At 42.5% G+C, this 72089-nt stretch overlaps 1 protein-coding gene, 1 long non-coding RNA gene and 1 other non-coding gene across 3 annotated transcripts in view; 1 reads left to right on the forward strand and 2 right to left on the reverse strand.

Moving 5' to 3' along the window:
- Positions 1-9377: 9377 nt before the first annotated feature.
- Positions 9378-9451, reverse strand: trnat-agu (transfer RNA threonine (anticodon AGU)). The gene has a single exon. It is a non-coding gene; the product is annotated as a tRNA-Thr (tRNA).
- Positions 9452-13788: 4337 nt separating this feature from the next.
- On the forward strand, positions 13789-39558 carry LOC147247252 (uncharacterized). The gene is made up of 3 exons (XR_015109386.1): positions 13789-13862; positions 24034-24176; positions 39347-39558. It is a non-coding gene; the product is annotated as an uncharacterized LOC147247252 (long non-coding RNA).
- Positions 39559-70393: 30835 nt separating this feature from the next.
- Positions 70394-72089, reverse strand: part of meis1b (Meis homeobox 1 b) — an 83834-nt gene continuing 82138 nt past the window's right edge. The window contains exon 13 of the mRNA XM_086179618.1: positions 70394-72089. This exon is cut by the window's right edge and continues 229 nt beyond it. The gene's annotated coding sequence lies outside the window, so the exon portion shown is untranslated.

A 72089-nucleotide genomic window follows, 5' to 3' on the forward strand; every position in this document is an offset into this window, starting at 1 on the left:
TACATTTTTTTGAGATCTCTTCTTGATCTAAACCCACTACGTCGTGCCAGCCTGGAAGCTGCTCCGCTACCGAAGCACTTGTGTTATGTTGTGACAATTTAACTGATGGGAACAGAGTGATGCAATAAGCCAACCTGCTTTATTGACGACGTGAATCGCAGTCCATCTTGATTCACTGTAGCTAGCAGCTAAAAGCTACATGCTACAGGCTAATCTCTTGAGCATAACTTGATACAAGCAGAGTAGATCTCTCCATCCTGCTTCAGGGATCTCTATCTTTGCAAGGCGATTGAATTATTCCTTCATGCTCAGCTGGAGGAATTGAGTTACAGTGACCATAATGCACAACAACAGACTGCTCGTGTTATAGACCTGTTTCAAGAAAATATGAGCAGAGTGGGTAAATGCTAATTTTGCAACAATCTACAGAGAACGAGGGAAATCAGAATGTCAGAAAAAAGCTAAATCAAGAAATAAGAAAAATAGACCCAATATGCCTCTGAACAAAGACATTTTCCCAATGGCCTCAAAAGTTAAGAGGATTGTGTGCAGCCTTATTGATTTTTTGTTGCAGTGTCCGAGAGATGGCGCCGAGAAAATGAGGTCTGGCTCGAAGGTTTATGTCCTGCCACAGTTAGAAGGAAACGTGAGCCGAGGATTCAGCTGGCCTTTTATTGTAAATGTGCTCCCTCTAGATGGACTTAAAGTGTCTGTTTTCCTGGCTGTAGGAGGGGAATTAAATATGAAGGGTATCAGTAAATGGGCAGGAAGACTCCAAATGAGTGCTTAGGGACAGTTTCCCATTATTGTCATCTATTATCGTGGACAGATAGTAATCCAGTGCACATCGGTGGCAGCCAGAGAGGTTATGGGTTATGTGAAAACAAAGTGGCACAGTTAACTGTGAGAGGGATAATTTGGCACTACTCTGCACTGCAATCAAATGGAAAACCTTTATAATTTATGCAGAATACAGAACCACACTGAGCTGACTGGAATCAGTTTGTGACTAAATAACCACTTCTTCAACATTTAACCCCTTGTTGCTTGGATAATTTGCTCTGATTTATGGAAGCTGTTTTCTGAACTAAAGCCGAGCTGACATCTTCTTGCATCTACCACTTTAATACCACGTGGTGTGTTACTATAGTATTCTTATTGGATGTTTAGTGTGTGTCAGATACTAGCCTAGCTTTGGGCTCACCTCTGTGTAGCTGCTGTAAAACGCTGGTCTGTACACAGACAGTCACTCTGAATAATAGGCCTGCAAGCCATAAATGTCAGCCCTTTAAATCACACACAGGCCAGCGCTGTGTCCCAGAGAGAGAGAATGCTTCATCACAGCTTAAACTACAGCCGCCCATTTATTATGTGTATGTTTATAAATCACTAAGGAGACCTCGCATTCCTGAAGCCTGTAAAACATAAAGAGAGAGACAGAGACAGAGAGAGAGAAAGAGAGAGAGAGAGAGAGGAAGAAAGGTAACGGAGGAAGAACAGAACATGAGACTGAAGATCTGAGGAGATTGGCCTGAGCAATGAGGGTATTGTTTCATATTCTTAACAATGATAATGACAATTTGGGAAAACATAAATTGTTGGAGGATCATATTCTGATGTAAGAGCCTCTCCACCTGAACCTGATCCCAATTCTTATGTTACACCTACCAGACGCCGAGGCATGTGTAGATATTATGCAGTTCTAACGTAGCTCGACAAAAAAAAAAAAAGCGAAAACATTAGACGTTAATGGGACACATGCAAGAGTTTATATTTATAGGCTTTGTATTGACCATAGTTCTACATTCAGATGTTCCTCTCACATGGCTGCTCGTTAGTTTGCATGTTTCATCAACAGTTTGATTATTTCAGTTCATAATTGTCACCGTAAAATGTTTCTTTTCTTAGTTTCACTCTGTGCCGTCGAATTATTTTAAACCTCATACATTTAGGATGTGCTGATGCAGCACCATTAACCTGAAGCATCAGATGTATTGTTGTGTGAAGCCACGCCCCCCCATCTCCTCCTGGGATGCTGATTGGTCATAGCTGAAACCAGCTGTCTTCTTGATCTGTCTTCAGAACGATTCTCTCAAGCACTTATTGTTGCTAGGTTACAGTAGCTAATACTTCCATATTCCTTCTCTGTAGCTGAGTTCAGAAAGGCTCGCTAAAATAACGGAAGAAGAATTATTGCGTCCTATCGACTCTGAAGCTAAGTTGTCAGTTATGGCCAGGATTAATGCCGAGATCTTGAGTTCTGCCTCTCTCTTGGAGAGAGAGAGAGAGCGAGGCCTTTGATAAGTTCATATTGTGTTGCAAAAGAACTGTGGGCACAGAGAAAATGAGCATTTTTAATTTGCGGACGCTTTACGGCTCCAGTGCTGAATTTTCATCAAACATGGACGCTGCCTCCGGTGGACCCAACCCCTAAATTCTATCAACACACAGAGTGAAAACCACCGACTTTCATATCATGACTAACGGAATTGTTTCATCATGAATATCCTGGTACACAGTCCATCCATGAGTGTGAATGAACCGGAGCGATTCTATAGGGTCCATATAGTCTAAATGAAAGATAAAACACGGCCCGTACTCATGCGCCATGTACGCTCCTTCAGCTGTGATGTAATACAGGTGCCTGCACAGCGTCAAGCCACATCACCTTTCTCTCCTCAGACTAACACTCTTTTGTTATGGACAGTTGATATTAACACTTGGCTGACAGTGAATTCCCCAACGTCTGCCAAAAACATCTGTCCACAGGCAAAAATAACTCCTCCACTAGAGATCGGTTGAAATAGGCCGATCAGATCTTGGGTCTTGGCGCTGTTACAGTCCCAGAGATTTATTACAACTACAGCAGCGTGATGTACTGTACGGTTATCTGATATATGCACATACATGCTGTTTAGCTCTTTACTCTCTCTGCTCCTTCATACATGAAGGCGCTTTCCTAAATTTAACCCAAACAGTGGTCTCAGCGTGAACACCGGCTCTCCTTGACACTAAAGGTCTGATGTTTCTGTCCATAGAAATAAAATGAAATAAATATCACATGTAGAGAGGGAGAAGAATATGATCTACGTCACGTATCAAGGTTTGTTCTCTTCTTTCCCCTGCGAACTATATTTCAATGTCTTTACTGAAATGTAACACGAACTTCAAGCTAATCCAACCTTTTATTGGAGGTGCAACACACACCTGTTTGATGAAGTCGATAATGATGCTGCATAATCAAATTTACGGAAATATCGCGGAGACTAACAAGACTTTTAGTCAAAAAAGGAAGACTAAAAATTAATCAGAATCAGGAAAAAACCTGGAGGTTCATCCCAAAAAAACCAAAATGGATTTTCATCAATCAGAACTAAATTGCACCGTTTCATACTTGTAATTTCTTGAAATGAGATTATATACTTTATCTTGTTGATATGCCCATTCTTAAGGGAGTCTGTCCGATATTAAGTGCACCTATATTTTTTTGACTTTGGTTTTTGCAGTACATTTGACTCTGAACTAAGAGGAGGGCTGCATTTCTGAATCAGGTTTTATGAAGCATTGCATTTTTTTTTTTTAATAAAATGGTTTTTAAATACACACACATACACACACTGAACAGAGTCCCATTCACCAGCACCGTATAGTGTACCCCTTCATGGAACACACAATCCCTGGCCCAATTTCTCTTGTCCCACGCCGCTCGCTTTTCCCCCAGGTACTGTGGGAAGTTTAACAGCGGCGACTGAGGAAACCACATCTCATCAGCTGCTCGGATCCTTGGGCTGTACTGGGACTCACCTCGTACTGTGCCCCCTTCACATTCCACATTCAGGTTTAGCAAGTCTATTTTAGTCTGGAAGTTGTGGCTTTGACCCTTGAACGCCTCACCGCCGGTTGCATGCAAGGTTGCCAATCTAGCACTTTTCCCTCAAGAGTGTCTCTCAAGTAGCCTCGGGAGGAATAGCATTAAATTATTATGTTTGAATACAACCACAAATCCCAGAGTCCAATTAAATCTGGATGTGTATTGAGTTTTGGTGTATGAGACTTTCTCTCCACCATATTCGTTCATTTTGATCGGGGAAACGTAAACGCACTTTCCTCAGCAGAAGAGGACTCCAACAGTCACGTCACTGAAGGAAATTTTGAATAGTTAAGTAGAAATCTAAAGGTTCTTTCTCAAATTTGCGAGACGATTTGTCTAAAATAGTGTGTGTGCCGTCTCCTACTTGCTTTGGGCTGCTTGACATTTTTTGATTCTGACATAAGGAGACGTGTCAGTCCAGCCGATCTTGGCTATTCTGGACCTTCTGTCAGTCAGGTTGCACTTTCTGACCGTTACCCTCAGTGCAGCTCCTCTATGGACATCAATACAAAACCTGGCCTGCTCTTAATTGAGATGTATCTGTATTGAGCAGCAAAATCTACAAGTCACTCATTGAATATGAAAAATGGAGAATGGGAGGTGGGAGGGAGCTGGGGGGGGGGGGGGTTGGGGGGGGAATCAATGATATGGATCTGCATGAGGAAGGCTGATCCTCCATCCTGTGGCCTTGCATGTGTGTGTTGGCTGCGCTGTAGCATTATTGGACATCTGAATGAATAATGACGTCGCCCCAGACTGGGCAATTACCACCAGTGCTCGTTTATTAAAGAGCGGATGGTGAGATGGAGGGAGGAGGATGGTGGCTTTGGTGCCAGGGGAACGGGAGGGGGGGGGGGGGTGAAGAGGTAGAGAAAATGGGAAGGAACAGATGCAGAAAAATCCACATTTATTCCACGTCATTCCCAGAATATTTGATTCCTCTGTATTCGGTCCTGGTGGACTGTCTCTAAAAAGATGTCGTATATTGCTGCTCTGCTGTCGTTGGGGAACAAACTCATTTCCCCTTGATTCAGCTGATCGATTTGGATTTTAGATCACGTTGGCTTGTTAACTAACAGCTATTCATCACTGTCTCGTTATAGGATAGATGCTTACAGATCAAGTGAAACCAATTATATGCACTTCAGTGGCAAACATTTTAACATCCACAATGGATACTTTGTTCATTTTAGCCTTATGGCTAGTTAGCCAGACAGAAGTCTAGAGATTTACCAAGCTGATTTGAGAAGAGGAGCAGAGATCAGTCATGCCTCCAGAACCGCTGCCTCCTTTAAAGACACATTCAGCTCAGACGACTAAAATGCAACTGGTTTTATTCCTTGACAGTATCTCAAAACATCCCCACCACATTGGCTAACGTTCTCGACAATTTCTAAATATCTTTTGGTGGGGAAAAAAATCTAACGTCTAATGTAATAAGAGCTCTTTAAGGATGATTAGTACTTCAAATGAAGTTCTCGTAATCATTTTTAACCAAACCTGTCCGCGTTCAAGCAGCGCTTCAACATCGATCAGTCTGTGTCAGATGAGAGCAGAAGAAATAAAAGGGTAACCATGGAAACACCATCACGACCCCCCCATGCAGCTGTCTACAATACCTTGTTTACCCTGTTATCTGGAATGTAGGTTTGTTTGTTTGTTTTTACAGGTTAACAGGTTTTAAAATGTGTGCTGAATGTGTAAAACATCAGAAATGATTTTTAGGGGTCCTAAGACGAGCTTTAGGGAAGATTCTAATTGTTCACTCCAGCTGAACTCTGAAGTTTCCAGTTGGAATTGAAAGGAAAAAGAGCCAAGAGGTCTGTAATCACCTGGTATTGTGAGCAGCTACTTTATTTTTACTTTTCCTCGCTTTGACTGGAACGCGGTTGACTCAGATGTCGCGTCACTCCCAGTTCTGACTTCTGAGTTCCCGGGTGAAAGGATCTTGGCGTAAATCTCTGCTGCTCGTGGCATGAAATCTTCAGCAGAATGACGAAGCTTCATCCGTCGTATTTTTGAGCAGCAAAGAAACCCAGCCCCTCCCACGCACTCCTTCTCTTCTTTCCATTTTGCCATCCCGCATCTCACCTCCTCTCCTTTCTCACAGCGTCTGTCTGCATGTCTGAAATGCTAGGAAAACACTGCGGCTATGTTGGCTGTGTTGAGAATCAGTCAGCAGCTGCTTGGTGATCAATGGAAAAGAAAACAAATCATGACCAGAGGAATTTGAGTTTTGAACTTTCCCCACTCGCCTCGTGAGTCAGTCACAATGACTTGGATGGAAACCAGCGTTTGAAAAATGACAGTAGTGGATGTAGATGTGGGTCCATGCATCATCTGCCTGTGCTTCTGTTTCAGTGTATATATCATCATCAGTGTTATTCTCCTGCCACTTCCACAAGTTTAAGTCTCCCATGCCAGCATATCTGAAGCATATGTCTGGATGGGTATGTCTGTACACGGAGGGTCCACATCCTGCCCCTCCGGTGACCCCACCCCCATTCTCACATGAGTATACACACATTCATGGATTGACAAGACATGCTTGACTAATGACTCAACCTCAGACGCCCGCCAATGCCACTGTGTTGGTGTAGTGGTGCCACAGCACCCGCACGGCCCTCGCCGTGTCCTAACGCTATCACGAACCCACACAGAGGCCGTATTGTTCTGCAGGCTTGAGAAAGACCAGGGTTCAAGGACATTAATAGCCACAATGTATAATCTTCCTCCTCCTCCTCCCGACACACACCCACATCCTACTCATTCAGCTTTTAGGAAACTTTGATTTTTTTATTTTTTTTTTTTTAGGTTTTTTTTTTGGAGAGGGGGATGTTTCATCTGGGAAAGTACCATTGACAAAACTGAGGCAAGTTTTATATTTCTTCAGCTTCACCGCTTCACAAATCCCTTATGCAACCATGAAAATTATCATGCAGAAAAATCTAAGAACTCAACCAAAAATGTTTTTTTTCTGTTTGTATGTCATCCACAACTGTAACTAATGAAAGTCCATTATTTCCCAAACAAGTTTCTTCTTATCTGGATATCTGCAGGAATCCATGCGACCGTGTGCACGTGCACGTTTCTGCCCAGTACAGACAAGGAGGGAATTAATAGCGTCTCCATTATAGTCTAAGAAGACCAGTTCTTCACTTCTAAATATATACCCACCACCACCACCACCCGCCATCCCAGTTCAACACTCAAGGTTTGTCTCCGATCATAAAACAAATGTTAACCCGCCGCCCCCTCTTCCGTGCCACCGAGGAGCCTGAGATGATTAGCCTGAGCTCGTCTCCTGTGCGCTAATTGTCAAAGCCAGCATCACCTTCTCTATTCTCTAATTAGTCTTAACAAGATAACTGAACACTAATTAAAGTGACCAAACCGGGGCTGTGATAAAACACCACGCAGATTATTCTCCTCTTTTGTGTGGTCCAAATGTTAGAGAGCTAACTTTTTAAATGTTATAACAAATTCCTACATTTGATTTTGTTGTTGTTGTTGTTTTTTTTTCTTTCTTTGCACTGTTGAAGATGAGTATTTACATTTGAGAAGTTAGTGGATCGTGCCAAACTTACTCTTTTCCCTTCATCTTTATTCCAGACTGCTGCCTTTGTGAAAGTGTAGCAAGAAAGTTGATATATATCCCATTTTTTTATTTCTCCTCTTTTTTTTTTGGCCTTGTAATATTTTGATATTTAAGGTACTCCGGCCTGTCAAATCATGACTTTTTCCACGATCAAACAACACAATATTTCCAGGTAAAACTCAAGCAGCTGTTTTGCTACCAGTTGCGGTTAAAATGTCACTCACATCCAGGTAAGACAGCAAAAACTTTGAAATTCTCAGGCGGACAAGACTGGCTTAACTGTGCAGCAGAAAGAAAAACAAACTTTTTTTATAGTAAAAGCATGCAACTGTGCACTTTTAACATTTGAAGCCATTTGTAAAACCCTGAATCCCAACAAAATAAGGACATAAATAAGAAAGGAATTAGAAATAGAAAATTTTTCTTGGTGCCACTTTGTAGCAACTTAAATATTGTGGCTACTCATTATCACGAAGTATGTATGAGACAAATAACATGACCACACAAATGTCATCAATTTCACTGTTAATGCACAGGTACCTGCCAACATGCACAGTTCCATACTGTACTATGCAGCCTGCATACAGTAGAAGCTGTGAACTCCTACGTATAAGCAGGTCACTGATTCTGTAGAAGTGTCACAAACATGAATTATGAATCAGCATCTCAGTCTTCAGGCTTTTACTACCCCCTTCTTCTTTTATTTTTATGTAAAACACATTGTTAAAGGTCAGTGGAGGGAGGCGGCAGCATGAGAGTCGGGTGTGTGTTTCTATGAATGTGTGCACGCATGTCATATATGTGTGTGCATGTGATGTGTGCCTATGATTAAGTGTAATTCCTTGGTGTGTATGTGTGAGCGTGTGTTTTTCGGCGGGGGTGAGGCTCTGTCTCCTATGCATGCTGTGCTCATTGAAAAGTGGTGTCTTGTGCCTGGGGGTGAGGTGGGGGGTGGGGTGGGGTTGAGAGAAGGCGGGCGCCCAGGCGTCAAAGAAAGAGGTCACATCCATATTCATCGCATTGGACATGCACATGTAAACCACTTTTAATGTGCCGTGACAGTTGAAAGTTGTGTTGAGGCGGAAAGAGATAAAGAGATAAAGAGACGGCGAGGAAGAGATGGTGACAAATATCAAAGAAACGTTGTGAGAAAAGTCCACATGTCCTGACTGGGCCCTGAGTGAAAACCTGCTGATCCTATGCATGCAACATCAGAACGAGCGTCATAATCGAAGAAAGAGAGCAGAACATTTTCATCAGATATATTTCGGCACAAAAAATACACAAGTCTGCTATTTAACAGTCTGTCAGATCACCTGAGCTGCTCCAGTACAACGGTTCTACATTAACATTGGCATCTAACATTCCTCAGTAAAAGTTTGTTAAATATATTTGGCCTTGTAGAAGTCTTGATCAAAGTTTGGCCCAAAACTTAAATGTGGTGATGGATCCAGACGCATTTGTCTTTCCATTAGAAATTCTTCCAACTTACTTTTTTACCATACAAAACTCTCAGTGAGTCCCAGCTCGCTATGTAATGGACTCTGTGCAGAAAACTGTGTAAAAAAAAAAAGAAAACTAAGTTCCTATTGATTTTTGTTAGCATTCAGACATAATCACCTGAGGGACGACACATGAGTCACTGAAAGGATGAAAGGGAAAGTCATGCTGGGTTCTGAGCAGCGAGCGCTACTGTAGCCTCTGAGGACAAGTTGTGTCTGCTGTCGTCCCGGTGAGGAACAGTGAGATTTACCACTCATACGTGTCTTTGAGGGTGAGGGGACACGCAGAACTCACGAGAACCCTCACGCAGACACGGCAAGAACATGAAAATTCCCCACTTGATGCAAGTTTTTGCGCAGAGGCAACACTGCCAACATCCTATCCAAAACTCACGTGAGCCACCTGAGGCACCGCTGGGATTTGAACCCAGGATCTCCTGTTTACTAGACAGGTGCTTTAACCAACTAAGCCACAGCGCCTGTTGACACCCTGATATTAATTTAGGCCACTTGTTTCTCCAAGATCCAAATAGCCGTTCACACGTGCTCATCACTGTAAAATTTCTTCCCTGTTTTTAAAGCTGTGCTGAAGAATGCAGCCGTGGTTGGCGCTGGTGAACACGCTGGGTAGTGGCAAGTGGAGGGGGTGGTTGTCTGATGGCTGAGAAGAAAGCGGACCAGACCACCTGGAACTGAAGCATCTGATTTAACCAGCCGCCATCTTCACCTGCATCTGCTATGATCATACAGTCCTGAGGGGGCTGCTAAACGTTAACACCGTTGTATGTCACACGGGCCTATCTTTTAGTCAATATACCGTATTTTTTGACTGCAGTGAAGAGACTTGCATGGAGAGGGTGGAAACCTTTCAAAAATATATGCCATAATAAGGTACTTTGAGGACGGGGGGGAGGGTCATCTTCACATCTTAGTCAGGGCCCAGGTAGCTATTCATGACAATGTGGTATTGTACGACAGCATTTAAAGTCAGCCTCTCTCTGTAACCGTCTGTTATAGGCGCGCACTTAGAAGTCGTCAACAATGAGTAAGAAACGAATAATCAAACTCATGCCATCAAGTCAAGGGGTTGTGTCAAAGTAGCATAGAGAGACGTAGAGAAGGCGGTATGGTTGCAGCGTACTCACAGGTGAGAAGGGCTGTGAGCGAAGATGAAGCTGAGGATGATCAGGATGTCGATCAACTTGGGTGTAGATAGACATGCAGGGTGCTTAACCTGTTGATGCCCTGCTGTTCGGCCTGTGCAGCATGATCGACCCTTACCTGAGCCCTCTGAAGGTGAGGAGGGGTCACGCCGACGGTTGGAATCAAAGGACGGGACTCTCTTGTAACCTTACTCCTGACTTCTCAGACAACACCACGGTCCCCTGGGCATCTTCACTCTCTATTGGCTTTTATCCTCACAAAGGTTTAGTGGCGACAGGGGCTTCCCTAAACGGGCAAATTATGCTATCGGTTTCCTCACTCACGTTAGAGGATGAGAGCGGCTGTCTTTCCCTCAACCAGAGGAAAGGTTCTCCATCTGGAAATGTGTTTTGCAGTCAATCATATCATAGCTGAGCTGAATTTGGCGGCACATTTGTTTTCTCATGACTATTTATATTTACTTTGATCCTTTGGGTTTGAATGCAGGATGGTCAGATTTAATCCCAGTTCCTAACACCACTGGCATTGTTCTCAGAGAATCTTGGAGACAAGTTTATCCTGTCCAGCAGAGCGGTGCACTGTGAGTCTTTCTGGGCTCTAACCTTCAGCTTGCCTTGAACAGTGGGGAATCCTCCTCAATCACTATAAGGAGGTCCTCTCAGCCCCTGTTATATTTTAACCGCTAGACCCACACCATGGGGCGCTGTGTAACGGCCCGTCAGTGGCTGTAACCTAAGCACCAAAATTGCTTTTTGACGATGTACCTAGTGTTGTTTTAAGAGCCCCTGTCTGTCCCATCCAACCCCACCCCCACAAAATATGATTTAATCATTTTTCTCACTTACTTTTCTCAGCATGAGAGCAAAAAGAAGGGAAGAGAAGGAAACTGAGAGGGGCCGGGGGTGGGGCGATGGTGGTGGAGGGAGTGGGGGGGGGGGGGCATACTGTAGAAGAGCATTCCAAAGTGGTGAAGAAGGGGAGACATTATAGCAGTTATTTCCGCCGTGAAGAGGAGAAAACCTCTTACAAGGCAGTTCTTAATAGGATCTGGTCGCTGAAGCTGAGACCAGGCTACTCCTCTTGAGAAGTCCTCCGGGTGAAAATCAGAGCAGGCTTTTAATCAAGAGGCAGCAGACGTTATACAAACAAGTGCCTGTGCTGATGTCATCTTGAAAAATTTTATCCCTTTAATGCTCAGATTGCTCCTCGATTATTGGAATTCAGTGAAATTTTTTTTTTTTTCATTCGGTGCTCTTGGAAATGGGATGATTTCAGATGCAGAAGCCTAAATGTTGTATACCATCAACCTCCTGACCGCTATGATGCCTGCCAGCATCCATAATCTAATCATGATCAGGTAGGGAAAAAGATACGATATCCCTGGGTCTTCTTGCAAGAAGACGGACACTAAACACAGCAGAGAGTTAATAAACTGTCAGAGGTATTAATTGAGATGCAAGGTGTTATGCAATATGTTTTCTGCAATTTTTTTCCCACTATATTTCAATACTTAAGCGTTACCAAACCTTCCCTAAACAGTATTTTCACACGGTGGTGCAGTGGTCAGCACAGTCGCCTCACGGCAAGAAGGTTCCAGGTTCAAACCCCGGATCAACCACTGGATCTTTCTGTGTGAGTCTGCATGTTCTCCCTGTGTTCTCCCTGTTCCTGTGTGGGTTCTCTCTGGTACTCCAGCTTCCTCCCACAGTCCAAAGACATCAAGAGGGGATGAGGCTGACTGATGCTCTAAATTGACTGTAGGTTGTCTGTCTCTATGTGTTGGCCCTGCCATGGACTGATGACCTGTCCAGGGGGAACCCTGCCTCTCACCTGAAGGCTGCTGAGATAGGCTCCCCCCCCCCCCCCACCCCGTGACCCTCAACAGAATAAGCAGTAGAAAATGGATGGATGTTAAATGTCATTACTTTTTAAGAGTGACTTAAACATCAAAAGATTTTGTTTTCAGGTTATTTCAGTATGTGCTGTTGTTGAGTTTTTTGTGTTTTCAAAGTCACTGTATCAGGCTGTGTTGTAGGGAAAATGTAAAGTGATTTATTTTTTTTAAAGAAAAAGAGTCACATGGCTTCGAAAGGGAATTTGAGGCCAGAAGCCAGCATTATTAGGCAATAAAAGGATGGTTAATGTCAAGGATGGGGCTTGCAGAGATTCCACTCACATCCTCTCTGTCTGTCACTTGTGATGATATTCAACCACCCAATTTTCCCACAAACTTAACCAAAAGTGATGTTTGTCTACTGATTTGTTTAAAAAAAAAACCAATGACTTTCCATTTCAAATTATATTCGATGGGTACAAATTAGTCATATATGAATATAAACTCTGGCTCAAGGTTATAATCAAGCTCGATAATCCTCCTTTTCACTCGCGACACCTCCCTGATGTATACGCTGTCTTTTTAAAGACGTTTCAGTACGTTTAGTTACATTTAAAAGTCTGGCCATAACTACCTCGGTCACTAGAGGGCATCTGTCACTTCAACAACAGAAGGTGTAGGAGGGTCTGAAGTGCTCAACTCTCCTACCACTGAAACTGGACATGATACCATGATTAGTTCTCCAGAAATGATGATATCTTCATCTGTTAGAGAACTGGAATGGATGCTCAGCTGTTAGAAACGAAGAGAGTTCAGGCTGGGTTCCCCTGCGACATTGTCGCAGGTTTTTCTTTTTCTAGCTCCTTGTGTCATTTCGCGTCGGGGAAATATTTAACATGGTATTTCAGCAAGAACAGCAATCATGTGCAGAGATTTATTTATTTTATTTTTTTTAAAAAGGTAGAATGGAATACAGCAGATTGTGGTAATCGTTTAAAATATGGACGAGCCAACCTGAGCCAGACTGCTGCGGATAACCGCGTTCCACATGTCAAGAACCGTCCGACCATTTCACAGCTGGAATAGTTGCCATCCGGACCAACACCCATATCTCTCATCGCTCCCCGTTCCACTCTCCTCCTCAGGAACACATTGTTCCCACACCCTTCTTGCATCAGCGGTTGACACCCACTTGAGAGCTCTGAAGCACTGTGTACATATGACCACAAGTGTTGTTACTGTTACCAGGGATCACCTTACCCGCTGCCATCACTTCTGGGTCTGTCAGAGACCTGGTTTGGGTTAATGGACAGACCCTGTGGTTCATGCATCATCCTCACTACTTTCTTTCCTCTCTTGATATCTGGTTGCGCTGCGTAGCTGTCACAGACATACGATACATTTCCAGAGGAGCAATTATGCTGACATATTCGGTGTACAGCCAAATTTCACATGCAAGCTGCGTATTCACTGTATTTCCTGCTTTTCTAAATTTTCTTTTAAAAATGTGTGTGCACGTGTGCAACAGGTGACAGTCATGTCCGATGTTTGTTCTTTTATACATGCATGGCAACGCAGTTGTATCTTTTGAATATAATACCCAAGTTTGGACGTATGTACGTGGAGCTCCACTGCTAATAACCTTCTATTTCCTGGAAGATCAAGGATTGGTGGAAGTCTCCTGGTTCACACTCCAGTCCAGCTGGGGGCGGTAATACACCTGTAGGGTGATTTTTTTTTTTTTTTCCAATTGGACTAAAGAAGAAGAAGAAGTGGAACACCTGAAGTGTTTAGTTCTGCTGCTGCTCACGAAGGCCTGAGATTTCTCACTTCCAACTAATCAGCTTCCACACAAAGAGGCAACTTGACTTGGAGGTGTTTCTGCTGATGAATGTGAGTCAAATATTCATTCTTTTGATTCTCCCCTCAGCTGCAGTATGTTCCCAAGCCTATGAGTTGCTGTGTCATCTCGCCATTCAGTGCTGGACAGCAAGATTTTTGAAACAGCTTCCTAACCTTCATAGTAAACCCGCAAAACCTAAAGAGCAAACAGACCAAAAAAATCTTTATGGAGCCACCGGGCTGAGATAATTCCCCACTCTAATCAGGGATCAATATTAAAAAGTGAGGTTTAGTAACTTTACTCCTTGGAAAGGTAAGAGGTGAGGTGGTGCATCCCTTGAGTTCTCCAGTAACGGTGATAAATGAAGAACAGATAAAGGTCAGCACATAATAAACTGAGCTGTCTTTACACTAGGCTTGCCTGACATTATCAAGATGAGATAAATTTATTTTTCATTGATTTCAGACAATAGGTCACAGACTAATAGTTTCTTTGAACACACTTATCTGAGGAGATCTGTTGCTCTAGTGGTCGTCTATGAACAGAGACTTGATCTTACCAGTGCTGGGTAACTTCATTAGGATGGAAACCAGCTCTGACTTCCACCACAGTGGAGCTGCATGTCGCTTACGCATCTTAGTGGCCGATCAGACGAAGACTGTCCTTGTCTCCTCACACTGCAGAACTCCTTGTTTAACCTCTCCAGAGCCTTCCCCAGCAACCTGTGATCATAATGAAGAACATCATTTATGCAAATGCAATTAGGGCGGGGAACATGATAGTGGAGCGCAGGGTGCCAATGGAAATTTATCACTGAACACTCAAGCTCTAAACTTTCAATTAAAATATCGAATTTCACTGGATTTAATCTAAACGTAATAAATTAAGCAGTAGAAGTAGGGTTTGCAGTACAGCATGTCAGTATCACACTTTGAGATGGTCACTGATTCCAGGTGGAGTGGTGAAAGGGGGGGGCAGGTCGTAGTGGTCCCTGGAGAGGGGGGTTTGGGCTACGAAGAAGATGCTCTTTAACGGTCTAACAGTCCTCAGAGCTTTTAAAACTTGATCACTTTTGTTTTAACGCTTTGTCATGGAAGTCTGTAATGACAACCTGAGGTGTGTGTGTGTGTGGGGGGGGGGGGGATACAAATGGAAGTCTAGACTTCAAAAAGTCGTCCATCATGAGAGAGCAGGAGTGGCAACCAAAGATCCAATCATAAAACAGAGCTAGAAGCTTGAAAAACACACACACACACACACACACTTGTTTGAACATTTAGTGACATAAGTCTTCAAGTTGAGGATGAATGCATTCAAACTGGCTTCTAAATGCACTTTGGATATTCGGGCTGCTGTAAAATGAGAAAGTAAAGGTGACAGATTGCGATCCTGGGGTCAGAAATCCAGTGCCTCTCCTAAGCATTTTAACTTAGAATAAAATCTAAATTTGGCTTGAGTGCACAAAATCAGTTTGGGCAACAGAACTCAAAATATTATAATCAATGGCTCCAATTAATCCTTTAAAATGTGCACTAACTGATACACCTGAGGAGGCTTTTTTCTCTGTTTTTGTATTAATACCCACAAAAGGTAAGACACTATATCTTTTTTTTATTAAACACGTGATGAGGAGCTCACATATGATTTTGACCAAAAAAAAAAATGTTTGTTTTATTGTGTGAGAACATTTGTACGTATTTATCTATTAAACCTATCCAGACCACAACCACAGCACTGTCACAACTCTCCTGAAATATGAAATTTTTCCACTGAGGGGAAAAGAAAAGGAAAAAAAAAGGAATTTCCTGCAGTGGTTTACACAGGCATACTTAGCACTTCTGTTGCTGGACGTTTGTGAGATTGTGGGCGAAAAAATTGTGCATAACTTTTCATCAGATATCGTAAAAATGTTTTTCATGAGAATGTGTTGACCTGATGATATTAACTCTCGCTTCCAAGGAGGTCTTTTAATCTGGTCTCTGCATCTGGAAGCGATGTTGACGCGAGCGGCGAGACTGAACAAACGCGGTGGAGTCGCCGGCTGCTCTGTAAATGCAGATCATTCATTTATGGCTTTCTCACGAGTGACTCATTACACATTATGCTTAAATATTTCTTCCATTAAATATTCAGAATTGATATAGTTCCAAATATTTACCCAAATGTGTCTTTTCACTGTACGGCTTTTCTCACGAGATATTGAATTCATATGAACCCAGAGAGAAACAGCTGGACTTTATCATCTGTGATACTTGTATGTTGCTTCAAAGTCACAGAGAGCATGTTTGCTTTTATTGGCTTGTACTTTTTTTTGAGTGATGTTCAGGGTGGGCGTGAGATATTTTTCTAGTTTTGGAAATTATTATAGTGGCTCCCACTGTTTTTGTGCCGTGCCCTGAAAATGAAAAGGATGTAGTTAGGTGAAGTGCCCAGTGAAACCAGCCGGATGCTCTCCCCTCCCCATCTGCTTAGCGTAATTCTTGAGGACATCAGTCAAGACGAAACCTGCAGTTCCAGCCTGTATTAGATCCTCGCTGCTCTCCCGAGAGCTGCATCCTATTATATCTTCTGTTCTGTTTGTGTTTACATTCAGAAAACATGGCCGCCTGTACTCTCCTTCATGCTAATAAGCTGCCGTCGTCCCAGTTCTCTTAATATCACATTAGAATTTCATCTCAAGGGGGGATTCACTGGGACTGTGAGAACTTTGTATGTTTAATGAATACAACGGAGGAAAGAGTCTCTTAATAGTTGCATTAATGCTCTTTTCTTCACGTTGTGCATAATATCAAACATGACCTGGTTCTTCTGCTATTTCCATAACGCCCCTCTGGATCTTGGTGGTATTTTGTCTCGTTGGTTGCTGCATTATTTAATGAGGTCTATGAATCAGTGCGGCAGAAAACCAGGGATGGAGTTCAAAGTTGCAACACAGAATTCAGGAGCATGTAACTTTGATAGGAGTAAACATATTTGACATCTTTTCATCGAAGAAAACATGTTGCCACGACATTATTAATGTTTCTTCTTCTCCCCGTGATATTAAAAATAGTTACAATGATGATGGCAACACGAGGAATGTTGCAGATGACAGCATATGAAGCGTAAGACGAAATGTCCCTCTGGAACTTGTGGAATTAGCACCTTCAGCCAGTGGGGTTGGACGTGGCGGAGGTCAGAATTCCCCAGGCCTTTCAGGTTCCTCTGCTTCTTCGCGTTAAATAAAATCATAATATCACATATTGTGTGCTGCGTCATCAAGGTGGATACTAAGAGCTGACATACATGAGCTCTGGGATACACGGCGTACAGGCAGTAATCACTGTTGTATGATCGAGACTTGGAGCCAGATTTCTATTTTTCTCTTTATTATGATTATTATTTATTAGCATTTATTATTTATCCTTATCGTGCAGCAACATTATTTTGAATGGAATGTGTCCGTTTGTGTGATGTCACGTGACTGTTTCGTGTGGCACTGCCGACGTGTGGGTTAAGTATCCTAATTCAACAGACTCAATGACTTAATAAGGAAAATAATTCACTTCTGCTGACTCTTATAATGACAGAAAGTCCAAGGAACCAGCTCTGGATCTTCTGCTGTCCCAGCTGCACAAACATAGAAAAGCAGCTCTGCACCTCCTGACAGCCAACCGCAGTTTGTGTCAGGTGTGTGTGTGTGTGTGTGTGTGTGTGTGTGGGGGGGGGGGGGGTCTAACCTGGACCAGAAAAATACTGCTACAGATAAAAACCATTTTGGACAGAATCCACATGGATCTGGTCTTGCAGTGCATAGCTACAACCTGCCATGAATGGATTCATGTAATGGCATGCAAGCAGCAATTAACAAAGACTAGACACGCTGTTAGCAATGTACTTAGATGTTTGTGTACTACCAACACTTGAGCTCGTGCTGCTCTGAGTTTTAATCCATTATTTACTTGAATCTGGACCTTGTAATTACTTGGATGTATCATCTGACACCGAACACCATCCCTGCAGCTACCGATAGCACACCATGATTTATTTATCTTTAATTAGCTGCGATTCATTGAAAATCATGAAACTATAGACCACAATCGGCATAACTCATCCCTGCACCTACGCCAGTGTTTAGCCTGGGACACCGAGGTTGATCCACCTCTCTGTATTCGATAGCGCCACGATGTATTATTCACTGAAGATCGAGTTTTAAAGCAGTTAGCTGCACTCTTTTCGATGGGCTTCATCCATCCCAGCTCGGTAACATGATTTGCTTTTCTCAGGCATGAATTAAAAAAAAAAAATTATCGCATCATTTAAAACACACACGCTATTTGTACAATGATGGATTGACTTAACTTTTCAAGTTACTAGTTAGCAATGATTTATTTCCTCCACAGTCAATGATTGTCAAACATCCATACTTGTTTGTAAAGGGATTAAATTGTTAAATGATTAAATAGTTCTATTCTCTCCCAGGCTCTTTTATAATTCATGTATCTTAAACTCTGCACTGTATTTAAAACTGATCGGATGTTCTTCCAGCCCCATTTTGATTCTGGCAATGTAAACTGTAAAAATAACCACAATACTTGTCTACTCATCCGCTCCAATTTTTCCTCACGTATAAATGGGTCATCCTTCTTTTCCCTGTCTGAAGGAGCTTATAATTCTTCTCTTTACACATAATCTATTGTATTCTATGCTAATTTGTTATTTTCATTTTTTTTTTGTATTGTCAATATCTTGAAACATAATTTTATTACCAGAAAAAAAGGAAATATATACCAGAAAAATGTTATCAGGAGAAAAGTTTCCCCTTCTGAATATTTTAAAACATGAAAATTCTTAACATAAGACAAAAAACAACAACAACTTGTGGGACACATGAGATGGTAACGTTGCCGATGCTCATATCTCAATAGTCAAACATAAATAAAAGGATATCCTGCTAAATACAAAGAGAAATTTCAATTGCCAGAATGTTGCAGAGTCTAAATACCCTCACAGCTGTTTTCTCGAACCAGACATTATGACTCACTATATAAATATTTTATCTGCACCATAAATACAGTTCCAGTCTATGATGTTAGGTTTGGTCAAGTGCTTATTTTGAATCATCAGGAGAGCTACAGAGTCTGAATTGGTTTTGGCTCATCTATCTTTCTCTCTTCTCACATCTCTGTCTCTGTTCCTTGATGGTACAACCAATTTTTCCTTGGCAATTCCAAAGGAAACATTAATAGGAACAAGCAACAATGTGAAACAGATTACGTTTAAAAAAAAAAAATGTATTGATGTGTTCTCAGTTCATGATGTTTCTGTTACATTAAAGCTGCAATTCTTGGCAGCTTCTCACCGTCTAGATATGCTCTTTGGATGCTTTTAGCTGCTAAAGTCAATTGCAAACCTTAGATGCATACTAACCTTTCGAGTCTCGATGAATGATTTATACAATCCTGCATTTTCCAAAGTGTGTACGTTGGATGATCAAACTTAGCAGATGTCAGCTGTTCACCTGCTTTTGTCTTGCAGAAATCGTGCATCCATGAATGTGTTGAAATTGCGCCTTCGTTTCTCTCCATTCTCTTCCGAGAGATCAACCTGGGTCATCCCATGGGGAAGAGTAACTTCAGAGCGCTACACATCATCTGTTATAACCTTTATCTCCAGGCAGGGACTGGCCACACACTCCCCGAGACAAAATGGTACAAAATGAAGTTCAAACAGAATCGTTGCTGCTGCACGCGATAAAGGAACCGGAAACATGGTTCCACAGAGCCCAATTTGACGTGGTCAACAAAAAAGAAGTGCGAAGTGCCAAACACTGAGGCTAAAACCGCAGACAGGGACGGCAGACCTCTTGTTTGATATTTCTGACTGCACCACTGATGGCAAGCCTTTAGCCTGATTGACAGTAGTTAGAAAGCTTGCGGTTTGCCAAGTAGTTTGCTAATGTTGGATTGAGGCTGTCTTTAACGCTGTGGTAACGTGATCAGTGGACCAAACGGGAGTTGAGGCCATCATTCCCAATCATCTTATGATGGAACAATTACAATTTATAAATGGTCGCATCAACGCAGGCTTGTTCAGGACTTCGACTTGTAGTCCAAGGTCTTGTTTGGTATCTCAGTTGTATACAACCTCTGGTTGTAGTAAAAGCAGCATGGAGGATAGTGACAGTGTTTCTGTTGTGTTGTGTTTTGGACTGGGGCTTAAGGCCTCTGCTCACTCACCACTAAAGCCACTTTTACACAAAGATTTCACAAAACTGCTGTAAAAACGACCTCACAGTATTTCCATTTGGTTGTTTACAACGGCAGGATCATGCTGCCAGAGAGTGGGAATTTATATCGTACCACAGCATACCACAACATGACACGTAAACGAAACGGCATCAGTCCAGCAGTTGCTTTCACGCAGACGTCGACACCGTCCCTCACTCTGTAGCTTCCCTTTCATTCTGAAAATGAGGACTGGAGCCAAAATCTTCCCACCTTGAAAGCGCTGTGCATAAAGGCCGTGTGTGGTAAACCCAAAGCACCGGAATGAAAATAAAAACGCTTTTACGAAGTGACACCGGGTCATATCCTTTCAACGGTTTATCACAATCATTGCTGTTGCACAATTAACACGGCCAAGATCGACTTGTCAAAAAATATAAACATAATACGCCATCCGTAATAAATACTGGCATGAATTTTTGTGATCTGTTTTTTAGATGTTAAAGTGTGAAGCATTACTCCACTCATGTTAAACATATTATTTTCACACCAGCATTTTGGGAAGTAATTTTTTTATGGCACTGTAAAGCATCTTTAATTGCATTGGGCTGTATGATGTTGTAGTTTCAGTTGGTTGAGAATTGCAAACAAACCGTTTCAGGGTGAAAGTAAAACCACCCTATTATGGTGATTCCATTGCGCTTGTTTTGTCCCACATCCAAGGGTGACTGTTCACATATTGTATCCCCACATGACCTGATCTTTGAGGGGGAAACATCCCCAGTTTCAAAGTGTGCGTTCAAGGATTCCTTTGTAGCTTTTGTTATTGTACATTCCTCCGCTGCAACCCAAGACGTGCACTAATCATTCGTCCCTGTCATTATTAATGCCCTATATGTTTTATTTACCTGACCAGACTTTAATCAGCTCCCTGACTTCCTCTGTAACACACCTTGAAACATAGCCTGTGTATCACTGACGCTGCCCACTGTGCTCGACAGCCGGCTGCCATCAGGAGAGCTGGAGGTGGCAGACAGGGTTGGGGAGGATGTGTTTGTGTGTTTCTGCAAGTGCGTAGATGTAAGTGTTTCGGATGCTGCCTTTGAGCATTACTTATTTATACATTTGTGTACTTTTCCCCATGTGTATGTATGTTAATGTGTGTGACAGGTGCTAACTCCTGTGTCAGGGGTGAGGTCCCACCCTCCCTCCTCAGCCAAGGTGTCTGCAAAGGTTCGTATCAACTCGGCAAGTGATAGGGTGAACGCCTTTTAACCCTCAACGCACACATAGCATAAGGCGTACGCACACCCAGCCCCCCAGGGATCATTAGCCTTTACGCTAACAACAGGCCCCAAGACAACCTGGGAAAATGGGGAGGGTCATGAGATAGTCTTTAGCGATGTATGCAAATGTACGCATTGTGCACTTGCTGCTGGCATGTCAGTAAATGTCACAAGGAGTTACAGGAACGTGTCAACAAGGAGGACTCCTACTAGGGAAGACGTTCCCACACACCTATGTTTAGACGAAGAGTATCAGCTGCTGTGAATGAAATGTGTCGCCACTTTAATTAAACAGTATTCATAACATCTACAGCTGCGATCACACCTCAAGTGTGTTTTGGGATCAGAATGACGGAGTAGTGGAAAACTTTTCGTTGTCTTCAGTTTAGTTACTGGAAGTAAAAAAGTACTACTGGCATGAGGTCAGGAGAGCCTTCATGAGGAAAGTTCTGTCTTTCCCTGAAGTCTGATGACACGAGAGAGACACGGATTGTGTCTTTATTGTCGCAGTTGTTAGAATGTTTGCAATGTATGCTTCTGCAAACCACAAATGCTTGTGATCGCTGTTTCTGAGGCAAAATTACGTTTCATTTCAATGCATAGATGCGTACTTATTGTTGTCAACACAGGTTTTTGACAGATGTTTGATGTCATTGCTAAGTTTAATTGAAGGTTTTGGCTTACATTCTCCCGTAGCAACAGCTAATGTTTGTTGGACCCATCCATCACCTCAACCTGCCTCCAGCTTTTCCGCTATATATAGATGATACACGTAATCTCATCGCTGTATGTGCTCCTGTCAGAATCTGCTTTTTTGGCCAAGTATGCGTACGCATTCAAAGAATTTGACTCTGGTTTTCTCCACTGCTCTCTCACGCACGTCGGCCATAAACTTGCGTAAACCTCACCACTCTTCATTCGCTCATTTTTAGGCATTTCACTCCTGCCTCAAAGCTCCCAATCGTGCTGGACGTGAGTGCAGCAGTTAAGGCAACATCTTAATTCCTGCATGGCTCCCTCATGCATATTTTGTCATCCCTAAAAAGGTATTGCAGTAAAACATAGGTATTCTCCTGCCCCGCAGTGATCTACCCTCACAGTTGTGACACCTTCTCCTTTTTCTTAATATAAACTCATGAGCAAAGATATGATTAAAACCCAAACAAAACACTGAATGTCTTTTGCCAAATCCAAAGTGTATAACAGAATTCAGGCTCCATGCAGAATATGATATGATTTACACAAAAAAAAAAAATTGTCATTTATATTATAAACAGTCAAGAGGAGAGGAAAAATTTTTGGAAGAGTTCCCACTGAACTCCAAGCTCGAGTCGCTGCATCTTTCCTGACCTACTATGGTAAAAAAAAAAAAAAGGGGCCGGCGTTAAAAACTGCGAGCCTGTCATTTCCAGTTGAGGCAATCACATCCTGGTTTATGTCTGATTCAGAGTACGCTTTTAAACAAACACAACTCTCTGATTAAGTAGCTCCGCTGCTATGAACGATCCACTTAACACAAACACCCTGATTGCTAATAGAGGGGCTCGTGATAAGCCATCAATCTGCAGTGTTTGACCTCCACTTCAGTGCTGTTCGCTTTTCTCTGTCCTGAAAGTTTAGCTCACTTTCTTAAGTCACTGCTAAATTTTGGATACTATCATTTAGACAAACACTCAATCATGGGAAGAAAAAAAAAATTGCTTGGTAATATATATATATATATATTTTTTATTGTTTTATTTGGATTATAAAGAAACAGGGCGCTCATACCTCAGCCAGAAATTCCCCAAGTAGCTGCATCCTGTCATTGGCACTGTAACAGTCTTGAGGGTCCAGGATCTACAACTTGATTCAGATCACCTCCAAAAACAAATCATTTGCTTCTTGTAATATTAAAGTAGCTATCATTGCACCAAATTTTATTAAAATACATCCATACAGTAAGTATCCTGCCAACGAACAAACAAATTTATAAAAAGGTAATTAAAAAAAATCCTGGCTCTCAATTTTTCAAGATCAGCTCCAAAGAGAATAGGGTTCTTTTTATAGTCCATGTCTTCTTGTCCCAGGTTAGGTAATCCTTCTAACAGACAGAGCAAATGGCCTTCTTGGCAGAGATGATAAAAAATGTGTATATATAAATATAAAAAAAACAAATCACCTAAGTAGACTGTTTAGAAACTAATATCTTCCCATTATTTTCTGTCTCCACCAGTTTGTTGTCTTGTTGCAGGTGGAAATTACATGACAAACAGACCTGTCGCTTTATAAACTCCTTATTTGAATTGCGTTCAGGGGATGTCAGCGTTCCTATAATTAGGGCCAAATGTGCCGTATCAAGATTTCTCTTCAGAATATGGAATATAACTTGTTTGACAACCAAGTTAAATAGACGGCTGACCTTGATCAGCCTGATTATTTTCTATAAGTGTCATATGTACATGTGTAGACTTGTACTTAACATTTGATTTAAATTTACATCAATCAATTGATGTGACATGACTAGATGATGTATATGTGCGTGAATGCATTTATTTTGAAGATCCATATCTGGTACAACCAGTGCAATCAATTCTACAAATACAACAGGTGGCTAAAATTTCTCCGAGATCAATCTTTAAATATTCCCTTGCTACACTGGGGTCTCCTATGGCTCCGTTGCCTCAGTTAGACCCTACAGTATTTATTTACACTGTCTTTCTCTCACACATTCCTTCTTGGTGAGCCAGGCCTTGAGCTGCCTGCGCAGGACATGAATTCAAGCCAGGGAGCCAAGGCCACTGTCAACTCTCAGTGGTTAGAATAACCCAGTAAACCCTCCAGGGGACCGGGCTGGGACCGGACCAGGAATGGCAAGGAGGGTGAGTGTGAGGTAAGACTGCAGATGAAAGAGATTATTTTAGGAATGACTGAACCAAGATGGAATTTAAGATGAAAAATGGAAATACAACGACCAGATCTGCCGGGTTTGGTATCCCAGGCTGGGGTAGCACTGTACGTGTTGTTGTGACTATTAGATAAGTTTTATCTGTTGAGCTGAAACAGAGCTGTAACATGCATAACAATCACAACAATGTCTTAGCAATTTTTATGTCAAAATCTGACCCTTTTTTTCTTCAATTTGAACAAAATATGACGTGCCAGTGTTAGCTAGTCCGGACCAACTTCAGCTAATTAGACGTACGACCGTTAGCAGCACAGAGCTAACCTGCAGGATCATATAATTTGGTCAAGGCCACCAGGAGCCAACTGTAATCGGGGTCAGTACAGTAACTTTGACACTAGTAAGGTTTCCTTCTGCAATAGCACTCCATCCTCCACGACATGTGCACATTAATGTGTTCTTCTCACAACATATCAGAATCATACAGTATAACAAGTGAGACTAAAATACTTGTGACTCTGTATTTTATTTTCTCGGCTTCAGTGCTGTGCTGCAAAGTTTACGTACAAAAGTGTTCACGTTCTCATAACCTTTCATTAATACATTTAATACTTTGACAACAAGCTCCTTTGATTACGTTGCTGATGACCCTCCGCCAGTATAAGAGACAGTAGTCAAGTTCAGCAGCTGGAATTGCAATATATATTTTATGTCCTTATGTGCGCTTGTGTATACATCCACACACTCTGGCCCAATTCCTTGGATTTAATGATGTACATATATTTGTTTTTATTATCTTACATCTCGTCAGAATTTAGTGTTCACTTGAGATGCACATTTGTATTTAAAACTTGCTTGTATATTGTTCGGATATGAGTTTATGTCTTTACAGGATTAAGACATAGATTTCTCTCTCAGAAGAAAACAAATAAATCAATAAAGAAAAGCAAAACATGAAAGTAATACCCACATACATATTTCAACTTTATGAAGTGCAGCAGCAGATGGTATATTAATGCCGCATGTTTCCACTCTCAACCTTCTATGCTACAACCTTAAAAGAATAAACCGGTCTGGACTCACCTTCCTATTTACTTAGATACTTACATTTATGTGTGCTGCTGTGACACGTATGACTCTTTGCATAGGTTTAGATGAGGAATGATCATGTTGGAGGCCAAGTAACAGCACACCACTCTTTGCACGTCATTACTTGGCATATCTGGTTTTGTGAGTTCTATAAGAGGTCGACGGTGCTTTATTAGTGCCCCAAAGGTAAATTAGAGAGTAGAAAAGAGATTCAAAATTCAAAAAGCGGAGAAAAGATAATACAACCAAATGACAACACAGCGATACAAATTGCAAGATAATCTTACTTAGGTAGGTCATTGTGTGTAGCTTTAATTAGGGCAGTAGCTGCAAGTACAAAAATATAGTTTTTATTCTATCCCTTGCGGCCACAAACCGTTAGCTAGAGGGGAAAAGCTAAAAGTCACAATTCAAAGGATGTGAACTGAAGAAGAGGGCGCACCTCACACTGCAGCTGTGAGGAATTAAGGTCCAACAGGTTGTCTTACTTTTCAACTTTCTAGGACACTTGGAAAAATTGATAGACAACTTTTCTTTTTTTTTAGAGGCAGGTTATCGAACCATGAAACATGTGGAAAAAGGTCAAGATAGATGAAACCAAAACCTGAGGTGCCTCATAGTACACCCGCTCGTCTGGCATGTCTGCTCAAAATCTTAAATTGTTGCAAGAGTAGCTATTTTGTTCCCAGATACCATCTTTGTGAAGAGATGGCATTTTAAATAACCAAAGGTTTGCTGAGAATTGAAAAAAAGAAATGCATACTTACAGTTAATGACAAAATGACCTCTTCCACAAACCACTTTATACGAAACTCAATTTTCCACTTTCTATCCACAAGCACTGTCAGTCTCATTTAGACATTAGATTTCCATACATATAAATATTATATGAACTTCTTGAAACAAAATTGTAGGTTTTGGCCATTCAAATACTTAGAAAACGATATCACTTGTCTTCTTGGGAGACAGGAATAGAAAATTAATAACTACAGTAAAAGTGACTTTGACCGCCAAAATCTTGAAGTGGACGTTTGTGCCAAATTTGGAGAAATTTCCTCGAAGCGCTGCTGAGGGTTTGTTTTTTTGTTTGACTGAAAGAGACGGACAACTCCAAAAAAAAATTTAAAAAAAAAGAGGCATGCCGCTGAGGAACAAAAAGAAATATTTATGTGCCACACAACTTTTAATACGCAGCCTCGTCCCACAAGATCTCAAATCTCTCACCTCTTGCTCGTTATTCCCAGGCTGGCTCGCCCCTCCTCAGTGGCCCCGTGACAGCGTGTGCCTTTGACACGTGTGGAGGAAGGACACACTATCAGTTTTTCTAATTACTTATTGGTCATGATCAATTAGCAGCATTTTAAGACATTACGTTAACCTTGTATAAATACACTGGTGGAGTTCAGCAGCCATCATGGCTGACAATTAAATTGGTCTGTCACTGCTGGGCCCTTCATTAATCTCAACTTGTCATCCTTGTTTATGCTGGTTATAGTGGCTGTGTGAGGGGAATCTGTTCAAGTGTGTGTGTGCGTGCGTGTGTGTGTGTGTTTGTGGAGAAAGAGATTTTGATCAGTGATGTGAGACCGTTTGAAAGTTGTATGTATGAATGTGTCACATGCAGATGTGTGTTTATTTGCGTGAATCCATACATGCACGTGTGCAGGAAGTGTGTATTTTCTCTTTTGCGTGCGTGCGCGGGGACGTGTGGTATCTGGAAATCGTTTTAATCGCAACTGTCATGTTGAAGCCAGTTGGCACCCTGAAGCGATTACCTCATGTGTCCTTGAGTATTTTCTAAATTGCTCAGAGATGTTGAGAACCTCTCCAAATGACTTTCATAATCGTGCAGTAACGTGGCCATTTACACCATATGAGAGAATTCCTACTCACTTAAACGCACCTTTGCATCGATTGAATTAGACAGAAAAGCTATTGTATGCTGCATTTACTTTCAAGTCTCTCGTCCTTTCACCATCTCCCCTCTGATTTCCCCGGTTGTATATTTTTGTTGGAATACAAATTTAAGAGTTAAGTCAGGGTGTAACTATTTAATTTAGTTTTGATTGTTTGCAATTCTATTGCCATTTTGGTTAACCAAGCACTAATGGGATCTCTTACTGAGTGATGTCAGCACTGGGAAATTAGACACACACACACACACACACACACACACACACACACACATTGGTGGGAAAGAATCGTTAGAGCGACATAAACACTCTGGTGCTGCTGACCTTTCACCCTCCTCACTGTCTTATGACCCTCTTGGTTCGACCCCCCTTTGGTAGTAGGGTGGGTTGGCATTGGTCACACACTCACCCCCCCCTCCCCCTCCCCTCTCCCCCTGCTCCCTCCATTGTTTCTGGGTGAGTGTGTCTGACTGGAGACGAACAAAGGAGCGTGTGGGCGCCTGTCGATGCAGGCATGCCTCGCTCTGTATTTCCATATGAATGTCAACACCCAGTTTGTAACTTTTCCTCTATGAAGAGCTTTCAGCTGTGATATGATGAGTGTGTGGATCTATGAATTTGTGTGTGAGGGGGGCCCGATGAAAGTTGGGGGACGAACTTTTTTGCTTTATGAATTCGGGCAGAAATGGCTCATGTTTTTTGAGTCACGAATTCCGTAAAAGAAATGCGTAAACTAAATTTACTGGTAATTTCGGGGCGCATTTAATTATTTGAATCATTTGAGGTAAACAAGGCTTCTGTAGCACAACCAAACCAAATCCTGCAAGATTTTTTTGCTGAATTATGTCTTTATCACCGTCGTGGGTGTGCTGACGTGTAACGAAGCGCTTCGCTATTTATGAAATATCCTTAAATGTAGCTTGAATTTCCAGAGTTTTGAATGTATAAAGTCTGAGATATCACTTTAAAGTACATCAAAAATATTTATGCCATTGCAAAATTGTCCTGCTCTCATTCTACACGTGTAAATCGGGGTACTGAAGGTACTGGACTGCACAGCTAAAGAAGAGATGTTGCATACGCAAAGATTTTTTTTTTTCAAAGTTACTTTTTTTTTTTATTACAATCAAGAAAAAAAATTCTTAAAAGAACATCTTGAGGCAAATCGACACTTTCATTTATTCTTCGTGAAATATTTAATGTAAATTTACGCAGGTTTGAGCTACGTATTCTAGTTAGTTAACTTGATTTTTTTACAATATACAAATAAAGTGTATTTATATGAATATAAAATTAGTCCAAACAAATGTGAAACACCATGACTAAAGTGATGACAGTGTAAACCAATAATCAATATAAACCAAACGGATGCGACATGGTTTTAATATTATAATAGAAATGTAATCGGCAAAAAAACTAAAGAAAACAAAAGCCTGCTGTAAAGTTAATTATTCATAAAACAAATTAATTCCTTAATGCTTCCAAGAACTGAACGAATTGAGAACATTTGCACATGTCAAGGGTTCCTCTTTTCTCAGCAGACTGTCATCGACTCATGTACCTTACACACACACACACACACACACACACACACAAAGCCATAATTAGCAGGGTGTCCATGCTTGAGTGGCTGCGTGTTGAACAGTGGAGTGGACAGTGAGGAGGAGGGTCATGCTAATCTGGACAGACTCGTCCCAAGCGTGGGTGACTGGCATGTGGACCCAGAGGACTGAGACACTCCAAACTAATTAAGAATCCCTGAAATTAAGTCTGTGTGTGTGTGTGTGTGTGTGTGTGTGTGTGTGTTTATGTTAATGCGCCTGCATGCGTCTCCTCTGTCCGTCTGACTGCAGACAGGTTAGCACAGAGCTCGCCGTCTTCTGTTGTGTACTCTACTTAGTTTACGAGTCGTACAACCACCATCTCCAGGCTTTTCAGAGCGTTGCTGACGCCAGAATGAGAGTTTCATGTCTGTGTGCTCTTTTCGCTTCAAAATGGATACTTGGGAGAATCCTAGTGTCTTGATTGTGAGAGCGCCACTGTAGCTGCAGCCCAGCCGGCAGACTGAATGACATCGCATTTACCTGCAAAACCACTGTGGATTTTTTTGAGGCCAAAATGTTCTATATCAGCATTTCTGTCAAGAGAAAAAAGGCAGTGACGCTTTCTTCACCCGGTTCAAGCATTGTTTGTGACTAACCGCAGCGTTGAAACATCAGAAAACATCATCATTTCTTAGGGGTGCCTTTTATTATCCAGAAATGTTGATATGAAATGTTTTTGAGGTTCAGACGTGTTGAGGTTTTGGCCAACATTTCTGTCTCACGGCTGCTGGGTAAATGTTTTACATAGCTGCAGTGAGTTGTAGCTGCTGGAAACATTTCAAGAGACATTCAAATGCACATATTTAAATAGTTATTCGAAGGAACATATTAAAGCCTTAAAATTTTAGGGCATATTTTTCCTTTATTCCGTTTTTTTACTGAGGTCGATATAGTTTAATTTATACAGCTCGAAGGATGTTGCGATGCACTGAGCAAAAAAAGACAGACCATCCACCGGGTCAGGAGTGTGTTACATTCTTGTGTTTATGAGTGAAACCAAACATAAAATAAACACTTTTCATTCAAGTACACGTACAATTCTTTGGCTCCGTCCCAGCCACAGATCCTTGTTAGGGTCACTGGCTGGTACTTGCATGGAGGCATCTGTTATTTAAAGTCAAACCCCCCCCCCCCTTCCCCCCACCACCACCACCCGTCCATTACATCTGCATAACCACAGGACAGACCTGCAGTAGTGCTCATGCAGGGAGCCGTGAACTGCGCTTGCACATCAATGCATGTTTGAACACATATACATATGCACACCTAATAACAGCACACACGCATAGTCGCCCTGTGCCTCCCTCCTCTTCCTGGTTCCAACTGAGTGAGAGCAGGCCTGCGTCATTTCACCTCAGGGTGCCTGCAGGGTCAGAGGTCAGGAGTAATGGCCCGGTGTATCACAGTCTACTCCAGGAGCTCCTCCACCCTCCACCACCACCCCTCAGCCCTTTTATCACAGCCAAGAGAAAAAACATGAAATGTTCTTACACAGATATTTGCTCTCACCCCTGTTTTATCCTCAGTTTAGTCTAAGAGACAAAGCTCGACGCTTATTTATAACTTCTTGTCACTGGCGAAGACGGTGTGTGTGTGTGTCTGGTAAGTCTTCACCAGCCTGAATGACTGACAGTACAAAATAGATTTCATGAGCTTGGAGCAGCATATAGGCATCAGGCTTTGCTTCCTGTCTTTAAAGGCCCTTTTCCAGTGGCCCAAAACCCCAGGAACACCTGCCGACGTTGGGCTTTAATAATCAGGATTCAGTCGCAGGTCGCTGCAGTAGATATTAACAACAACTAGAGTGAAGGCAGTACTTTCACTGCCCGGGTTTGTAAACGGCGTTACATGTCGCCGCAGAAATCAAGAGGCGTTGATGTGAAATGTCATTGAAAGTGGCGCGCTGCTTCTGCACCGCCATTATCCTGTTCCACGTCCCGTTTAAACCATTTAGATGTGTCTCGTCGAATCTTCGTCTGTTTCGCAAGCTCACCATAAAAGAATGAGACCTGCTACTTTATTCGCTTGCTAAACTTTGCACGCGGTCCGTTTTTGTCACATGCATCTGACGTTGCAGGTAGCAGCTTATGTACGTTTAGAGTAGAAGTAGTTCGAGGTCTTACATGCGTGTATGAAAAGCGAGTGTTGCTACTTTGCGGTGGATAGTGGCAGTTAAAGAATTAGGAGGAACTGTCACTGCTAGGATGGAGGGGGGTGTTGGGGGGGGGGGGGTGAGTAATGGCCTCTGTGAGATCATGAATTATGGTTTGGTAAAACACTGGTTTAGAGTCCCTCCTACTCGAGGTCGTGTCATTCACCACTGGAGAAATTAGAACTGCGTGAGTGTTGAGAGTGTTGAGTTTAAGGGGTTTTTGTCGTTTACATTCTCCGTCATGAACGAGGGATGGAGAACAACACAATAAATGAAATACCTCGCAGCTTTTATTGACACATTCTGTGTTTTAGCTCTTGTTAGTGCATCAGATTTAAATGCTTTCTGATGATTATGAAGGTCTAAAATCATACAAAACTGGACACTGGAAGAGTGCATGAGAAAACTGCTTTTAAACTATTTAGACACATTCATACCAATTATGATGTTAATGACTGAGTGTCACCTGATTGCAGGTAGAAAAGCCACCGCAAGAACGGAGAACTGCGTGATAACATTCTCTGCAAGAGGAGGAGTTTAGTTCAGGGCTCTCCTTCTCGTTCTCACCCCCCCCCCCCCCCCGTCCTCACCTGTGTGGGGTTCATGCGTGGCAGCCCTGCTAATTGCGTCAGTTGTATGGAAACCCATGAATGTAGCTGACATTTGTAACAGCAGGCCCGTAGGTGTTGCTGATTAAAAACACGCCTGTTAATTGGGAGAGTAATCCTCACCTTTCATTCGGAATGTCGCGACTAAATGAGCTTTGGAGAAATTCACCGTTTCACATTTTGTATTTCGAAGTTATTTCTCAACATTCACGTGATATTTTTCTTCTTTCTGTATTTTACTGGGAGTGAATCCTGTTTGATGAGACTGACAAGCAGCCCTTCCTTTTTAAGGAAGCTGACGGTTGATGTCCTGTTTGCATCTGTAAGTTTTCATTGCTTCATTTTAAAATTCTTATCACTGATGATGTAAAAACCTAAAAGTAACTTTTTTTGCCTGAATTTTCAAAAGACCGTAAGTAGCAGACATACAGTAACGGAAATATGTCACAGCTCCCGGTAATTAGAGGTAAACAAATAATTAGAAAAATAATTTTTATATACACACACACACACACACACATATATATATATATATATATATATTTTGTGATTGACAGCCTGTGATTGACAATCTTTCCAAATTCGTCTTTTTGTGTTTCGACTTGAGTGTTATTTTCATTTACTGCTCAAGTGAAAACAAATTGCTGTGCTGCAGTTGATGTTTGTTGCGTTTATGCTGGTCAGATTCCAGGAGTTAATATCCTTGTTAATCCCCTCTCATTCAGTGACGTAGCCCAGGCTTAGAAATGCTGGAATGAAAACTCACAGGCGTTTATTTCACGGAGTTAAATGTAGGATCTTTGTTTGTGACGAAGCAACCATTTTAAAGAATATCAGTCATCTGTATTTTATTTTTCGAGCGTGTTAAGAAGCAGCAGCTGTGCAGAAGTCATTTATTCCTTAAGAAACCAAACAAAAGTATCGGTCAGTCTACGGTTTCATCATTTCGTCGGAATATTCCAACCCCCCTGGTGTTTTCTCACGATACATTTGGATTGTTCCTGTGCCAATACAGTGACACATTTCAAGGACCCTGCATTTCCCAAACATCCCGGGTTTGTTCAATAATGGAAGTCAGCAGTCTATGTAGGCCTCACATCCTTTAAAGCAGGGATTAGAGTGTGTGTGTGTGTGTGTGTGTGTGAGTGAGGTAGCAAGCTAGCTAAGTGACGTAATGATGTCATAGTCGCTGTGTTTTCACATGGGAACCTGATAGCTCTGAACAATCCAAGTCGAGCAATTATTGGCTCAAACTCACTTGACATAACAGAGATAATTGTAGACTTTGTGTCCGCGGACCCTCCAGAGATCCCCAGGATCAAACACTCGACGATTTCGGACACTTTGATGATGCGTTAATGCCTGGAAAAACATTTACCGCCTCAGAAATCACAGATGGAATGATGTAAATGTAATAGAGTTCAAGTTGTCTGCCCCCTGATATCAGACTGTGATGTAAATTATAGATTTGGATTTGTGTGTGTGTGTGTGTGTGTGTGTGTGTGTGTGTGTGTATAATTTGTCTTAACTGTTGCCAGGGTGTTAAACACATGATACATTCATATTTTATTCCACTTTCACACCTTTGATCTAGAGAGTCGCCATTTTAAATGACATAATGAATTATTTGGTGCAATTTAGTAATGGGAACTCCCATAGTGACTAACACTGGTGAGGTCAAGTAGTCGGTATAATTAAAGGAGGACGGCTGGAGCTGATTTTCTCATGTAACAGTAAAAGCAGACCTTATCGACTGTGTTTTAGCCGTAGGGGATTTATTGAACTTTAATACACCTTGTTTGGTTTGGCTATTTTAGGTTCTGAAGGTGGTGGAACTTTACTTATAGGAATAAATCCGGCAGTATTGAGAGGTAAAGTATGATGGAGCAATGAGCTGCCTCAGAGGAGCAAATGTGAATTTCCCAACAGTTGGAATGACTCAGCCACTTCATCCTCAGTACATGATGTTTTCAGCGGGGATGAGATATGCTTGGCTTAGGTGACTGGCTGCTGCAGTGGGACGTTAGGTAGCGTTTCTCAGGAAGTTGATACTGGTTCCACTTAACTGCGATGCTGCAGCACCAACTAGGGTCCTGCACAGGCCTGTTTTTCTGTGACCTGCTCTCAGTGGATTTACTGACCATGACCACCAGCAGCGTGTGTCTTACACTCCCCTCCGTAACCTCAGTGTGTGTGTGTCCAGGCCCGTTCCCACCCGCGAAAAACTTTGCCATTCATGCCCAAACAATCGTAGCGATCCAGTGATTTAGTTCTTATCCAGTCCTGCAGGGAACACATTTGTACAAGTAGTTTGGCTTCAAGTACTTACAAATGTCTTGAGCTCAGGAATTGAGTTTTTTTTTCTCTCCTGCAACGCTTGTTTGTGACTCTAAAAGTCAGAAAACTCTCCAAAAACATGATCAGTGATTCACAGAGCCTTTGTAGGACTGCTCGTGGCTCGTATTCCACTTTCTTTGTTCCATCCACCAACAACACGATTAAAACCAAGCGATCCCACAAGCTTTGCCTCAGGTCCTGTGGGACTTGAGGGAGTTGGCTCTTAGTTCATCCCTCTAGTGCCAACTCCTGCATCTAAAACACTCCATCCTCACTCAGATGACTTGGAAAACACTTCAGAATTAAGCCTAGCTAGTTAGACCGGCTTTAAAGTTCGGGGTTAAGGTTGCAGCCACAAGCCCGTGATGCTGTTCCTTCCCTAGATCTCTCCATAGGTTAGCAATGATGCCTGATTCCCTTGTTGTAGACTCGTGTGGACTAAGATCAACAAAAGCTTATTACAATGTGAGTTGATAACGCGGAACACTTCCAAATATCTTAGTTTAATCCATAAATCCTTGTGTGGCTCCACATTTTGACACAGACCTTTGAAAACACATACCACTGGGTCCCATCAACCATTTAATATTGTGTTCTAATATGTAGTTAGAACACGTCAGTGCACAGCCCTTGGAATTGTCTTAACTCGCCCACACCTCCCTCCCTGCACCACTGATCGTAGAAAAAGAAGTGTTACATGTTTCATATTTCTGGATTGTGCCCTTGAGAGGTGTAGGAGAAAAACTGCACAGGAGAAAAGGGAGATGCCTCGGAGCTGAGTAAATGCCTTCCGCATTGTAAAACATCTTCTAAAAAAAAAAAAATAGTGTGAGAATTAGGGGTGAGATTTGAAAGCTATGTTGAGACCTAATAGTTTTCTTTCTGTTGAAGGACACCTGGCAAACTCCGACAGGTAGCTACGCCAGGCCTTTCCAAAAACTATTCAGAACGTTTAGCTGCTGCCTGTGCGAACATCAGAGGCAAGCAACAGTACTGCCTTTGTTTCCCAGAAATGTCTTTTAAAATGGGACATCCTGTGTCTCATGCCCCTAAATTACCATGGTTACGCACCCACTGGGTAGAATGTATTCGTGTAGAGGTGTGTGAGATCTGAAACACACCCATTTTCAGAATTCCAATCAAATTCCCTCAGGTGTTACTGCCCACCTTGCCGTCTTGTTTGGCTCAGCGATTTACCACAATGATGACGCTGAGATCCCCCTTATTGGTTTTACGCTCCTGCACTTCTCTCTCTCTCTCTCTCTCTCTTTTTTTTTTCTTTCTCAGTGATTCCGAAAATGTGCACGAATAATTTAAATCCAAGCTTGTGAGCAATTAGAGCTTGAGTTGTGATTATTCTGTCTCTCGAGTAGTTATATAATTTAGCTTTAAATTAATTCAGTTGGAAAAAAAAAACGTAGTCGCAACCTGGGCTCACCAAACGGCGTCATTTTATTCAAGTTTTACATGTCGTCACGACGGATTTGTTTTCTGCGTTACACCTACGTTCATTACACGTAATCCCGTCATGTTAAGAGGGTAACTCGTGTGCAGTTGTGTGTCAGTAAAACCTCTTTTATTGTTGGGTTTGCTGGTTGGTGTGGTTGTGTAAATCCATTTGTTACTTAATGGTTTATGTAAGCCTGTATTCCAGCAGGCGTATCATGTCTGTCTCGATGTTATCTGTCCATGCAGAAGTGCAGGCTGTTGGCTCTTATTTATGGCTCTGGGGTCTAACTGTGTATATTTACAGTCTCATGACCTGAGAATGACACCCACTGGGCTGAACGAGGAGGGGAGAGAGGGGCAGGGAGGGTCATGAACTGTAACACACACACACACACACACACACACATTTTTCCAAGATTATTAGTTGGATCACACACGAGTCTGAAAGCGCTGCAATCACATGTTGAGTTTTTCATTTTTTGCAGATCGTTTTCAGTCATATTTCACGTTAGATGTCTGTTTTATAAGGATTCTCATGTTATCAGCTGAGAAAAATGAAAGGCCTGCAAATCTGTGCTCTGTTTCCAAATCCATTTGTAAAAACTGAGCGCTCAGATTCGAAATGTGTCAGTGTGGATTTGCAAAGCGGTGTGCACAGATTAGAAGACCTATCACATCCTGCTGTATGCATTATTTTGCTTGATACGGTGTTTTACAGCATCCTGCATATCAAACTGATACACATTTCACTTTATTCTGTGTCATTTATGGGGCGCAAAACTGTGGCCATCGATTGCAAAACTGAGGGAACAGATTTAAATTATGTAGACAGTTTTGAAAATTAATGTTTATGGATTATAATCCCAGTGCTCAGTTTATTAACTGTACACACGGATTTGTAAACTAGGAGTGCAGATTTGCAGGATTAATTGACAGCCAGTTTCGTTTTTATTCATTTATTTAATGAGGAATTCATGTAGAGGGCAACTTTCAAGGCTCAAAATCACAAATCAAACATTTGGATTTGATATATTAACGTATCTGATCGAGAGGATACGGTGACCTGCAGTCCCTCACTAAAGTGACACCACCTTAATAGAAATGGGTAGGAATTCAGCAGACATCCCTATCTGAGCAACATGGCGGCTAAGAAAAAGGCCAAGCTCTAAATCAGGCGACAGCTGCTTGTTTACGGATCGCAGCGCCTCGGGGTGACAGTGACATGGATCGACACCTCAGCTTCAGATTGTTGTAGGACCGCTACCAGGGAGGCAAATGGTGCTTGGCAATCAGTAGAGTTCACATGGTTTTGATTAAACCGCTGACGACAGTTTGAACCTTCACACTTTTGTACTAAAATGGTTGAGAGGTGTTGTGCGTTTGTGTGCGATTTCCATGGATGTGTGAAATCTTACGAGGATATCACAGTCTCATCAGCAGTCTCTCACCTTTGTCCTTCAATGAAATGACTTAAAGCCTTTTACCAACAGCCTCCATCTGTTTTTCTACTTCTTATTTCAAAATACATTTTATTTTTCTGTGCGTCCACTTATCCTTTCTTTTCCTAAACCCATCTCAGACCTCTCAGAGTCGACTCAGCCTTGTTTTTTTTCCAGTCCAAGGACAGATCAAGAACGGAACCTGCTTCGGTTATTGATTACCATAATTGCGCTGCAGCAAGCTAACGCTAGCAGGCTAACGCTAGCAGGCTCTGCGACCAGGGAATGCTAGCTCAGTGAGTTTCCACTTCCCCAAACATAAATTACGGTTCATCTCATGTTTAACTACTGCAGGAGACATCTTACTGTAGCTAGTGGGATTTGGGGACAATATGTCAACAGTGGGCGCAAGCTTTATCGTCATAAAACAACCATAGATTGAACTTTTAACAAAAAAACTCCATTCTTACCTAAAAGACAACAGCAGCAGTATTCCTCTCCTCTTTCCTGAAAAGGATGCTCTGAGCCGGATTTGAAGAATCTCAGTTGAGTCTGGGGTGTCCCTACTGGTGATTGGAACCATCCAGCTTCAGGGTTCAAGTCTAACAGTTCAACTCGTATCTGCAGATATCAAGACGTCGGCCTCAAGTATGTGCTGGATCGCTCAAATCCTCCCTTTACCCACTTCCACCCCCGTTGTGCATTCTTGTGGAGTGTCCACCATATTAAGCAGAACGCCAAACCGATTAGTTGGAGGAGGAAGGGGGCTTTGAAATTCTCCAACTCTGATGCTGACTTACTGACCACAGGCAATGCCTGAATGTGTTCATCACCGAACACGAGCCGCACAAATCTAAGTTCCGTGCGACGACTCATACAAACATTCACTCCTCCAGACGTGTCAAAAGATATAGATGGATGAAATGAGAACTACTACAAGTAATGTCCATGTAATGTGTGTGTATATATATTATATTATATTTTCTGGCACATTTATTTTCAGGGCTGAAAAGTTTGGGAACCCCCTATATTAACTCTCTCAGTCGCTGCGCCTCATTCTTTCTTTGGAGAATTTGAGCGATCTGATTGGTCGACCCAGGAGGAATAAATGCTGTGAAGCTGGGATCGGAGAAGGGGTCACCGTGTTTTATGAGCCATTAAAGTTTTATTCATCCCTGCACTGAGGCAGCCATCGGCTACGGGGTCACCATGCTTTAAATAAACTCCATCATTCCTCTGCCCCCCCCCCCCCAATATCGGCCCCCCACCAAACCCCTCCACCCGCAGACTTAATGGACTGTTTATTGTTTGATGTTCAAGTCCAACTTCATCATTTTTTCCCTCTTGCACTCTTTCTGTTTTTTGCCCTCCACTTGTGTTCGGTGGTGTGAAGGCTTGAGTGTTGTGGTTTGCCTGTGTTTTTGTGTTCATTCATTTTGTGTGTGGCTGTGAGTCTGTGTGTGTGCGAGCATGATTGTGCATTAACTCTGCCGTTTTTCGACTTTAATGGATAAGTCCTGCAGTATTGTATGTTTATCTGGACTTCAATCAAAGACTGAAAACACCCACCGTTAACTCATTCTATTAACACGTGTCTCACTCATAAAATGTTCTGAGGGACAAATTTCTTACCTCCATCTTAGGCCTGAAGTTCATCTCACAAACGGGAAGCAAAGCCTGAAGGTTCCTTGTAACACGTTGCTCCTGACATCTGTTGTGTACCTCTTGTGACTGGCAATCATCCCGACCCACAAAGACTTAAATATTAACAGAGGTAAACAAAAGACCTCAAGAGCGAGGAGTTGCTCCCTGACTGTAAATGTAAATTTAGGGCTAAAAACATCCCAAAGTAAACAAATTTGTGCGCAAGGACATATCGTACATAAGGCCAATTGTCCATCTGTAGCCTCAGACTACATATCAATGTGTTTGTGTGTCATCTAACTATGGCCGCCCAGGTCGTGTAGCAATGGCTTGGGTTACCAACACAGGGGCCACTGGTTCGGTTTCCAGCTCGGTTGCATCTGTACAGGCACAGTTGACCGTGTCTGTGTGTGGGAAATGGATGATGGTATCCATCCTGGTTGTTGGAATGGCGCCCCCTCTGGTTGGTTGGGGCAGCAGTTCAGGGGCTAGAGCAGAACTGGGAGGAATATCCGCTCTGCTGGGGAAACTCCTCGCAATCAGGTGAAAAGATGCGACTGACAACTTCATGTCTGACAGAGGAGGTACTTCGTGTTTTGATATTGAGAATTTGGATACGCAGTTTTGAGGTGCTTGAAAAGCAGAAGTAGAGATTTCCTAAAAAAAAAACAACAACCCTGAAACGTCAACTGATTACCGCATTTGTCCTTCAGGACCAGTTTGCTGCGCATCATTTTTCTCCCTTATCTCTGTAGTTTATTTAGACGCAGTCCCACAACTACGCTGTTACAGAAGGTCCTCTGGCAAATAGATCCTATGTTGCATCTTCTGGTATTGTACTCGGTCAATCAAACACTAAAGCAAATACTTCTGCAGTTGTATTACTTCTTCTGTTTTCTTTTTTCTTTTTTTTTGTGATTGAGTGAAAGGGGGACATCGTGACAAAGAAACTTGGAAGCCGAGAAGAGGAAGGGAGGCCTGGAGAGAGAGTTTGCAGAGTTCCCCTGCATGTTGTGTTTCATCTGACCTGATCCTCAACTTTGACACCTGACCCCAGCAGAGATCTGTCATGAGAGGGTGCTGCTTAACACAAAACGGAGCCTGGTTCAAGAGTCAGAAAGAGAGAGAGATGGATAGATAGAGCAGGAGCGGGGTGGGGGGGGGGTGGTGGTGGTGGAAAAGCAAGAGAAAGCACCAGCAAGCACACAGAGGACTCATTTATCTGCTCTCTCTTGAATGCAGTTTTCTTCTTCTTCTCGTTTGCGTTCCCTTTTGTCTTCACTGACCAGAAACAGTCTCTCTCTGCTCATCCGTCCCCTCCCGCTCAAGTGGCGCCAGCATACCTGCAGCAGCGGCTGGCCACAGGTACGGATCTGCGGCCGTGAGGACCAGCAGGACTCTGGGATTGAATTTGTGAGATTAATGAAAGCAAGGCCTCATCAGCCGACAAGAAATATATGCAAATGATATGCACACACCAAAAGGGACCCTGGGCGAGGCGAGCGCCGGCCGAGCTCCCGCTGAGCGCTGAGGAAGATGAGCGGCTCAGGTCAGAAGAATAGCAACAAAACACCTCCTCCTCCTCCCTTCCTTCCTCATTCTTATTCTTTATCCAGCCTCTGAGAGCGCGGAGAAAGACAGTTAACACGTTAACTGAGAGATGAGCTCGTAGTGTTGCTGATGTGTTTTTTTTTAACTGCTGTTGCTAGGTAGATTTTATTCACTCCTTGCTTATTACATCTTTTTTTTTTTTTTTTTAAAACACCAACATTTATAGGATAAATAAGTGGAGATGTGACACAGAAGTGTTTTACTTCTTGACTCTCCGGATGTTCAGTTATCATAAATTATGACAGTTAAAATTTCAAAATAAAATAAATTGGATTTTAGGAAATTGTGCCATCTAATAAAGTTCATGGAAGTCATTTTTGTTAACAGTGTCATTTGACATTCGTTTATTTTGTCACTTCATTTTGATACTTTAAATTCACAACTACTTAATAATAAGTGTGTATTTAAAAGGCCGAGATGTTGCGCTTTTGTAATAAAATGTTTTTACTACAATTATGAAAGACAGCTGTGATTTGAAATTATTTACAAGTTTTACGATAGATGAATGTTTTTAATTATTATTTTCTAATTGAGGAGTTTGCCTCCGGTATTGTCCTACAGATTTTATTTTATTTTATTAAGGTTCTTTTAATTATTTGAATTGTAATAAATTAAATACAAAAGCTGTGACTGTAGGTGACCTTTTTACACAGCAGCCACTTTTAAATGTTGGAATGTATTTGTCATATTTATTAGCCTAATTATTATTTTATTTCTTTAATCTTTAGAGAATATAACGGCAGGTTATGATCATAATTTTTTCTTGAAAACAAGAACACTTTTTTCCCCCCTTCGTTTAAATAACATATATATTCCCTTTTTCTGTTTTATAGTTAATTTACGGACAGTCGGACGTTGGCAAATCATTGAATAATAAAATTCGCGATTAAAACAAAGGGGAAATAGAGCCGTGCGGGATTGCCATCAGGCGGCTGCTCTCCTCTCGGAGCATCGCTGCTTGCTGCAGGAATTATTAACTGGACGGTGTGATCTGACTGCCGCGGCGTAAAAAGAAGAAAAAAAGAAAGACACAAAGAAAGAAAGAAAGAAAGAAAGCGATTAAAGGATGAGGCGAGACGTCCACGAGCAATCTCCATGCCTTTAACTAGTGATCGTTAAACGCGCCACAGTCCAACTGCATCCCAAATCTCTTTTTCCACCCTCGCCCTCGGCTGCAAATAAACAAGAGGAAACGGAGGAGAAAAGGGGGGGTGTGGGGGAGCGAAAAAATCCATTGGGTCTGGGGAAGAAAATGAGAGTGGCACCTGATGATGTCGACTTTGACACGTGTTAATTGCTGTTCAGATCTCCTCATTAGGGAGTCCCAAATTATTTTAGCGCTCTGGGCCACAACGCCTTGTTTGCTTTGCTGAGGAGAGAGGAGGCAGGCTGGCCCAGAGTTCACCGGCACCAGCCCTGGGCACGACATCATTCACAGGAATTTCTTTATGTATATTTATTTATTTGTTTAAATCTATATCTATATCTATATATATATGTGTATATATATACACACATATATATATAGATATGTGTGTATGTGAGTATATGTAGTATATATATGTACATGTGTGTAAAAATATTGCTAAATAATTATATCAAGCATGTATCCCAGTATATTCAAATCAATTTAAAAGCGAGTCAATAATTTTTTACATGATTTTAGATGCATGTTAAGTTAAATGTTGATTAGATTATTTTCAAGTTTTGCATCAGTTATTTCTTGTGTCAAATATTTTCCCCAAATATAACAATGTGTATATATATATGTATATATGTATATATATATGTGTGTGTGTGTGTGTGTGTGTGTGTGTATATATATATATATATATATATATATGTGTGTATATATATATGTGTGTGTGTGTGTATATATATATACATATATATATATATATATATGTATATATGTATGTGTATATATATTCCCTTGATTCCCTGATAACTGATATTTCCTGATATTGATATTACTTATATTAAAACAAGTTTGTGGTAGAAATATTTCCTACAAATTGAAAAAAACACATGCAAACATTGTGAATTTTGAGAAAAAAAAAAAAAAGATAAGCAAAGAGAAAGAAATGAGCAGAACTGAGCTGACAGGAATCCCTCATCTGTTCCGTTTCTGTTATTTCTTTATTCAAAGCAGCAAGATATTATTTGATGCGTTCCCTCTGATAATCAATGATTATCCTCTGTTGCGAAATCAATAGCGGGCTTGAAATCAATGCTGTCCTCGGTTAAATCTTCTCATCATCGGCCCGATAAAAACCTCTTTGCTGTGGCAACATCTCAGCGAACCTTGCGAATGGAACATATTTTCAGGCCAAAATCCACTTGTGTGAGTGTGTTGTGACCTCAGCTTCTCCTTGCAGCAAACGCGCTCCCATCCAGCGCGGGATCCTCGTCCTCTCCGCCAGATCACTAGTTACCTGTTGGCGTGTGTTTCTAAGGCCCGGCGTGGTGAATCATCAAGCCTCTGTCGTTGGCCTGGCTCGGGGTCGCCCACTTGTTTATGACACCAGTAATGGCAGTAATTGTTATTGTTGAGATTACCTGTCAAGAGGACCCGGGCAGCAAGCTCGGAGAAGGCGTCACCCTCTTGACAAGGGGTGACAGGGGGACGGGAAATAGCATGGGAGGGGGTGGGGGGGCACAGAGATTGGGGGAAAGGTGTGGGGGGGGGGGGGGAGCTAGGACGCCCTGATGACTTCTCCACTGATAATCAGCTGCAGGGCCTGTGGGATAATTCAGCTGTCAATGCCACCTAGCAGGACCCAGCATCAGCTAGGCGACCCCAGCTGGCATCATTCATTTGGACCAAAGATGCGGGGATGAAGGCGAGAGGAGGGGTGCAGGAGCAGACAGGGGAGAGACGGTGTCCCCGTCGCATCTCTGGATGTCTGAGGTGGGCTTCAAATGCAGTAAATGAAAACCATCACGAAACACTTGGCACATTGGAGGGGGAATATCTCAGCTTTTGTAAAGTCTGAGGCAGTTTCTCTGCTGTTGCTGCTGCTGCTAGAGTTCCAATATCACAGCAGGACGTCACTGTCAAGATCAGAGTTTTAGGATTCTCTGATGCCGCTGACTGATCGGCCGCTCAACCTCTCTGGGGTCGACGCTGGAGCTCTGGACTTGAGAAACCTCTTAGTGTCATCATAGACACAGTTGATACCTCTCTCTGCTTGAATGAGGCTTTTAAATGTTTTATATTGTTTCATACTTACAGTTCATATTACAAGATCCCCCCCCCCCCCGCATAATGTCCAGTATTATTTAAAACAAAAAAGAGAAAATCACCAACAGTGGTCAAATGAGTGAAACGTTGAGTGCAGACTTCCAGGACTCAACAGCTGATTTAAGGGAGGATGAGATATTCACCACAGTCCAAAACTGATATGATAGTGAAAGAAGGTGGATATGAGAAGAACGAATCAGTCAAAGACAGAAATTTTAATGGTGTACAGAACCAATGGGTTTCATCTTTCATGCACATAAATTGAAGGGGGGGAAAAAAAAAATTGGTGATCCTCACTTGTGGTCCTCAACTGCCCCCCCCCCCCCCCAATTCGTCTTGTATAAGCAATCTCGTTGTCTCCCTGCACACGTGTGCATCATAAAGAGGGCATCAGCAGCTAAAATGGCAGGCAAATCACTTTTCGAATGGTTTTGGAGCAGCTATCAGTGTCATCCCTAAAAGGCTGTCTTTATCAATGATTCTGGCTGATACAGAGGCAGGTGGAGGGTTGGGGGGGTGGGGGTGGGGGTGGGGCTATCTGTCCCTGGAATCTTTTATAGTTTAAGGGCCAGGGCCTCAGGAGGTGCTTAGGAACTGTCAAAGATTTGGACAGCTGAAGTCCCCGGATAGTGAACGCAGAGATGTGCTCCATCTGTATTCCTCTGTGGCAGCGTGCGGGGTTGTAACACGGCGCCCCTGCTATTCCAGAGGGATGAAGTCACCGCGGAAATAGTGCCAAGAAATTGTCTTCGGGTTGTTGTTTTTATTTTATTTTATTTTATTTTATTTTATTTTTTAAGACACAGGACCTGTGATGTAGGTTGAAGGGGCTTGTGAAATGTACAAGAGAAAATGGTCTTTTATGGACTAAAGACACTGTAGCGTGGGAGGCAGGTTGTGATGCTGCCACTGTCTACAGTTCCGTACCTCTTAAGAAATGAAACTATATAAAGTGTTTGGTCAAATATCACTTAGACCATCAGGATACTAATACTTTCTTAATATCTTGGGAGAATATTTCTGGAAGTATTGTGGTTCTCCCGTTAGTTGTTTTTTTTTGTGGCACATTTCTTTCATAGATTGTGAAACGTGACTTGGCTTTACTGTTGTCATGTTGGGCTACCATTTTTTTTTGTTTTTTTGTTAATGCATCCAAATCAGTCTGAGTTGCCACTTCCTCGGAGCAACAGATGACGCAGGAAGAGAGTGGCGAATGTCCTGAAATACACGCATTTCCGCGTATTTTGGAAATTAAGAAAAAGGTCAAAATTTGAAATTCCCTGTCTTTATGTGTGTTTTCCAGTCGGTACAAAATCTGAATTTCACGTAGACATTTTTTTTTTATCGACGATAATACAATTTCTATATTATACATATATATATTAAAAAAAAATCTAATATCATGCATACCTAATTGTTTCTCTTGTGGAAAATCAGTTTGTGAACTAGCATAGCAGGTAATTCTGGAAACGGTTTTAGAAAAACAAATGCACATTTGCAGTCATTTAAATGTGATCAAAGTGAGTGACAGCGACCTTTTTAGGGCCCATTTAGCCAACAACCCATGCCATATTCTCATCTAATGTAAAGTGAGTGGGATATTATTTTCATAACACCTCCTGTATAATTTTGATCGTGTTTAAACTTCATTTACGTCTCTGCAGCTGTAACAGAGGATCCTTTGTTACGTCCGGGACACTTTTGACAAATGCGTCAGACTGAAAAATAAACACGAGGAGAGCTTTTTTAGCGCTGGTGTGATTGATTCAGAGAAGAACTTCTGTTTTATTTATTTATTTTTGGGGGGTTTATTTTGTAAATTTCGGACTCATTTCCTCTCCACTTCTCCGTTTCCAGCCCCTCCCTCTTAATTCAGGCCATGCATCAAAAACAATCGTTTCATTACATCATTTTGTATCCCCACAGTTTTATTGTCACAGCCTCATCCTTTGGAAAAAAAAAATTTAACATCCTCACAAGTTAACCAAGAAAATGTTATTAACACGAGCTGGATATTAAAATAAAGTACAATCTCATTTCCCATTCAAATGATAGCATTAGGCACGTATGCATTTATCACCTCGTACAGGAGTGAGGTTATAAACAATGCCATTCATTATCTGGCCCAGATGCAGCGATTGTTGATTAAAGGGCTTTGAATGTAACAGCCACACACACACTCACACACTCTCTCACACACACACAGATGGGTGGACATTAAGAAAAGAGAGAGGCCATCTGAATAGGCTGGAGGGACATTAACGGCAACAATGATTGATACTTGCCGCGCAGGCTTTTTAATGGTATTGTTATTCCTCAGAGTTATACCCCGTCCTCCCCACGTCTCGTCTCGCAGATAAATGGAGGTGTAATAATGAATAGAAATTATACTGATTATTTTGGTGGAGGTGGCTGGAGAGCAAGTGATGGGGGTGGGGTGTGTGTGTGTGTGTGGGGGGGGGGATGATTTATAAGCCAACATGAAGCTTAAAGCTTAGTCAACAGTGTCTTGTGGATTTTCTTCCATGTTCAGTGGTTTTGCTCAATAAATAAAAGGCTTGTTGATGAAAAGCTGAATATTTGTGATACATTATTTAATCCTGCAGGACTGTCATGTTTTGTGCGATTTTGAACAATGATTTTTACAATTCTGTAACTTTACAAGCACCTACAGAATAAGTACATCAGCACGAGCAATTGTTTCCTGTATTTTGTATAATTTTCTCATCACAAACCAAAAGTCTGAAATAGAAAACGCATGACCAGAGCTGTCATACCAGCTCCCTCAGCTCTTAGGGTGAACGGGGCTTTTACATTTTTGGGGTGGGGGTGTAAATCCCTGCCGTTTGGTGAGAAAGTGTAATATTTATTAGTTGTGTACTCCTGAGAGGCTTCACTGCTGCTGAGTGTTACTCATGTGAAGAGCTGAAGTGGATATCGCCCAAACACATTATTTGATGTGAGAGGCCAGCTTGTCCAAGGCAGTTGTGTTTATTGCACACTCATCTGGCATAAGCTGCAGTGAGCTGGCCTGCCAGGACACACACACACACACACACACACACACACACACACACACACACACACACACACACACACACACACACACTTCCAAAATCTCCCCTCAGTTCAGCTGCCTGGCGCCCAAATGACGACCCATTATCGCTCTTCAATCGCACTAGTAGGACTCAGCTGTGTGTGCAGTTCTGGATCATGGAGCTTAGAATTAGCAACATTTATATTAACCTGGCACACATTACACACCAGGAAAGCTTTAATTGAAATATTTTATAGGCTTCTGAGACGGCAGTTAGAATATTATTATTTTTATACAGTATTTGACAGATCTGAATGTGGACGACGCAAAGGGAGAGAAGCCAGACGCTGCATCACTTGCGAAGGTTTCCTGGCCATCTTCAGTCCTTCGCTCGGTGCTCGTTCCTCACCTGCTTTTCTCTTCTCTCCGGGTTCTCTCACCTTCTCTCAGCCTCCTCCTTCCTGTCACAATCTCCTGTCTTTCCTTTCGCTGCGAGGCCAGTGTTGTGGTTCTTAACGGATGCACCCACCGAGGAGTGTTTACGCATTCCACACATGCGCAGTAGATCCGAGTCTACAGGAAGACGTATATCACTGCAGAGCAAATAATCATAGTATTAACAGTGGTGACTTTCATATGCTTATTGCACTGAATCATAAAGAAGGGTGCCCAGGTAGAGTTACACTGCGTATATGTGGGTCATTGTTTGTGTGCACATGCTCAGTTGCTGCTCTTGTAGCTGCAACACAAATAATCTGATGCTCAAACACGCTACTTTTCTTTTGTCATCTCCAACATCTTTGCGTTTTCTCGACGTTTATTTAAACACTCCTCATGTCACATCAGCATTAAAGCCCCAGTATTGGATGTGCAAGATATCACTGCGTCCTTTGAATTCCTCTGTTTTTCCTCCTCTTCTTCATCAAGACCACCTTGACCACTCTTGTCTTCCTCTATGCCCCCCCATACCAACATATTGTGCATCATCCTCTCCTTCCATCCCTCCTTCCCCTCTCCCTGTCCTCTCCTTGGGTCTAATGGTGTGATGCCTCCCACTAATATCGCCCCCACCCCACCACGCCCTGCCACCCTTCCACTCTCTCTCAGTAATCAGGGCCAGATGGAGGAAGAGATGGAGTGATGGAGGGAGGGAGGATTGTGTTTGGTCCTTGCAGTGTCTTCGAACGTGGGGAGCTGTCAGCCCTGCAGGGAGAGAGGAATTCTCCAGCAATAAAATAGGGATTTATCACCACTCTACCAGAGAGAAAGAGAGAGAGAGAGAGAGAGAGAGAGAGACAGAGATGAAGGAAGAGTGTGAGGCTGAGAAAGGCAGGAAGAGATCAGGATCAGGGAACAGTGACGTGGGACAGACAGGGAAGGAAAGGAAAAGCAGTACGGAGGGATAAATAGAGAGAGGTAAAAACGACTGCCATCTCTTCATCAGCATGAAGCTTCAGACTGATGCTGAACGCTGAATGAAACAACCAGGAGGATGATAGACTAGCTTTTCTACTGAAAGAGACCTGGGAGGAGGACAAAGGCGAAAGACGAGAGGAGAACAAGAATTGAGAGAGACAGTTGTGAGATGACACCCACGGCTCATCTGTTCACTTCCTCGCGGCCCGACCATTTCTCTCTGGACCATCTGTGGCATCCAGAGACAAACAAGCGCATCAGTCCTGAAAGTAATGCCCAGTTGCTCTTCAGGGGATGGGGTGTTAAGCAAAAAGACTCGACCTCCCCTACTGGGCCAAATGAACCTGCTAAAATAACCGCTCTCCACAATCGGCTGTGTAATTGAAACCAGAATGTGCAGGATTTGATAAATTGCTTGACCCTGTAGGAATGTTAAGGTCGTAAATTTTTAGTGCGTTTTGGCCGTGCTGAGGTGTACAGAGGTGTGTGTTCAGAGCATGTCCATTGGTGTGTGTGTGTGTGTGTCGTTATTGTTTCAAAACTCTTTCAGAGTCACGGAGAGAGACAGAACCATTCAGTACGTGCACACACACACACACACACACACACACACACACACACACACACTATCAGTCAGTGACCAGATAGACTATAAATTGTGTCTCTGCTCCACATCTTCACTGGTTTACATCAAAGGATTAAATTGGAAGATCTTTTGAAGACAAAAGCAGAGCTGCTTAGTGAAGCTCTCAGCGTACCTGATGTATTCCAGCTCAAGTAAAACATCCGTTCTTTATTTACTTGCAGTTTCATTTGTGCTGCTGAAACGGCGGCACATGAGAGATTGCGCTCCCGTCGTTCCTGCCATTACTAAGCAACTCCAACTTACTGCGATGACAAAGAAATTGGGGTAATTTCATCTAATCATGCTCATCACCAGTTATTCCAAGTTCAAAACACTGGGAACCTGACATGTTGCACCACTGCAGGGATTCTGAGTGAATTTATGTCTTCCATCGCCAGCTGACCTGACCTTTCAACCGGAGGCTGTTACGTCCACGGATGGTCCTGTGAAGATGATTGGTTAATTTTCATCATATGACCAACAATGCACTTGCTGGGTTGAAAAAAGCTGCAAAAACACACACGGTAGAGCCGCTGCAACATTGAAAGCCTGACTGAAATGATCAAACGTTTTTGTGCTAAATCTCCCTCCTGCCATGCTCGCGCTTGGCTGACTCGCTTCTCAAGCCCACCATTGGGGGACGGATGTCCAGCCTGAGTTGCAAACATGGCCTCTTGTTTTAGCTAAGACCGATGCTGTGGTTCTTCCACAGTATAAATTTAGTCTGTTCTTCCCTTTGTCCTTGTTCTTGTTAACGTTACATCTCTAGGAATTTCAAATTTGGCACAAACATCCACTTGGACTCAAAGACAAACTGAAAAGACGTTAAAAGTCAAAGTTCAAAGGACACTGTGACCTGACGAAGTTATACAACCTCAATATGTTTTTTTCTTATTCATATATTTTCTGACAGGCACCTTAAGCTCTGTAAAAAAAAAATCTAAAACATCCACGTAGCACATTTGTTCTGGGGAACCCTTATTAGCTTAGCATGTAAACTTCAGTCCACAAATACACAAACTTGTTCAGAAGCCTTGAAAGGACACAAAAAGGAACCAAGTCCAGTAAAAATTCATATTGCCCAAGTAGCTGAACACGAATGGAAACTTACAGTAGAACAAAGCCAAACCAAATGGGGGGGAAATGACAAAAAGCATGGAAATGTGAAAAATCTCCTACAGTACATGAAATGTGAAAAATCTCCTACAGTACATACAGTTCATGTATATATGAACTAGCTTCCATGTGTATGTATGTCAACAGTACTGAAGGGCACGGAGAGCGCAGCCAGAACCAGAGGGCATAGAGAGGTCAACACAATGTAAACAGAGTCCGCCACACGATTTACGATGTTTGCTGGCTGCTAAAACGAGGGGTCTGCACATTCTCACATTCATAATTGCTTTTTGCAGCTTTTCAATCAACCTGACTTGGGAGACATTGTTTTTTTATTTTTTATTTTTTTTACCGCTCATTCCCCCCCCCCCCCCCCCCCCCAGTCGTCAGGCAGGCAGCTCTGTGTGTCAGTAGCTACCTCTGCAGAGTTGAAGTCTAAGTGTAAGCAAAAGTCGAAAGTTCCAATTCTTTCTGGTTTTTTCCTTCTTTCTGGTTTTCATAATTAGGAGCAGACATCACTACTCCCACTCTCTCTTCGTGTATCTTTCGAAACTCCCGACTTTTGCCACTCAGAACAGGGGAAACCTGGTTACACATGTGGACATCTGGTTGGACACGGAAAGCATGCAGCCCCACAGAATTTCACCCCCGTCCCTCTCCTGTTGACAGTTGTTACCTGTGCCCCAGCGGGCCCTCGCTGCCCCAGGATAAAATGACCTCTATCCAGAGCCAGACGCATAAATATTTCTCTTTCTATTTTCCAAAATAGCTTTTAATTTTACAAGTTTTATGGCCCTAATATTAAGTGCATATGTTTTACAAGACATGGTGTCCTCTGCCTCACCCCTCAGCTTCACTGTTGGAGTGTTTTCCTTTAGTAGTCTAAAGGAAGAACAGAAGGAAAGTTAAAAGCATAAAAGGGGGAAAAGTTAAGCCAAAGAGGGATTTTACAGCATATTTTTCCACAGGCTCCACCGGAATCCTTGTGGTTTTGACTTAATTGCAGCATTTCTACAAGTGTTTCTCTCTTTGTAGCACTGACATAGAATTCAAGATGTAATGATTTAACAAGATTGTATTTTTTTTTTTTAAACTGATCAATCTAAACCGCGGCAACAGGTCACACTATGAAAATAAATTTTCACGTCTGACTTTATGTTTCGGTTTCTGGATGACGACAGTGGAGCCGTAGACTCCTGACCACGGCAGCTACTGCAGACTCACATGTGCATAAAAGACAAAGCACACATTGGGTGAAAAATCACATTTTTCAGATTTTATTAGCGAATTAAATTGACATTATTTGCTTCTAATGCTTCAGCTTGCAGATTGCTAATCCTAACCAAAACCAGTAGGATACTGGCGGAAAACCAGCTCTGTGGAAAATAAACGTTAATGGAACATAAACAGTATATTTATTTTTAGCGAGATAATCTCCACAAATGAACCACTTTTATGACTTCTTCAGTGTAACTGCAGTCGTTGGGAGTGTCAATCTAGCCGTACGCTATGCACCAGCTTCGCAAAGTGGACGAATGACTTTCACGTAACTACAACTCAGCTTTTTATGCTTCTTCTGCTTTAATATCCGTAGCAACCTCTGTAGTCTCCCTCCGCAACTTGTTGGCAAACCCATTTTTCAAAGATACATAGAAACTTTAAATTCTCCGGCCGTAAGTTTCACTCTCTTTTTTTTTCGATTACATGAATGGTTTGTGTGAAATTTGGTGTTATTTCAGGCACTTTAACAAAACCCCGTTTAAAAATCTCACCAATTTTACAGATGAGGGATCCAGAAGTTCAGTCTGCCTTGATATTTCGACCTGTTCTTGTTGCCTCGCCGTGGAAATGGAATTTTTTTTGGATGAGCTTAAAAGTTTCCTATAACCTTTGTCACAAACATCGGATGTATTAGAGAAGTTAAAGTTAAGGTAAGATCATGTTGTTTTTTAAAAAAATACATTATTGATGCACATTTTGCAATGCGAAATTTGAGGTTGGGAACACCATCCTGCTCCTTAGATGAACTCTCTCGCCGTACATGGATGCCACTCACAATTATTTACGGCTGAGAGTTGGCATATGTTACTTGAAGTACTTTTAGGAGGTACAGTAGGGTCACGCTACCTCACATCTATGCTCTTGACAGTAGCCGTTAACTGCCGTTTATTAGCTTCATAACATCCTCACCTGCTGTTTCAAACTATCTGCCATGCACCTCTGGCGGGCAGCAAACATACATGCAGCGTGTACGAGTGCGGAGCTTGAACAGCCTTCATATTGCTTCTGCATTAAATTCCTTCGGTTTCCTTCATAATGTCTTTCCCATCTGCTCCTAGCCTCCCCGTGATCCTTTCACTCTTTCTCTCTCTCTTCATCTCCCCACTATCAGCCACATGTGAGCAGCATGAACCTCCGCAATAATTTGATTCATCTTTCGTGCAGGAGATTGTATAAAGTTCATCAGCACATGCGACCAAAACGGCATAAAATCAGGCTCATTTAACTTGAAAAGAGAGCCATCTGAATGTGGTATTTACGTTCTTCGTTTAATAGAAATGAAAGCGCAGAACACGTACTGGTCTCTCATTAAATGTTGTACAGATTTATAATCCTGGACACAAAGCAACAACAAATAATGTATACAATTCACAAGATAACGGTCTTTCAAGTGGAACTTATTGCAAAAAAAAAAAAAAAGATTAATTATCAACAAAGGAGAGCCATGCAGCTGTGGATCTTCGAGAGCTTAAGACCAGCTTTCAACTCAGCCAGAGACCTGGACTGTGCTCAGGCAGGACGCAGTGTGGGGCTGGATTTGAATCCTGCTCAAGTTTTATAGCTTTTCCTTCGCCATATAGATCAATGCACACGGGATTTTTGTTTTAATTCACTTACAGCAAACAGAAGAGGGATGTCACATGCCAGTCCTCCGACACCGACCGTCCGATACGTGCCCTTAAACCGTGTCACTTGTGCCCCTGTGACAGGCTGATCTTTAAAAACTAATCAGGGGTTATGCTGTGGTGAGTGTGAGGGTTGGATCCTAGTTCAGGGTGAAGTTAGATCCTCCACCGGGGCAGATTTTAAAAACTCTCTCTTGCATTTGCAGAGGAAATGAAAAGAAAAGCTAAGGCTGCTAATCTGTCAAAACAACAACGCAACGGTATTTTCCTCCACCTCCTCGACTCTGGTCGCCCCTGATGTGGATTGATTTGCTGCATACTGACATCTGATTTCCCTCATTCCTGCGTTCAGAATTAACATGACCACTAATTGCATTCTGCCACTGAACCATCAACATAATTTCGTCACCTGCCTGTACAATATCTCCCTTGTTTCTCTTGTGAGGACAGTCGCTAGCAAACCTCTTCAATACTGACATAATAACTGTTAAATGAACACACATGGGCACAGTATTTTTGGTTCAGTATTGTAAGTACTGCAGTATCTGCACTACTTCAGTTTTAATAACTATCAGGGGACTTGGTGCTTTACTCCACTACATTGATCTGAGCCCTTCAGTTACTAGTTACTTTGATTAGAAAGACTTTCGGTTGAAAACGTGACAGCACCTGATGAAGATGAGGTACTTTCAAAACTGTGACCTACAAACTTGAGGCGGACACAACTGGAACACGTATGAGCGTTACAGGTCATCGGCTCCAGGGCTGAGTGCTGTTTTTACATTTGAGGCTGAAGTTAACTCAATATCACATACTTCTCTAACTTAGCTGGAGACTTTTACTGTAGTACTATCTTTACTGCGTACCTCTTCCAGCACTTGTGATTGATTACACAGCAAACAACAGAAATCTATGAGCTGCTGGTGTTTTCTTACTGAGTACCTTGTTCGTAACTGTCTGTCATCGCACTGACAGTAACCAGCATCGTCCACATGTGCCTCTCCACAAGACACCCCGGTTGACAAGTGGAAAACAGACAACGTAACAGCTCGGTTGAAATACGCCACAATAAATCCCTCCAGTGTATATCTCCAACTTGCATCCAGCTGTCGGCTGAGCTCGCGTTCAGCTCCAGAGGTGACATGAGATATGGGATTCTGTCTGCAACCACCTTGTGAGGTGTTAGAGCTGCGGCTTACAACTCTGAGAGATGAAATATACAAACGGGGGAGCGAAGGAATGCGAAAGTGATCAGCCAGCTAAAGACGAAGAAAGCAGTTGCGTCTTTAAGTCTAAAAAGACAGCTAATGAATGAACGAAGTTGCCGTTTTTCTTTACGAAAATGTGTTCTATAAATGGGAGATGTTTCGAGGGGAGCAATGGAAAAAACATGTAATCTACAGAAGGCAGAGAATAATGAGAGAAAGAGGAAGAAGAGAGAAGAAAAAAAAAAAGCCTTCCCTCAACCTTCATATTATTTGTCCCTTTTGCTATTTTCTATGAGCAGTTGACAGAAAAACAACCGCGATTCAGCCAAATGATTCATGTGACTTTCTGCTGCTCCAACCACCAGATGTTTGTTTTCTGGGAAGACAAAAAAAAAAAAAAGGTATCAGACAAACAGGAAGTTATGCATTTTATATTTCAGAAAAAAAAAATTGAGATGCACAAACTTCGTATTTCATCGGAGTGATGATAGAAAAGCGCATTACCTGCAGATCAACAGACTTTTCCACAGCAAGAAATTTCTAGAAACTCAGGGAAGTTTTTTTTTTTTTACATGAATAATCAGGCTGTGATTTTCCTGGGATTTAGTGTCCTACCCATGCTGTCCCAGGAAGGATTCTTCAGCATTCTTTCTGTATCAGTCACTGTAAAATGAATCATGCCCTGTTTTCTTGTAGTACTTTATATTAGTGCTTGGGAGGGGAATATGTAATAAATTAAATATGACCTATATAATGTAATATTGGTTTGTGGTTTTCATCAACCCAGCAATGAACATCTATAACCTTTAACATGACTGAAAAGAAAATCCTTTTAAAACAAACATTGTGTTCCCGATCCGCTCGGACTAATAAAGGGCCTTCCAGGGATGGGACATGGCTGTGCTGTTGATGTGGCCACTTGTGGGGAGCTGGGTGGATACCAGGGCAGGAGGCCTCAAATGAAAGTGTTTGTGTTCTACAGATGTTGAACATCTTTGCTAAATCTTGTTTACTCTAATCAGTCAGACGAGCTCAGGCTGCATCTGCATCCTGCAAGCTGGCAGTTGGCACGGCAACTTTGCTGGGAAACTGGTAAATTCAGTTAGGCCTGTTTCCTTCGGAGTCAAATCTGTAACCGTTTCACACACGCGCTGACTGCGCAGTGAGCGTGCCGATGAACCAGCTCGCAAGATAAGGTTGATTAGTTTCATCTTCTTCTTTTTTTTTTTTTGTAAGAAAAAAAGATAGAAATCTTGCAGCCAGATGTTTTCCAAAACTTGTTGCCCTTTAATTATCTCTAGTGGTGGGAATCTGACTAAATACTAAGAGGAAAAGTTGAGAAACATTTGAGTTGAAACATTTTTTATAATGTTTTGTTTGGCCTCCACACAGATTCCTTATCAGAATGATTCTCCTCTAAAGTAAGAAGAGTCTCATATTATGACCAAGCACTTGTGAGACCTTTCATTCACAGCGACTGTGTGACAAATTTGTTTTGATGGTGGTTCGTGCGAGCTGCTCAGCTGTAAGCGCCATCTTCTCACCACTCAGCAGCCGCGATGGAAGGAGCCCAGCAAGTCTCCCGATGAAGACTGTGACCAAAGCACGGACATGGGAGAGGTCTCCGTTTTAAGCGGGGCAAGTGTTACTAGTGGTTTTCCTAAGGCTGCGTTCCAGTTTGGTCTGACTTCCTGCTTTGAAAGGTAACAGCTGATCCCCCAAGATCATAATTAATGGCGGTAATGTGACCTCTTTGAGACCATTTCATCATAATTGTGTCCAGTTAAATCGGCTGGACGCTGGGTATCTTCTATCTTCTATCTGCAGACATGTTGCAGCCTTGTTTGGATTTGAAAAACACCCCGAGCTCAGGCAGTGTTCCTGCCTGAGGCGTCAACAGTGTGTGTCTTTTTACCGTTTCCCCATTTCCACTGGAACACACCCAACTCAGGTGTGATGCCACGCCCAGTTCTGACCTCTGAATTTCGAGGACTTAAAAACGTAGCATTTCCATCCGTCCGTCCATGGTGTTGTCATCACACTGCTCAGCGTTGCTTGCATCCATCCGTGATGCCCATCTTAACCGACACAAAGCTTTTACACAAAAACAGATGTAAAGTCAAAGGCAGAGCAGGGGGACGTTTCTCAGACGCTCTTCTTGTTACAGAGATCCACACAACTGCTTCTTTTTTTCCCCCTCATATTTTTGACAACCTGGCAAGAAACAAGACGAATAAGATGTTTCTTCAGCAGAAAAACTGTTCATTTCTCCAACTTTCCCCAACAGAATCCATCATGTGAAAATCCCAATGCACCACCTGGTTTTTCAAAGGAATGGGAGGCGACTCTGTCACTGGTTTAATTCATGTGACACCCAAAGACACACCTAGGATTATGTTATGCACCATTAAACTAATCTGAATGGATTGGAAATGCCCCAAATTCACTTGTGCCCCGCCCATGAGACCACGTGTTAGGGTTGTTAAACTACAGCCCTCAACCTGCTTTACTTTGCACGCACACATCTTGACAAAGATGTTCATACTTGTTAGGGAAGAAGTAACTCATCTTTTATATTTCAGAGTTTTTTGAATATTGGATCCCAAACCCAATGTCTTCAAACTGCAGTGGAAGAGTTGGAAACGTTTTAAGAATCACGGAAAAACTGAGAAATCTGAAAATTTGTGGAGATTTAACCTGCACAACGATTAAAAAAAAAGAACATTTTCCCCCCTCGTGCTCAGCACATTGGATTTACTGCTGAATACTAGAACGTTGGCCACAACAAACTCAACAATCAGCGTAACAAGGCTGATAACAGCTGAGCTGAGCGGCCTCATCTGACCGATGCGCACACTAACAAAATTCAAAATTGCGTGCGGTGCATCTGCCGTTGTCAAATTGTGCATGCAAGCGATGCACCAGTACTTCCAGTTAACTTCTTGTGGCGAGCAGATGCGTCCAAATTCCACACATCACTGTCAACCGTTGTGACATCAAGAAACCGCCGAGCACGTACGGTGAGAGGCGAAGAATTCCAATGCTAAACACAGAAAAAGGCTCGCTAAGGAAAACAAAGCTGTGTGGGGGCGAAACGACTTCCTTCATGTTTCGTGACTTCCATTGTGACGTTGTTAAATGTGGAAAGAGAAACACAGGCGATGTCGTCTCCAAAACACAGTTCTGCTGCAAATATGAAAATGGATCGAACAATTTTCTTTGCCAGTGTCCGCGGTTGTTTTGAATTATCCCCCCCCCGCCCCACCACCACCACTCAGACTCTCTGGAAATAATAAGTCTTACTAATTTGCTCTGGTCATTGGCGTGTCGACTGCACGCAACATTTGACTTTGGCATTCGCGCTGAATGCAATTTGAACACGTAAAGTTGAGTTATTTAAACGACTGAGAGAATATTATCCTCTTGTGAAGTATAACAGTTTGCAGTACATGAAAAATATATTTTGCATGGTTATATTCATATGAAAAATAGAAAAAGAGGCGTGTAATATAATACCAATATCTGGTACTGATTTGAAGTCCCTTTGTTACATAACATTATTTATTTCGCAGTATATTGAAGTGCTTTTTGCATTATTATGTTCATATGAAATACAAGGGCTAATAAGATTCCATCAATTAAGGTGTTTTCGTACCCCAGATCACATGCCACGGAAGCTACTGATAAAAAAAAAAAGAATGAATTTTCCGGTACATGAAAAATGCAATTTGCACTGCATCATTTATACAAAATATTGGCGGGAGGAAAGAGCGCCGTGGGTGTGGTGCTAACGTCTGGTGCCAATTTGGAGTCATTTCCCATCACCCCCCTGGTATTCCACCGACTTCACCTGCCTTTCTTGTCATTTTAACCTGGGGTTGGATAATTCTGGGAGCTGTCGTACCAACATTATTAGTTTCTTGTTGTCGGCCATGTTTCCTCCCGCGTGAGAGGGCTAAACAACATCTGGTTGTGAATTCTGCGGCGGAGAAAAGTTCAAATATTCGACCTTTGTACAGCGAAGTCATCTGCCATTATCACGGTCAGTATTCTCCACCTGCCTCGCCGCTTTCATCCTCTACTGTTGCATCTGGTTTGCCTTCGACCGTCCGCCCGCCGGTCTGCTCACCTCCACCATTAATTTACTCATCAAATGTTAGACACTACTAAATAGAATGGTAAGTTTGAGGTACTTCCCCAAGGCTCTTTTGAGTCCACTGAGAAAAACTCTTATTTCAAGATTACATCACGATCAAAACTGTAACTCGTGTAATGAACTCGAGGTTTATCAGTGGGTTTTTTTTTTTTTCTTGTTTCTTAATCAATTAAAATTGCAGAAAGTGCTTTACAGACCAAACCGATATGGAAATATTTCACAAATTCGCTCAGCTTTCCACTCTCGCTGCTTCTAATTTCATGTGTTGTGTCTACATCTCTGAAGCCAAACACAGAATCAAACTAGCTTTTCTTCTCAGCCCTTCGTCTCCAGCTGAACACTTCATTTTTCTCCAATGCTCGACGGACCATAAACCCTCTCGTATTGGCCCACACTCCTCCACTCCAGCCTGTGTGTTTTAGAGAGCCTCCTTGTCCATAATGCCATATAACACAAACACATTGTGTTTGATTGGTAGACATAAACATTGACTGTGGCTGGAGCGCAGTTTAACGCCAGGCCACAATTCACAGCCACTGTTAACAGGCTTGCTGCTCTATAACAGAGGGAAGCCAAGGTCGACCGCTGCTCCGCACACTTGGGGTCACCCAGGAAGATGAGAATGGAGAGGAGAGCTGTTTAAATGCTGCTTTTCCCAGGATGTGTAGCCAAGCTAGCTGAAGGATGGCAGGCGGGAGAGTTCAGAGTGCTTTTAGTTGAAGTAAACTTGTGACGTACTGACTCACCTGGAGGCAAAGACGGAGCCAGGTGAGGCGGCTGTTGCCCTCAGAGCACCATCCTTGAACCACTGACTTTTCAGCAGTTTAAACATAACTTGGACATGCTGGTACTCTTGATGTTACTGCATTCTTACCTCTGCCAAGGAGGTAATCGAGTGTTTATTTTACAAGATATCGCAAAGAACGGTGGATGGATTTTTGATTAAATTTGGAGGCATTATAAGTAATTTTGCAAGAACCAGTTATTATCTTTTGGAGGTGACCTGAATCTAATTGTATATCCTGGATCCTGAAGACTCGTCCAGGACGTTGGCAGGATATTTTCTTGAGACGTCACTGAGGAATGACGATCCAATTCTTTAAGCGTATGAGAAACGGAAGGAGGAACGTTTCATTCATTTGGATTGTTTTCTATTTTTTTTTTAATTTATTCTACTTATCACTCACTTCCTTTCCCAACTGTACTTCAGAGCTGCTCTGTCTTATCTTATCTTGTCTTATCTTATCTTAGGAAGGTGATAAGTCATAATCTCATGGATGGTGTTCTGGAAATGGGATCAGACGAACCTGTTTTTCGCTGGTTGGGAAGAACATTTATGAGCAGACCCTTATTATTCTATGCTCTATGTTCTATGTGTGTCCGTGCAGACTCTTTACCAGAGATATTCGCTCTCGGTGCTTCCTAGTTGTTAATATCCCGATCAGCCGTCACTGTCTGACCCCACCTGACTGATTGCCTCAAACACTTTTGCACATGTTGCAGATCTGCAGCCTTAAATTCCCGTGAACTTCCAGAAGTTCTCTTGTCTGAAAGGGCACTTCTACTTCAACCGCTGCTACACCGATGCGATACCTGTTGAATGTTGGTATTGAACACTTCCGCAGACCTCGGCATGATCTGAGTTTATGAATCAAAGCTACTATTCGGATCTGTGTATATCAGCATTGACAACCCAGCCTGTTCAAATGAAACTCACTGACAACGCAGGGAATTGAACACAGCCTCTTGAAACAGAATTCACTCTTGGCTGATGCTTTATGACGTGTCAACACCATGGTTATGGTCTGGTTAAGTTTTGGCACAAAAAACACAGCCAGGGGTTAGGAAAACATCGCGGATCGAGGTGGATTGGCTTTGTGTCCCAATCACAATATCTGTCAAAATAATTGTATGGTATTTTTGGTTCACAGAGTATAAATATCTGTGGTTTGCAGCGAAGTACAATGCCAACAGTTTATTCTGGCGACTGGCTGACATTTAGAAGAATCCAAGGTTATATCCTGTTAGTTATCAGCTATATTTAGTCGTCCACACATCCTCCAGAACACGTGCTCAGTAACACACATACAACATCTTGATTGAGCCGTTATTGACCTCGTGTAATTGTAGAAACCTTCTGGAACTGAACGCGTGTTCATTATCTCTTCAGTCATGGCGAGAACGTACGTTAGGATCTGCTGGAATATGTGTTTACGACATATTAACGCTAATTTAAGGCGGCTTGTTGTTTACAAAGATATTTTTTCATGTTGGATTTATTAGAACAGTGTCCAGATGCCTTCAGTTTCACTCTGCACAGGAACAGAGCGTTCAGCTTGTTTCCTAATATGGAAATCTGATCCTTTTAGTTTGATCCTCTTCAGCCTTCTTAATATCAAATATTATTCTAGAATTATGGACAGCAGCCATATGTGTTTTAGTTTAAGGAATCACTTCAGATTCTGCTGTACTTCGCAAACTAATTGAACTGATATGAAAAGTAGAAGCTGTTTGAACGTGTTAACTTCCCTCAGAAAGTATTAGTTCAGCAGTTTACTGCGTATAAAATCCCAGGTAACATCATGTGCCTATTATGTTGACACTGTTAAAAATATATATTTTTATTATTAATATTGATGTTGCAGTGGAGTTCATTTCACTTGATGTTTTTGTTTTATTTCTTTGTCCCTCTGACATGAGGCCAACATGTTAGAAACGTGACGCGGCTTAGCTCAACACCATTGTGAGTGGCCACCACAACAATGACAGAAAAATGCCATTTTTGAAAAATAACAAGGTTTGTCTGGGGGGAAAAAAAAACTGTCAGAAATGACGCTTAAACCTTTATTTCTCAGCCTCAAGAGAAAAAAACAAAACAAAACAGCTTTTGGCATCCAGGCGAACGGACTCGTTAATTATTTTGTCGGGTGAAGTCGGACAGACTCCATCAAAACTGAGTGTTTTTGTCTTTGTGAAGGCAGAACTCTGCACCTAATAAACTAGATGCTGGTTTTCTTTTGTGCTTTGTTTTTTTTCATGAGGCAGCTGATCTTGTCGCATCTCACTCAGGCGTCTTCTCATTTACCTTGTAAAGCGTTCAGTTTGGAGGTGACGACCCTGCTCAGTCTAATAAATTCTGCTGTTTTAGTCGGCGAACACCAGCATCCATCATGACGCTTAACAATAGACACGTCTTCTCCTGCACCGCTAAAAGCTTTTCATGTGGAACCTCCAGTGTGTGTTTGTTGTGTGTGTGTTCATGCATGAGTTCAGGCGTATTTACGTGTGTGTGTGTGTGTGTGTGTGTGTGTATCCTGGGGCTTGTTGGCGTATCTAAACCCTCTTATCAGATGGATGTGTGTGATATCTCCGCTGCAGAGGATTTCCCATGTATACATAAACAATCCCTGGCAGGTCGTCCTGATGGAAGCGCGTCATGGAGGTTCTTCTATGTTTAGGAGTTCTGTTTCACTGCTCTTATGTCACACGTCCCTGTTCAATCTCTCCTCAACGCTACATCAAACAACATAAATTCAGCTGATGAAAAATGGTGCCGTATTAAATTTTTCTACCTCGCTGACACCAGGGACGGCTCTTATTCTTCTGTTTTTGTTTTTTTAAAGGCAACATGACGGGTGAACGGAAAAGAGCGACAATCGGCCCATCTGACGTCTTCATCCATGTCAGGCTGGAGCTGGTAGTTTGGCCCGTCACTTGTCTCTTGGGGCTGCATCCAACATTTGCATAACAAGCCGTTGTCACGACACCGCCACCGCCGTGGCAGATGTCAGCCTCGCGAGGGATGTTCATGCTCATGTGTCACTTTTTTGTTCGTCCTCATTCTCTGCTTTCAAAACAAATACTGTTGTTTTTGGGGGCGAATCACGTGGTTTTCAGAGAGCGTTTAAGGAGTCATTTGCGGTGATCATTTTTGGAGGAAGTATAAAAGTTTTATTCAACATTTTATTGAAATATAAGAACTCTATTATTTGGGTTTCCGTTTACAAGGCTTTTAAGCCATGGCGAATTTTAAATTACATGTAATAAATCAATTACTGCGTCTCACTTTGGGAACTTGTGTCTTGCTTGCTATTGGTAGAAAACTGCAAACCAATTTTACTTGTTCCTAATTAGTTTAGCTTCGTTTGGGGGCCGTGTGGAAAAAAAAACAAAAGCTTTACAACAGATTTAACTACCAGCTTATTTCCATCGGCAGGTTCTGGGCAGGAGAAAGGAAAGAAAACAAAGCAGAACCTGCTGATTCTCTTCAAATCAGCCAGTAAGCTAATAGCCATGCAGGTGGTTGCTGACACACACACGCACACACACACACACACACACACACACACACACACACACACACATACACACACACAAACGCAAAGTTCATGGAAACGAAAACAGAATATGGATATCAAAATGTTGAATAGGTGTATCAAAATTAAAATAACATATTGTCAAATGTAAAATTAATGCTGACAGGTCTGGTTATTTAAAGTCTTTGGAGAATTTTTTATTTTTTTTTAAATTTTATTCCACTAGAGAAGACAGGGAAGTTGTCCATGTTTCTAGTTTGACAGAGAGCTTATTCCACTTCTTCATCGCTGCGAAAGAAAAAGAAATTCAACGTGAATTGTGAGTTACGGAGGAATTGAAATTGTTTCATTAATTTAATGCACATTTGCATTTTTTTTTTTTTTTTGGATGAAACAGTCAGAATACTGCACTGGACGGCCGGATTTGATTTGATTTTGTTGATTTGCATTGTAAAAGACTGTTCGTTGTGTGTGTGTGTGTGTCTATGAGCGATTTCACAAAATCTGAATGTAATCAGATTGTCAAACTCATATCGAAGCCGAGACGGCGCTAGAGGAGTGAAAATGTTGTTTCCACCGTGAAAAAAAATCCCTGGGCGGTTGTTGTCGCTCTTCCTCTAAGTGAGAAATCTCCTCCAGTTTTTGCATAACTGTTACTACGGATGCTGCCATTGTTGTTCGGAGCCAACAGCCACGCTGATGTCACACCTTGACCACGCCCCTATCTCCTCAAGGATGCTGACTGGCTGAAACCCTTTCTGTGAGGACACAAGCGCATAACTGGAAACCTGGTCAAATGGATGATAATCCAGCTGCATCACACGGCATAAAAGACTGATTCTCTCTTTTCTTTGTTCTTCAAGCCGGTCCAATAGAAGTAGCAGATGTGGTGTTTAAGAGTGGCAGTCATTATTTATACATCCGCACTCAACGACATGATAAATATACTCCATGTCATGCTCTATTTAACCATTATCCTTTACATGCTTTCCACCAACAATTACTTCTGGAAACTGAAGGATGAAGCGGCCACAAGCAGGACGAAGGGGGAAACATCATGGCGGCTCAGACGCTCCTTCATGTTTGGTTGGACTAGTAAGTGGCCGTTGTTGCTCCCCGCTGCTTTACGTCACAGGGGAAACATCTTTATCACAGTGTATATTATTCCAAAACACCGCTTCCTGCATGGAAACGACCCCTCCTGTCCTCAGTTCGCCTGCCCCTCTCATAGTCTACATTGCTTCTTATAAACTATCCATGGTCCATAAATTGTACCGCGCAGAGCATAACGCTGCACAGCGCCGGCCTGCAGGGACACGCACATTCAGGGCCCTCGCCTCTTCCCCGCTCCCCTGTCTGAGATTTGCTTTGTAAATTGTGCGATGAGATCCACGGGTTTAGAGAAACGACAGAATAATTTATGTGGAGGATAGTTTTAAACATGCCATCGCTCTGAGAGGGAGCGCGCGGCCATCGTACAGCTCTGCAGATGGGACACTGACATGATTAACATGCAGAAGGGAGCAAAGATACAACACACTTCTATTCCTCTCCACTCCACCTTCTTTTTTTAAATTCTGCTCTTTTAAAACTTTACCTCAAATTCTGTCATTGTATCACACTTTTACTCCTGGTGACTTCACCAACAATTTTTGAACGTATTCCCACCACGCTGGTGAACATTGGGCTCTGTTTTCAGCAGCTGACAGTCGCTGTAAAAAAAAAAAAAAAAAGTTTTTCTGTTCTTTTTCCTACAGCTGATCATTGAAAGAGCAATTATTTTTTTATGTGTCCTGTAGAGTGTTTATACATCAGTGGTGCTATGGACAATGTATAAAAACTGGTATTTGATGGTAAAAAAGATAAGCGTGACTGCAATGTGTTTTCTAGTGTAGTTCATGAAGTGCACACAGGATCATTTAAACCCATAATTTAGCCATACAGGCAAGACGCAAAGCCTGGTGAGTATTTGTTACTCCTTCCTGCTATGTTGACTGTGTACCTCTTGTAACTGTCAATCATCCCGGCTTGCAAAGACTTTGTTACAGGAAAGATGCCAGGAGCACAGAAGCACCTGCCTGTAAGACTACATCAAGGGTTAAAACAAAGACCAAATTTGTGCTGAGGGACGTTCACGAGTGAGTGTTTGGAGTCTCCTGACAGGCACCTTTAGAACCCATCGAGAACCGACCACAGCGAAGGAGAAAAAAGACAAAAATGCCCAAACAACAATTTAGATACCAAAACTAATATCAGCATAATTCTGAGCAGTTCAGCGTCCAAACGATCCGTGAAGATCAACACGCGGGCAGAGTTAGGAGAGCTGTGGTAGGAACAGCTGAAGGAACAGGGATTGTGTTACTGTCAAAAACGACAAAACCACAAATAAAAACTACACAGCAGAAGACGTGGGAACGTTCCGTTTGAGAGACAATAAAGCGAACTCAGAGAGAACCGGAGTGCAAATGAAGCTGCACCTTCACTTTGAGTTGGATCAACACAGAAAAACAATGTAAATATATAAGATCATCTAAAGCAAATAAACCCAAGGCTTCGTTATGTTTATCGGGATTCGTTCAAGCGCGACCAGTTCGTCCAGTTGTATCTATAAACTGGAGCGTGAGAGTCTGAACTGGCCACTGTAACACTCGCCGTGATCGGACTTTTGGCTAATTAGAGAAACTTTGAGGGAAGTTTTAATCAGGAGGGATGGAGAGAAAGCAGACGATGAGAGGATGTTCTGTTTTTACTGAAGATGCTGCATTTAACTGTGACGTGATGAGGTCAGAGCTGTTTTCACTGTAACACTCGGGTTTTCTCTCTCTCTCTCTCTCACACACACACACACACACACAGAGTTGTAGTCCCTCTGACAGGGTGAGAGGAGCTGACATCTTTCTCTACCCATCACTGATGTGAGACTGGTGAATATGCCAGAGGAGTGCCACATTCATGCAGCTCACTCCTGTCATGACTGGAGTGAGTGAGTGAGATTGTTTTTTTTTAATCTCTCTGCAGCTTTGCTCAGACTCCAGATGAAAAGGTGGCTCAGTTCTCTTCTGAAAAGAAGTTACCTTGTTACACTTCGACCACTAATTCATCAAACCATGGGAACAACTTGTATTCTCTCTCTTTACTTCCCTCCAATAAAACTCTCTATCAGCCAGCACCCAAACACATTTGGAGATTGCATGTTGATTGTGTGATGAGGTGAGGCAGCTTCAGCTTATAAATAAACTCCACCGTGGCTCCAGGCCCACGCTTTTTATCAGCACATTGTGCCGGAGCTGGAATTCATGCTCTCTGTCCTGTCTCGACTTGCTCCCTCGCTGTTTACTCTGGGAGGCCAGCCAGTGAGTCCCTGCAGCCGCTCAATGGCGCGACTGTGCCGGCACTTGGAGTCAAGCTGCAGGAGAGCAGCATTCAGACTCATCCATGCAGGCGATGACGATGGTGGATCTGCGTCAGGAGCAGAAATTGGCGTTGTTGTTTGTTTGTTTGAAATCTCTTTTGCATGTTTAAAAAATCAGAATACGAGGAAGAATTATTCTGGAAATTGTAAGCCCACTGATTAAAAAAAAAAAAGTAACTTGGTAAGATAAAGATGGATTTTAATATCAGATTTTGTTCCCCCTTTTTTAATTCAGTGTCATTTTGCATCGTGAAGAGCTCCGTTCTCACGGTCACGTCTAGAACTAAACTCAAGAACGAGCTTTAGAAGAACACAGAAGAAGAGGAAGGAAAGATGAAATTCAAATAAGTGTCTGAGGCGGAAACATTGGAAAAGAGTGCAGCAGCTGCGAGGTCGCACGCTGCCAAACACGCTGCTATGTCCTCCAGCAGGTGGGAGGCTGGTGGGGATCAGTGAGAGCTGTTACTGGATCCGGCTTCACCAGGTGATCTGAGGAGCCCGGGTCCAGCCCCCCTCCTCCAGCTCTCTTGCCCTTCCTGGCGGTGCCAAGGTGACCTTCCGGAGAGAGAGAGATAGAGGTGCTGACGGAAACATCTCTGGGTATGAAGCTGTCTGCCTGTCTGCCATGGAGACGCGCGTCTCTCCCTCCACAGCAGGAGCAGCTAGCAGGGAAATATCAGGTTTGTCTGAACATCCGATGTTTCTGATCAGAACCCGGAGGGTAAAGAGACACTGAACAGCCGGAAGTGATGAGTCCTGCTCTGGTTGGACTGTGCGTAACTCTCCCTCTCTTTCTCTCTCCCCAAACTACACATGCCTCTGCTCCGTGGCCCACATATCCACACTCCCAGTGTGCTGACACCGCTGACAGGCCCCCGTTGCGCGCCATGACGCGCGGCGTAGTTGCTGCCACATCACCAACCGTCACCCGGCGGCGGCGCAAAGTTTATTTATCACGAAAAAAATCAGAGGGTTTAGGAAAAGTCCGGACGAAGCTTTCGGCACAGAGCAACTCTGGTGACGTAGAGACGCTTCTGAATCAGTCCTGCGTCGCTCACCCCTGCCAGGGCGTTTGTGTTATTTGGCAAAAGCAAGAAAATATTGAAGGTGAGAAGAGTTTGATTTGCTGCTAATGACTTTAACTGTTTAGTTTGTTCTAAAGGCCACATTTTCACTATGTTTATGAGTTAAAACTGCTCTTATTTCGTGTCTTTTTTTTTTAGATATAAGAATTATCCCTTTAGTGGTAAACTTAATGTGGCAGAGGAACACTGTGTGTGTGTGTGTGTGTGTGTGTGTGTGTGTGTGTGTTTGTCAGAGGATGGTGCTGGAGGTTTGAGTACAAAGTCATGACTTCACCATCGCGGTCATGGAAAGGCAGAGTCGGACGCGGGGCCTCCGTCGTCCTCTGAAACCGGATCTCATGACTTCATCCCTCCGATCTAAACTTCTGCAAACAACATCGTTTCACAAACTCACCATTTCCCTTTATATTCTATTTGTGTGTGTGTGTGTGTGTGTGTGTGTGTGTGTTGATCTTCATGACAAGTCAAGTAGAATCTCTCAGGATCATATAGATGTTTAATCAGCTGCATATTATACAGCACCAATGCTCACGAGCCCGCCCCCCCCCCCCAAATTAAAAAAAAAACTCCTGTCCGCTTTTACTCCCGATCTCGTTTTTCAGACTTAATTACAGCTCATCACGTTACTTTCACTCTCCTCTTTGCATTCCTCTTGTTTTTATCTGCCGTGGCTTGAGGTTAAACCACTGAAACGAGCCCTTCCTCCTCCTCCTCCTCCTCCTCCTCTTCCTCCTCCTCGTCTCCCGGAGCAGAGGAGACCAAAACGTTACTTAGCCCGAACGCAGAGAGGCTGCACATAATGAGAGCCTGCTTGCATTAAATGGACAAACAGCAATCCGGCATCTCGTGACCCCTCGGTGCTCCTCTGGGCTCCATTGATCATGCCTCTTATGAGATAATGCAATTACAAACATCAATAAGGAGCTGCGAGGGGAATCATTATGTGGTGACAGTGATAAATGACGCTGCAGAAAATAGCGGGCTCCTCTCAAACAATCCTCGCGCCCAAAGGGGCTTTGAGGGCCGGGGCCCCGTCGCCAAGGAGACAGATGACATCCAAAATGGCCCCCGCTCAACAATCTTGCACTCTTTTTTCTGTCTCCCTTCCAACAGACTCTCTCTCTCTCCCTCTCCTCTCCTCCTATTTTCCCCCACCTCCTCCTTTTGTTTCAAGCGCAGCTGTCGCGCGGCCTCTGAAGGTGGGATATGTTGGGAGTTTGGTCCGCGAGGGCTTTTGTGGGCTTTAATTTGTGTCTCCATTGATTTCATAAAAGTAATCCAGATATTGACACGTCATCTGGGTCACATTCGCATTTCCTGCCTAACGATTTTCACTTTGGGAACTGCGGGAAATTGATAGCAGGGCGTTATTACGCGCTCGCGTCAAGACCTTTAGATATTTTTTTTCCCTCTTTCTGTCTCCTCAAGTTGAACCCTTTCGTTATGAAACCTGAATGTCACTCAGGCTATTTTACTTGATCTACATAATCTGAATTTTGATTTTGTTAACTTTTAACTGCAGACTCTGTGGGGTGAGAATGAAGGAGAATAACAATAAAAACCAAACATTTATGGCGCTTCGATTTGAGGTTAGTTTGGTTTGGACAAATCACTTCGAGACCTTAAGTGTGATTTTTCAAGTGTAAGAGATGACGTAAAAATACACACAACTGTCTTGTTTATATATACGATATAACTGGAATAAAAGATTCATAATGACTCATATATTCCACACCAAAATATATTCGTCTCTTTCTGTGTGTAAGTTACCGTAACTTGTGCGTAAAATCTCGTTATCTATCACGATAACTGTTGCGTTCATGGGTTCCAGAGTACAAAATCACGGTGTTTTACATCATTAACTCTCACACAGTCTTTGACGGGGGGGGGGGGGGGGTAAATTGTCGTGGCTTGTTGCAGTGAGGACACAGAGTTTCAACCACAATGGCGGCGCATACACGTCTGCGTCGGAGTGAGAGAGAGAGACAGAAAGAGAGAGAGAGAGAGGCCTGTCGGAGCTTCTCCGCTGCTCTGCGACACATTTCTGTTTCATTCATTAATCTGACAGTTCACTCAACGGCCAGTGTGTGTGTGTGTGTGTGTATGTGTGTGTGTGTGAGAGAGAGAGAGAGAGAGAGAGATTTACAGGCCTACAATCACCATCGACTTCATATTAAGTTTTACATTTTCGGAACAACAGACTTTTTCTTACTCTCAGGACATTCAAAGTGTCCTGAGTGGCAGGAGGCCGTCAGGAGACGTTCACACCTCCGGAGCTCCGAATGTAGGTCAGCGGTGACAGAGGCGTCTGCCAAAGACCACGGAAAGTTCTTCTACACCTGAGAAAAATCAGCAATTATTAATATTTCATGGAGCCATTTTGACATGAAGATGGGATTTAAAAAAAAAAAAACAGGTGCCGTTGTGAATATTTTAGTATTGTAATTTAATGAAAAGTTTTTTCTTGTGGACGGAATTTCTGGAATAAAAGCCAGTAGCGGAAAAAATGAACTTTGTGAGTGTTTAAAGTCTTTTTTCTTTTGCATTTGAAGTGACGTGAATGTTAAATAAGACTTGGACATTAGAAACGCTGGAATAAACCAACGCGATAGTAACGAGGTTTCTGACGTCCAGCTTTTACTCTGACAGATGCGTTTTAATGGTCGTGTAGTGTAGAGGCTCTAATTAGCAGCTTGCGTGGCTCCTCCCGCATTTATGTTGACACTGAAATCCCATCGAAGGAGTTTTTTTTTAATCTTTTCTGTCACCACACACTCGCTCTATGACGTCTTAGTTTTCTTCTTCTCCTTCTTCCTCCCTCGTTCCCTCGGCTGACACCCCTGCCGAGTGCGCGGCACCGTCGTCTCCCATCAGCCCGCTTCCCCCGGACAGTTACCAGGCTTCCCTAAAGAGGGCAGTCAAGCATGGGCTTTCCCCTCCGTCTCCACAGCTTCCCTCGGCCAGGCTCAGGAATTCACATTTCACAGCCTCGGATTTTCCAGCCATGGCGGAGAAGGAGAGGCAATTAAAACGTCGCCTGCTTTTTTTTTTTTTTAAGTTGTTGTGTGTTTTTAAAAGAGCGCGTATTTTTTTCTGTTCTTATTCTTCAGTGTAAAACCTCTCCTGCAGTAAAAGCACAATTGTAGGGACACACACACACACACACACACACACACACGGAGACTATTGATTTATACTCGCGCTTGTATGGATAAAACAGACTCGCTCTTGTTCACTTGTTTGCAAAAAAAAAACAAAAAAACAACCCAAAACAACAACTTCAGAATTCAAGGCTGCGCTCCTGAAACGTCTCAATTGGACTGAAGCGGTCTCCTCCTCGGTGACTGTACACACCGAGTCAACGCGGGCTGCAGCCTGAGCGCGGAGCTCCGCGCCGCCGCCGCTGATCAACCATTTGACTGCAGGCAACGAGGCGTGAGGGAGAACTAATCTGCCCATTTACACGTTTGCAGCAAATTTTTACCTAAATGAATTTTAATGCTAAATAAAGGATAATTCGCTTTTCTTAGCAAGCCCCCCCCTCCTCTCCTCTCCTCTCCCTTCATTCCTCTCCCCTGCCTACAGCGCGCGTGTGAGGAGGGGGGGGGGGGGGGTGACAGCAGAACGCATGAATTGGGAGCTGCGCGTTAAGCCGCAGAAGAGAGGGAGGAAAGTTGACATGAGCGCGCGCTGCTTTAATGCACTTCTACCGCCTGTCTGCTCCGCGAGCCTGACGGTGCGACGTCACGTGTTTGGGGGGGGGGGGGTGTTGGTTGGGTGGGTGAAGGGGGGGGGGGCTGATGGTCTATAATGGAAGATCACTTGAGACCGTTGTGAGTTCTGTTATTTGAACAAAAAAGTATTTATTTACAACACAGATGTACATATATACCCTTCAAAGTAAAAGCATAAGAAACATGACTTGTCTTCAAAGGAATCTCAAAAGATGTGCGTAATACATGTTTATCAGGGAAGCAATGGATAATGGATGACACACACACACACACACACACACACAAACACACTAGCCCACCCCCCACATACATACTGCAGTGCACGCACACACACACACACACACACACACACACACACTGAGTGACTTTTACATTCTCTCCTGTCTGCTGATCAGCATTACATCATCGGAATAAATCAAAATGAATGGACTGTGGTGTAAATGGTGTTTTCCCATAACCCCTGTCTCTCCCTGTTAACAGGCCACATCAAACACTGAGGGCAAAAGAATCCATTGGGCATGTGAGTGGTCAGCCTTGTGACATAAAACATATCAATAGGACACTGGAATAGACTTCCAGCAGTCCTCAGCCAAACACACACGCACACACACGCACACACACACACTCTGGAGGAACACACATGTAGTTTCCCATCCACAGTGACTTTTTTTTAGTGAGCGTTACCTGAAACTCGGTTTCTCATGTCATGATTTTTAGTCCTCCGCTAGGTTACGTGTTTGTCCTCGTGCGTACAAAACGGATTAAAAAACTTTTGTATATTCAAAATTGTTAGCTTCTCAGAAACTGTTCACGTCATCGCTGTTGGAATGAATCCAATGTGTTATAACACAGTTTCATGACTCCAAATGAGAATTTTCTGCACCGATAATAATAAGAAGACTAAAAAAAATATATATACCAGTATAGGAACATGTAATCAACTGATATGAAAGAGATGGGGGGAGAAAAAACCACCAAAAATTTGAGTTACAAAGATTAGACACAGCAACAGGAACACCAGTCCGCTGCATCCCGGTTGTCGGCTGTGTGAAGGTGAAAAACCACTAATCATCCAAATAAAAGACTGAAACAAACTCACGGAATCGTCCGTTTATTCACTTTTTTTGGTGTGTGTGTGTGTGTTTCTTTTTAAAAATGTGTTGCGACTGAATGGAGGGGGGGGGGGGCAGGAGGTCAAATTTGGTGGAGAGACGGCACACACATAGTGTGGAAAGAAACCAGAAACAAAGAGAAAAATTTCACATCCTTTTTTTAAAAAAAATCTATTAGAAACAACATAATATGCAGAACAATACAATAGCATTTACAATACTTAAATTCCCAGTTTCTGTGAGAGTCCAGCGTAATTTTACAACAGTTTACAGTATATTTTCTTTCTCCACTTGCTTCCCAAACTAGGGGCTGATATAGTTATACTTTTAATTTCTTTTCTCTCGCTTCCCCTCCTTTGTGTGTTTCAATCCGCTATATTTTGTTTTTGTTTTTGTTTTTTTTTGTTTTTTTTTTAAAGGGCACCTCTTTTGGTTTCTCAGTGTCCTGTCAGATACAGACATTGGCTTCTCCTTGGTCCAAATCCATCATCCCAAAGAGTGGCGTTCTCTTCCCTGGAAGTCTCTTGTGTTTGCCAAAGAGTCTAGAACATATCACCGGGTGCCACATCGCCGACAGGTCCAGGCAATCCGGGGCCTGGTGTGTCATCAACGCTCGCAATCAGTTTAAACGAAGGAATCCAGGTGAGTCTAGTGGGCGGTGGCGAGGGTACGAAGTCTAGTGCCCACC

The sequence above is a fragment of the Aulostomus chinensis genome, chromosome 16, assembly GCF_037954235.1.
Source record: "Aulostomus chinensis isolate RoL2024-O1b breed Wild chromosome 16, RoL_Achi_v1.0, whole genome shotgun sequence".
Lineage (NCBI taxonomy): Eukaryota > Metazoa > Chordata > Actinopteri > Syngnathiformes > Aulostomidae > Aulostomus > Aulostomus chinensis.